At 45.3% G+C, this 72089-nt stretch overlaps 1 long non-coding RNA gene across 1 annotated transcript; it reads right to left on the bottom strand.

Annotated features, from left to right (window-relative positions):
• Positions 1–24417: 24417 nt before the first annotated feature.
• Positions 24418–49593, bottom strand: LOC130361833 (uncharacterized). Its single transcript, XR_008891167.1, has 3 exons — positions 49277–49593; positions 46925–47064; positions 24418–24564 (listed from the first exon to the last, which is right to left on the bottom strand). It is a non-coding gene; the product is annotated as an uncharacterized LOC130361833 (long non-coding RNA).
• Between the last annotated feature and the right edge of the window lie 22496 nt (positions 49594–72089).

Here is a 72089-nt window from a genome sequence, read left to right as displayed (position 1 = left end):
AGGCAAGGGGTGATCACACACGTTTTATGCTAGAACCTGTATTAATTATCCCGGCATATCGCCCAGGGGGGTCATTATGCCCCCCCATGTCGGCGATGGCCGCAGATCGCTGGACAATTCAGTCCAGCGATCTGCGGCGATTCCAGGTCAATCGGGTCTCCAGTGACCTGGTGACCCGGAATTACTGGCTGATCGGGGCCGTCTCTGACGGCCCCGAACAGGCAGAGGCTGCAGGGGTGAGGTGGCACTGGTGCCACCTCACGATCGCCCTGATTCGTCGGCCGGATTACCGGCCGACCAATCAGGGCGTCTGCTGCGGGTGTCACTCCCGCAACCCGCTCCGCCCCTCTTCCGGAGGACGTGAGCGGGTGCGGGACGTGCACCCCGGGTGCTGGGGACCCCGATCCCCAGGAGCGGCGGCGGCGACGACGAGGGACTGACCTGTGTGTTGGCAGCAGCAGGAGGTGAGTGACAGCCTCCTGCTGTTGCTTAGCAACAGCTCCCAGCATGCAAAAAGGGCATGCTGGGAGCTGTAGTTATGCAACAGCAGGAGGCAGACCACCACAACTCCCAGCATTCCCTTATGGGCATGCTGGGACTTATGGTTTTGCAACAGCTGGAGGCACATTTTTTCTATGGAAAAGTGTACCTTCAGCTGTTGTATAACTACAACTCCCAGCTTGCACAAACAGCTAAAGTGCATGCTGGGAGTTGTAGTGGTGCATCTGCTGGTTGCATAACTACAACTCCCAGCATGCCAGTTGGCTGTCGGTGACTGCTGAGAGTTGTAGTTTTGCAACATCTGAAGGCACACTGGTTGTGAAACCCAGAGTATTTTTTTTTTTTACCTAACTCAATGTTTCACGACAGGTGTGCCTCCAGCTGTTGCAAACTCCAACTCTCAGCAGTCAATGCACACCATGCACCTTACATGCTGGGAGTTGTAGTTTTGCAACAGCTGGAGGCACACTGGTTGTGAAACACTGAGTTACGTCACAAACTCAGTGATACACAACCAGTGTGCCTACAGCTGTTGCAAAACTAAAACTCTCAGCATGTACAGTCTGTCAGCGCATGCTGGGAGTTGTAGTTTTGCAACAGCTAGATGTTCCCCCCCCCCCAATGTGAATGTACAGGGTACACTCACATGGGCGGAGGTTTACTGCAGTATCTGGCTGCAAGTTTGAGCTGCGGCAAATTTTCTGCCGCAGCTCAAACTGCCAGCGAGAAACTACTGTGAACCCCCGCCCGTGCGACTGTACCCTAAAAACACTACATTACACTACACTAACACAAAATAAAAAGTAAAAAACGCTACATATACACATACCCCTACACAGCCCCCCTCCCCTCCCCAATAAAAATGAAAGCGTCTGGTGCGCTACTGTTTCCAAAACGTAGCCTCCAGCTGTTGCAAAACAACAACTCCCAGTATTGTCGGACAGCCGTTGACTGTCCAGGCATGCTGGGAGTTTTGCAACAGCTGGAGGCACCCTGTTTGGGAATCACTGGCATAGAATACCCCTATGTCCACCCCTATGCAAGTCCCTAATTTAGGCCTCAAATGCGCATGGCGCTCTCACTTTGGAGCCCTGTCGTATTTCAAGTCAACAGTTTAGGGTCACATATGGGGTATCGCCGTACTCGGGAGAAATTGTGTTACAAATTTTGGGGGGTATTTTCTGCTTTTACCCTTTTTAAAAATGTTAAATTTTTGGGAAAACAAGCATTTTAGGTAAAAAAAAAAATTCTTTTTTTTTACATATGCAAAAGTCGTGAAACACCTGTGGGGTATAAAGGTTCACTTAACCACTTGTTACGTTCCCAGAGGGGTCTAGTTTCCAAAATATAATGCCATTTGTTTTTTTTTTGCTGTCCTGGCCCCATAGGGGCTTCCTAAATGCGGCATGCCCCCAGAGCAAAATTTGCTTTCAAAAAGCCAAATGTGACTCCTTCTCTTCTGAGACCTGTAGTGCGCCAGCAGAGCACTTTTCACCCCCATATGGCATGTTTTCTGAATCGGGAGAAATTGGGCTTCAAATTTTTAGGGGTATTTTCTGCTATTACCCTTTTTTAAAAATGTAAAATTTTTGGGAAAACAAGCATTTTAGGTAAAAATTATTATTATTTTTTTACATTTGCAAAAGTCGTGAAACACCTGTGGGGTATAAAGTCTCACTTTATCCCATGTTACATTCCCCGAGGGGTCTAGTTTCCAAAATGGTATGCCATGTGTTTTTTTGTTTTGCTGTTCTGGCACCATAAGGGATTCCTAAATGCAACATGCCCCCCAAAAACCGTTTCAGAAAAAGGTACTCTCCAAAATCCCCTTGTCGCTCCTTCGCTTCTGAGCCCTCTACTGCGCCCACCGAACACTTTACATAGACATATGAGGTATGTGCTTACTCAAAAGAAATTGGGCTACAAATACAAGTAAAAAAATTTTCCTTTTACCCCTTGTATAAATTCAAAAATTGGGTCTACAAGAACATGTGAGTGTAAAAAATGAAGATTGGGAATTTTCTCCTTCACTTTCATGCTATTCCTGTGAAACACCTAAAGGGTTAAAACGCTGACTGAATGTCATTTTGAATACTTTGGGGGGTGTAGTTTTTATAATGGGGTCATTTATGGGGTATTTCTAATATGGAGACCCTTCAAATCCACTTCAAACCTGAACTGGTCCCTGAAAAATATTGAGTTTGAAAATTTTGTGAAAAATCGGAAAATTGCTGCGGAACTTTGAAGCCCTCTGATGTCTTCCAAAAGTAAAAACTCATCAATTTTATGATGCAAACATAAAGTAGACATATTGTATATGTGAAGCAAAAAAAAAAAATATTCGTAATATCCATTTTCCTTACAAGCAGAAAAGTTAGAAAAATGCAAAATTTTCAAATTTTTCACCAAATTTACGGATTTTTCACCAAGAAAGGATGTAAGTATGGACAAAAATTTACCACTATGTTAAAGTAGAATATGTCACGAAAAAACAATCTCGGAATCAGAATGATAACTAAAAGCATCCCAGAGTTATTAATGTTTAAAGTGACAGTGGTCAGATGTGCAAAAAACGCTCCGGTCGTTAAGGCCAAAATGGGCTTGGTCCTGAAGGGGTTAATTTAAATGTTAAAGGATAGTTTGTGCTGACACTGATGCTCCCTGAGGCTGCAGGACAGCTTGAATATCTTTGGAACTTGTTTGGGGCTGCTTATTCACCATCCGGACTATCCTGCGTTGACACCTTTCATTAATTTTACTCTTCCGTCCACGCCCAGGGAGATTAGCTACAGTGCAATGGGTTGCAAACTGCTTGATAATGTTGCGCACTGTGGAAAAGGCAAATCTAGATCTCTGGAGATGGATTTGTAACCTTGAGATTGTTGATAATTTTCCCCAATTTTGGTTCTCAAGTCCTCAGACAGTTCTCTTCTCTTTCTGTTGTCCATGCTTAGTGTGGCACACACAGACACACAATGCAAAGACTAAGTGAACTACTCTCCTTTTTATCTGTTTTCAGGTGTGATTTTTATATTGCCCACACCTGTTACTTGCCTCAGGTGAGTTTAACGGAGCATCACATGCTTGAAACAATCTTATTTTTCCACAATTTTGAAAGGTAGCTAATAATTTTGTCAACACCATTTTTGGAGTTTGGTGACATTGGGGTTTATTTACTAAGAGTGGAGTGTAGGTTTCTTTGTGGGTTTTGATTTCCCACTGGTATTTTCCCAAGGTATTTACTAAGGTTTCCCTACATTTCGCACTTTTCCCTACATTTTGCTTTTTTTTTTTTACAACTGTTCTGATCTGTCGGGTTTTTCTCAGCTCAAATACAACACTTTTTCTGTGGAAACCTTAGTAAATATGTTGGGATTTTTCAAAACTGTCGGGGCCACGCCCCTTTTGTCGGGACCACGCCCACATTATCCGTGGCCCATGCCTCCTTTTCGTTTTTTTTTTTGCAAAATGGAAGGTTTTGGTTTTTTTGGTCGCAAATTGTGTCGCAAGGGACGTGCGACACAATTTGGGCGCAAAACCCGACAAACAAGAGTCGGGATCATGTTAGTAAATAAACCCCATTATGTTCAATTTGCTTTTTTTCCTCCCTTTTTTGGTTTAGTTCCAATACACACAAAGGGAATAAACACGTGTATAGCAGAACATGTGTTACTGCAATCCTTTTCTGTGAGAAATACTTCATTTTCTAGAAACATTTCAGAGGTGCCAATATTTACGGCCATGACTGTATATATATATAATTTATGAGGGCACAGTGTATAGTGCATTAATGGGCCACAATGTATGGTTCATTAATGGGAACAAGGTATACACAGTCGGTTATAGTGCGGGTGAACAGGAGTAAAAATATTTTATCTATATATATATATATATAAAACTCAACGTAGTATGTATGTATGTATGTATGAAACTTGGCACACATGTTACTTATATGTCAACAACAAACATAGGATAGGTAATTTAACCCTTACTCACCCCCATTTGCCAGGGGCGGGGTTTATGTTTCAAGTCCCATACAAGTCTATGGGAAATATATGTTACTGCATAACTTCCAAACGGCTTGAGATATTTCGATAATACTTGGTCACATGTTACTTATATGTCCACTTAAAATATAGGATAGTTTATTTAACCCTTAACTACCCCCATTTGTGAGGGTCGAGGTTTTTGTTTAAAGTCCCATGCAAATCATTGGGAAATGTATGTTCTCACATAACTTCCGTATGGCTGGAGATATTTCAATAACTGGTACACATATTACGGGTCGGGATAGGAGGTCGACATAGGAGGTTGGGATAGGAGGACAGGATAGGAGGTCGGGATAGGAGGATGGGATAGGAGGACGGGATAGGAGGACGGGATAGGAGGACGCGATAGGAGGACCGGGATAGGAGGTCAGGATAGGAGGACGGGATAGGAGGACGGGATAGGAGGACGGGATAGGACGATGGGATAGGAGGTCGGGATAGGAGGACGGGATAGGAGGTCGAGATAGGAGGACGGGATAGGAGGTCGAGATATGAGGACGGGATAGGAGGTCGTGATAGGAGGACGGGATAGGAGGTCGAGATAGGAGGACGGGATAGGAGGTCGGGATAGGAGGTCGGGATAGGAGGACGGGAAAGGAGGTCGAGATATTAGGACGGAAAAGGAGGACGGGATAGATGGACGGGATAGGAGGACGAGATAGGAGGATGGGATAGGAGGACCGGAAAGGAGGACTGGAAAGGAGGTCAAAATAGGAGGATGGGAAAGGAGGTCGAGATAGGAGGAAGGGAAAGGAGGACAGGAAAGGAGGTTGAAATATGAGGACGGGATAGGAGGTCGGGTTAGGAGGTCGGGATAGGAGGTCGGGATAGGAGGTCGGGATATGACAACAATATATGAGGGCGGGATATGAAGTCAAAAGCTTCCTCCTTTGTTTATTTTCCTCCCCAACAAGGATTAGGAAGGAAAAATCGTGCAACGCCGGGTACTCAGCTAGTCTATATATATAAAATTCAACGTGTGTATGAATGTATGTATGTATATATGTATGTATGTATGCATGTTCCACAAAAACTTTCAAACAGCTAAAGATATTAACAAGAAACTTGGCACACATGTTACTTATATGTCAACAACAAGATAGGAGGACGAGATATGAGGACAGGATAGGAGGTCTGGATAGTAGGTTGGGATAGGAGGTCGAGATAGGAGGACGGGATAGGAGGTCGAGATAGGAGGACGGGATAGGAGGTCAAGATAGGAGGTCGAGATATGAGGACGGGAAAGGAGGTCGGGATAGGAGGACGGGATAGGGTGAAGGGATAGAAGGTCTGGATAGGAGGTCAGGATAGGAGGTCAAGATAGGAGGATGGGATAGGAGGTCAAGATAGGAGTTCAAGATATGAGGACGGGAAAGGATGTCGGGATAGGAGGACGGGATAGGAGGTCGAGATAGAAGGTCGGGACAGGATGTCAGGATAGGAGGTTGGGATAGGAGGACAAGATAGGAGGACGGGATAAGAGGACGGGATAGGAGGTCTGGATAGGAAGTTGGGATAGGAGGTCGAGATAGGAGGACGGGATAGGAGGTCAAGATAGGAGGTCGAGATATGAGGACGGGAAAGGAGGTCGGGATAGGAGGACGGGATAGGAGGTCTGGATAGGAGGTCAGGATAGGAGGTCGAGATAGGAGGATGGGATAGGAGGTCAAGATAGGAGGTCGAGATATGAGGACGGGAAAGGAGGTCGGGATAGGAGGTCGGGATAGGAGGACGGGATAGGAGGTTGAGATAGGAGGTCGAGATAGGAGGTCGGGATAGGAGGTCGGGATAGGAGGTCGGGATAGGAGGTCAGGATAGGAGGTCGGGATAGGAGCTCGATATTGGAGGACAGGATAGGAGGTCGGGATAGGAGGTCGAAGACGGGATAGCAGGACGGGATAGGAGGACAGGATAGGAGGACGGGATAGGAGGTTGGGATAGGAGGTCAGGATAGGAGGACGGGATAGGAGGACAGTATAGGAGGTCAGGACAGGAGGTCGAGATAGGTCGGGATAGGAGGTCGGGATGTGGGGTCGGGATATGACAACAATATATGAGGACTGCATATGAAGTCAAAAGCTTCCTCCTTTGTTTATTTTCCTCCCCAAAAAGGATTAGGAAGGAAAAACCGGGCAACGCCGGGTACTCATCTAGTACCTACTAAAATCGGTTAAGCCGTTTTCTAGATATTGCTCCCGCTGCTAGTATGCAAAGTCATTCTTGCGCACATTGGAGACAGGAGCCGGCTTGCCGAGTTTCCCTGCCGCCGTCCTGTTTGCCGCACTATGCCTGCCTATCTCCCTCATATCTATAAGTCCTCGCTCTCACATCCTAATTTTTATTTTTTTATCATTCCAGCATAATAAATATATACTTGTGCAGTGCCCATCTCTTTGATGTAAAAGCTGGGGCTGTGTGGAGATTCCTGCATGTAGTGGGTGCTGGGTCCTGGGTGATTGGTATCTACTTCTCAACATAATCAGACCACAGGTGTGCACGTAATGGGTGGCTTCCCTATGTCTATCTCAGGGCTCCGTCTCCTGAGTGCAGTAAACCATATGTATAGAAATAGACATAGACTGGGAATTGCACTTAAAAAGTTCTTTATCTCCAAATTTATCCATGTACACAACAGTAGAGAGATATACAGAACATAATCACCCGGTGCTCAATAGACTGCTCAGAGGTTATTCCACTCGGTGTCTTCAGAACCTTCCATCCCAGACTTGCTGCTTGCTGGACGGTGTGTTCCTGGCCATGTGGACGCTAATTCTGAGGGGGTGTGAAAACGCTCGCTGGCATGCGAGCTGCTGGACGTTTCAGGAGTCTCCTCCCTTGAGAAAGGGAGGAGACTCCTGAAACGTCCAGCAGCTCGCATGCCAGCGAGCGTTTTCACACCCCCTCAGAATTAGCGTCCACATGGCCAGGAACACACCTTCCTGGGTGATTGGTGCCAGGTGATGGCTGCTAGGCGATTGGTGCTGGGTGATACGTGCCAGGTGAGGCATGTATAGAGCACGTTCTGTCATATAGAGATCAGGACGGGGCATAAACGGGGGAAATTTATCAAAACTTTTGCAGAGGAAAAGCCCTCTGAAAAATAAAAGCAGAAATCTGATTGGTTGCTATGGACAACTGCACTGCTCTTTTCGCTGCACAGGTTTTGATAAATAATATAATACAGTATATTAAAGGGCATCTGTCATGTTTTATATAAATAAAACAGCTGGCACAACCAAAGTGTATATATACATGGCTTAATTTCATAGCTTTTAATTACTTTATTTTGCTAAAAACAAACACTTTTATTGGTCTAGGAATATCAATGATGCCTGGCCATAGGTCCACTGTGTCCCTGGGCCTCAGAGCCTCTTTCCTAGGACATCACTCCCGCTGTTTGCAGCGCATGCATTTTTAAAAATTCGAGAAGTGCCTTTTTTTTTCACTCTTGAGCCTCTGCTCCTGTCTGTTCATATCCTTATATATACCGTATTTTTCGCCCTATAGGACGCTCCGGCTTATAAGACGCACCCGATTTTAAATGAGGAAAATCTAGAATACAATGTGTAAAGTATGGTTCACAGTGATCTTCAACCAGCGGACCTCCAGATGTTGCAAAACTGCAACTCCTAGCATGCCCGGACAGCCGTTGGCTCTCCAGGCATGCCAGGAGTTGTAGTTTTGCAACATCTGGAGGTCTGCAGGTTGAAGACCACTGGTATAGGAGGTAATACTCACGTGTCCCTGCCGCTCCGGACCCTTCACCACTTGTCACCGCTGCCCTGGATGTCGCCCTCCATCGCTGTCGCCGCGTCCCCGGGTGTCCACGTCGCTCCGGGAACGTCTCTGCTGCCCGGTATCCTCGGTCTCCATCACCGCCATCACGTCGCTACGCACGCCGCTCCTATTGGATGACTGGACGGCGTGTGCAGGGGATCCCGGCACGGAGCAGACACCGAGGAGGCAGGTAAGGTCCCTCCCGATGCAGCCGGGTTAGTGTCACTTTCGCTTCAGGTGCGGTGGTCAGCTTTGATCGCCGCCTCTGAAGGGTTAATACAGGGCATCATCGGTGATGTCCTGTATTAACCGCGGGTCCCGGCCGTTGATGGCCGCAGGGACCGACCCGATAGGTGTGTATTTGCCGTATAAGACGCACCAACTTTTCCCCCCAAGTTTTGGGGAAGAAAAACTGCGTCTTATACGGTGAAAAATAGGGTATATATATATATATATATATATATATATATATATATGTAGTTTTTTTTTTTTTTTTTAAAGAAGCATGTGTTTGTAGGGATTTCTCCATGACATATTTAACTTTAAAGATAAAATTCATTCCTTCCACAAATTTATACAAAAAGTCATTTCTGCAAAACATATCACAGAACAGCTAACAGAGAAACTGAGTCTTTATTTTTTATTTTTTATAAGGAGGCATGGTTCCCAGAATGAAAAGATTACTGAATTTTTTAGGTGTGACTGGCTCTTTTACAAAAGCTCTTAACCTTTTTCGCTAACAGGGAGGCCAGCAAAACACTGCAGAATCTGTGAACTCCCACAAAGAAGAACAGCTCAGATGTTCTTTGTCATTCCCAGATGTGGTGGCTGGAAGAAGATGTGCGGAAACCAGTGAAGGAAGTTGTAGTTCCAAGTGCTGTAAACTTGAGCTCCTGTTTCTCTGGACGCACGACCAAAATGGGGCAGGACAGCTGCTGGGAGTTCACTGGAGCAGCACTTTCCCACAGTCTGGAGATGTGACACATGGCTCTCACACATTCCACAGCCGGCAGACTCAGGCCAAGCTTGGCCAAGAGTCAAGGCAGCACAGAGCTGCTGCTGGGAGCCGCTGAGTAGCAGCTTCCAGAAACTTTGGCATCATAGAAGGCCTTTTAGGATGAAATGTGTGCGAATACATAGACACATATAGCTATATTGTATACAACAAAAATATGTTAACTGACATTTTCTAATACATGTGGGATATCAATTTCTACAATGATTGTTATCAACAAACCTACAGAACTACCACAATAACTTACACAGTACACAGCCTGCTAAGCCTCAGCTGGTCAAAGGGGAAGACACTTTTAAGAAATGTTGTATCCACTATTATTTGAAGGACACCACAACTACAGTAGCTTCTCTACAGTTTAATATGGCTCCTAACAGACTACAATTGTATCCCACTTATAGAAATATGTGCAGATTAGTGCAGGCCAACTATGATTAGTTAGGGGGTTTTGCTAATCTGGTGGGTCCCCCTCTATGCCCGGGCAACCTTTGGAAATAGAGGGCCTGCCCAATCAGGGCCACATTAAGGCTGCCTGGAAGACGAAGCACTTAATTATGATGCCCCCCATGAAAGTTGCCCCACATTAGGTGCAGTATAGTTCCCCCACATTAGGTTGGCAGTATAGTTCCCCCACATTAGGTTGTAATTCCCCCACATTAGGTTCAGTACAGTTCCCTCACATTAGGTGCAGTATAGTTACCCCACATTAGGTGCAGTACAGTTCCCCACATTAGGTGCAGTACAGTTCCCCCCATTAGGTAGGCAGTACAGTTCCCCACATTAGGTAGGCAGTATAGGTCCCCACATTAGGTAGGCAGTACAGTTCCCCTCATTAGGTGCAGTATAGCTCCCCACATTAGGTAGGCAGTACAGTTCCCCCACATTAGGGGCAGTATAGTCCCCCTCATTAGGTGCAGTATAGTCCCCTACATTAGGTGCAGTATAGTCCCCCACATTGGGTGCAGTATAGTCCCCCACATTAGGTGCAGTACAGTTCCCCCACATTAGGTGCAGTATAGTCCCCCACATTGGGTGCAGTATAGTCCCCCACATTAGGTGCAGTACAGTTTCCCCACATTAGGTGCAGTACAGTTTCCCCACATTAGGTGCAGTATAGTTCCGCCACATTAGGTGCAGTATAGTTCCCCACATTAGGTGTAGTACAGTTCCCCCACATTAGGTGCACTATAGACCCCCACATTAGTTGCAGTATAGTTCTCCACATTAGGTGCAGTTTAGTTCTCCACATTAGATGCAGTATAGTTCCCCCACATTGGGTGCAGTACAGTTCCCCCACAGACATACAGCCTCCAGCCATATACAGTGTATGGCTGGAGGCTGTATGCCTGTTTATTGCCCCACTTCAGTGTTCCGACCACTGCACCAGTCGGAACACTGAAGATGACGTGCTGGATACTTACCATGCACGTGCGTCCTCCTCTCTGCTCCGCTCCTCTCTGCTGTTACCATGGGCGCACTCACGGGACGTCTGTGATGTCCCTGCATGCGCTACCTCCCGGCGGCCCCTGCGTTTTGAAAGTTAACACGGGGCCGCAGAGAGGTAACATCCTTGTGTCGTGAAAAGATTTTCGGGACACAGGGATGTCCCGAATATGACGGGGGCCCCCTGAGGGCCCGGGGCCCGGAGCAGACGCTCCATGAGCACCAATGATGATCCGGCCCTATGCCCAATATAGGAGAGAAGTTAAAATCCATTTAACTCAATTTACTTTGCAAATATAAACATTTTATCCAATTTTCTCTAACACAGCATATATTAACAGAAAAATGCAACTTAATATTCATTGCCCTAATTGTGCAGTTTTTAGAAATATCCCATATGTGGCCCTAGTGCACTACCTGAGTCAACCATAGGCCTTAGACATGAAGGACCGCCTAGTGAATTTTGAGGTCTCCTTCTGATATGGATATTTTTCCTATACCATTTTATGTTTGCAGATGCTTTGGGATGCTAAAACATGGGAAATCCCCCTAAATGAGCCCATTTTGGAAACTACAACCCTAAGGAATGTAATAAGGGGAGCAGTGAGCACTTATACCCTTCAGGAGTTTAACAGATTTTTGGAACAGTGAGCCATGAGAATACAAACTATTATGATTTACAGTAAAATGCTAGTGTAACCCTGCATTTTTCATTTTACAGGAAGTAAATCTAGAAAGAAACTACCCAACATTTGTAACCCGAATTTTCCTGAGTATGGAAACATCCCATTCATATGTGGGTGTAATGTGCAGTGCTGGCACACAACAGGGCTCAGAAGGGAAGAAGCCACATTGGACTTTTAAAGAGAGGATTTGGCTGGATGGACAGTTGCATTATCAACATAATGCAGACATTTTCGAATGACCTCAAAATGTAACTGTCCCATGGCCTTACAATAGAGTGGGGTGTGATAAAAAAAAATAAACATTGACTATTCCAGTATTGCTTAATGCAGAATGTGCAGCGCCAGGCCCCAATATGTCCTCATCTCGGTTGCACTGACTGGGGCCCATCTCGTAGGCCTAGCTAAAAATACATTGGGGTTCTGGGCTGCTAACTGTTGGGCATACAGATTTGTATGCACCACCATCAGATTGACCAAGTCATCACTGATTAAAAAAAGAAGAAATTGATTTTACTATAGTCTGTATGATCAATCTGGATACTTGGGAGGCCAACAAACCCAGGAATCAGGGGCTAATAGTTCTGTCTCATAGTTCAGACAGAGTCAATGCATTGCCATGCAACGCTGCCTTCTAGGGAACTCATCAGTGCATGATGATGAGGTGGCAGAGGAAGAATGGAGGAAGATGGATCTTCCTCTCCTCCCTCCCTGGGAATAATGGTGTCAGAGACAAGCATGCTGTATGCTTCCTCCGCTGAAAATACCCTACTGGTTATTATTATTATTTTTTTTTTATAGAGGGCGATGTAAATGTGTAGGGGAATATGTAAATGTCAATTTATTTAAAAGTGTGTAATGTATGTGTGGTGTGGTGCAGTGCTTTTGAGCTTTTTACCTAAACCCTAACCAACCCAAACCCTAGCAAAAAATAAAAATATATAAATATATAGTTATGCCCATTGTGTTTTAGTGGTTAAAGTCTGAATTATAAACAACCTCAAAATTTACAAATAAAAGGTGACATTTCGAAAAAATATAGAAATAGAAATAACAGTCGTAATCCTTCCAGTTCATGTCAGTTTCTTAATCTGTTATCAGCTGTTTGCGCAGCAGCAACCGCCGCCTCCTAGACACTGTTAAGAAAGGTGTACGGTTATCTTTTACCGTAAATCTTTTGTTTAAGAACGACACACAAGATCTCAATAGGGTATAGGTCAGGTTAAGAAGGGGGCCATGACATAATTTTTTTAATCTTTAAGACCTTTACTGGCTAGTTAGTGGAATACTGCAATGCATGCAACGGAGCATTGTCCTGCATAAAAAGCATGCAGATTTTTTCCTATACCTGAATTGGAAGAAAATGTCTCCTAAAAACGGGCAGTAGGTTTCAGAGTTGACGTCCTACTAGCTCATCTTTGAATATACCAGCCCATACCATACCTGTTGACTATTTGAAACAATTGGAGGTATCATGGTTATCGCTTTTTACATGAACTGTCATTTGGATTTTTGTGAATTTTATGTTCTGTAATTTTATGATTTGTGAATTTCTAAAAAGAAAATGTAAAAAAAAAAAAGGTGAAGGGCAGAGTTGTAAGTTTGAACCTTAACTTGAAAATAAGGAAATATCCTGCTTCATCCAACACATTTTAATGTTTTTCATTGTCATGTTTGGCAGACAGATAGGGAAAAACATTAGGGGAAATAAAGACTGTAGGATGCCTATACTTTGAGGAGTATTTATTGCATACAAGTTTCTGTATGTGCAATATGTAGAAGAGAAAGGTCAGGATTTGTAATAGTAAAGGAAATTGTAAAGATATAGTTTAGTGTCTCATTAGAAGTCCTATTAAAGACATGTACGTAGGCTAACAGAATTGCTACTTGCTACAGAGCAAACGTTTATAAAAATGTACATACACAAGGTTTGGAGCAGATTTGCAATAATAGGCTAAGTTGATGTACGGGGAGCATGGGGAGCATGATAAGTTTGCTATTGGGGCTTTTGTTTGAGTTTTTCTCCATTTACATCAATGTAGAAAAAATTTGTAAAAGTGATTAAACCACAATACTGTATATCTAACATATAGGGCCTCATGTATCATTATTCCATCTTTTTATTCCCTTTTCAGGGTACGTTCACACATACAAGATCCTGCGCAGATTTGATGTGCAGGATTTGTAGCAGCAGATTAGAAGTTGTGCTCAGTCATTTAGTTTACATTGAAATCTGCAGCAGAAAATCATGTGCATCAAATCCTGTGCATCAAATCTGCGCACGTGTGAACGTACCTTCAAAGTGAATTTCTTGTGTTTTATGCATGTCAGGAAACTTTGTTTTTTTTCCGCCAAAAACAGGGTAAACAATTTCATACATCACACTCAGAGGCTAGGTTTCCACTTGTTTTTTTTTTTTTATTTTTTTTTTTACTTTACACCTAGACAAACGCCAGCAAAAATGCCAGAGAAACTGCAACAGCTTTTTCCTGCATTTTGACAGTTTTTCTGGTGTTTTTTCTGGCGTTTTCCCTGGTGTGTGGAAACAGCCAAATTTGTCCCCTGTGGCAGTTTTTTCAATGTCTTCAGGTACCACTCTGTGGGTCGGATGCTGAGCGCCAGGTGCACAGAGTGTAAGGAGATGAGGAGTGATGTACAGCATCACTACTTACCTTCCCCTGCAGTATAGTATACAGGGGTGAATCGTGTACCTGTGTATACTATACAGGAGCCGGGAATCCCGTCACCAGACTGACAGGACTCCCTGCTCCTATAGCCCCTTTGGGAGGTATACAGTATATACAGCTATCTATAGATAGCTGTATATAGTGTATACAGAAGACGAAGTCCACTTACCTCCCTTGCTCCAGTCCCGGCCAGGGAGCCGTGATGACGTTATTAGGGGCGGAACTATAGATGGGACCCAGGCTGGTAAGTGTGAGGCTCTGTTCACATTATCCATTTTGTATGATGTGAACAGACCCTTCTGGCTGTGTCCTCCCAGACAGGGAGACTCCAGATGTTGCTAAACTACAACTCCCAGCATGCCCAGACAGTCAAAGGCTGTCTGTTTGGGAAGACATTGCATTATGGGCGCTCTCCCCAGCAGAGAGCGCCAATAATGTCTTAACTAATTTTTTGTGTTTCTTTTTTCTTCTCGTTTCAGATCCGTGTATGCAGAGGATTATGGCGAATTCAGAGGACTACTGCGGATGAACTGGATTTTTTTTCCTTTTAATAAGGTGGAGTCTCCCTGTCTGGGAAGACACTGCCAGACGGGTCTGTTCACATTATACAAAACGTACAATGTGAACAGAGCCTCACACTTACCAGCCTGGCTCCTGTCTGTAGCTCCACCCCTTAATGACGTCATCACTAGGGGACGGAGCTAGACAGACCCAGTGTTAGGATTCGGCTAGCTGGATGTGGATCCTCTGTGTCAGCGAAGGATTGGCGTGAACCATGTCGGGGGACCGGTTCTAGGGTTGCTACTGGTATTCACCAGAGCCCGCCGCAAAGCGGGATAGTCTTGCTGCGGCGGTAGCAACCAGGTCGTATCCACCGGCAACGGCTCAACCTCGCTGACTGCTGAGAAGGCGTGGGACAGAAGGACTAGGCAGAGGCAAGGTCAGACGTAGCAGAAGGTCGGGGCAGGCGGCAAGGTTTGTAGTCAAAGAGGATAGCAGGAGATCTGGAACACAGGCTTTGGACAACACTAAACGCTTTCACTGGCACAAGGCAACAAGATCCGGCAAGGAAGTGCAGGGGAAGTGCAGGGGAAGTGAGGTAATATAGACAGGGAGCAGGTGGAAGCTAATTAGGCTAATTGGGCCAGGCACCAATCACTGGTGCACTGGCCCTTTAAATCTTAGAGAGCTGGCGCGCGCGCGACCTAGAAAGGGGAGCCGCGCGCGCCAGAACATGACAGCCGGGGACAGGGACGGGTAAGTGACTTGGGATGCGATTCTCGAGCGGGCGCGTCCCGCTATGCAAATCGCATCCCCGCCGGCAATGTCAGTGCAGGGCTCCCGGTCAGCGGGTCTGACCGGGGCGCTGCAGAGAGAGAGACGCCGCGAGCGCTCCGGGGAGGAGCAGGGACCCGGAGCGCTCGGCGTAACACCCAGCCGGGACTGGTGGAAGTAAGCGGATTTTGTCTTCTGTACACACTATATACAGCTATAAATAGATAGCTGTATATAGTGTATACGGCCCAAAGGGTTAACCTACAGTGTCCAGCAGTATAAGTCAACTCTTTCCTTGCCAGGCTTGCGCATAGCGCACAGCTCAGCAAGGGGTTAAGTGAGCCAGCAATGTATATACTGTATATACATTGGGGGCTTACTGTAAGTTCTTGCTGGGCAGTAGATATAGGACATATATCTACTTCTCAGCATCAGCTGTTCTCCCGGCTCCGAGTCCCGACATTTTCATCAGGATGATCGCATTGGGTGTCAGGAGTGACACTTGCTGTGATCTGTCCTTAACTGCAGGTACTACTGCTCCCAACATGGAGCACACTCTGCTCCATGCTGGGAGCTGTAGTACCTGCATTAATAGACAGATCGCAGCGAGTGTCACTCCTGACACTCGCTGTGATCCTCCTGTATAATGTATAGATGCGTCCGGTCGCTCTTCTATGGTCCCCTGCACTGCCATATATACATACGCCTATTCATATTTCCCACAGCTCTGTGCGGGAAATATGAATAGGTGTATATATACGTCAGTGCAGGGGATCATAGAAGAGCAGCCAGCTGCATCTATAAATTATACAGAAGGATCGCAACGGACCTGGGGCGAACTGTCAATTAGTACAGGTAATACTACTCCCATCATTGAACAGTGTGTTCCATGCTGGGAGTAGTAGTACTACCTGAAAAAAAAAAAAACACACACACTACATTTTTATTATTGTGGGCTACATTTTTAGTGCCCTGCCCACCCACATAAATTGATCCCTGTTTAAAAATTAATTACAATTTAGTTATAAAAAAGATTCATTTTGTTAAATACAATTTTTTCCATCACTACTGTATTTTTTATTTTATTTTTTTAATGGTACCCTACGAAATTTTAATAAAAAAGGTATCTCCATCCTTTTTTTGGATCGCTAAAGTCCAAAAATAAATAAAAAACGCCTGCAAAAACGCCAAAGTTAAAACCCACATGGCATTTTTTTTGGCATTTTTTCACTCCCATAGACTTCTTTTGGAGGACAATGCCAAGAATTTCCCGAAAAAACACCAAAGTCTCGACATGAGGTTGTTTTTAAAAAGCCCAAAAACGCCAAAAGGATAAAAAAAAACGCCAAATTGAAAAACGCCAAGTGGATATGACATTTTGCAGTTACCGTATAAACTCGAGTATAAGCCGAGTTTTTCTGCACGATTTTTCATGCTGCAAACGCCCCCCTTGGCTTATACTCGAGTGAACTCTCCGCCTGTCAATCCCTTCATCAGTGGTCTTCAACCTGCGGACCTCCAGATGTTGCAAAACTACAACTCCCAGCATGCCCAGACAGCCATCGGCTGTCCGGGCATGCTGGGAGTTGTAGTTTTGCAACATCTAGAGGTCCGCAGGTTGAAGACCACTGATGAAGGGATTGATAGGGGGTGATGATGAAGCGGGGGGGATGATGAAGGGGGTCTGGATGATTACATGGAGGATGACGTATTTCGCACCCTAGGCTTATAGTCGAGTCAATAACTTTTCCTGGGTTTTTGGGGTAAAATGATGGGCCTCGGCTTATATTCGGGTCGGCTTATACTCGAGTATATACAGTACCTATTGACTTGCAGCTAACATCTGTCTGCAGCTTATTTTCACAAAAAAACGCCATGTGGCAGAATGGGCCTTTTTATTGGCGTTTGTGCAAAGTGGAAACCTAGCCAGATTGGGGGGAAAAATAAACAACGCCCACTTTTTGGAAAACTAGCTAAAAAGTGGTGAGCAGTGTAAAAAAAAATAGAAATTTTGGCGCATGTTTGGAGCACAACATTAATACGAAAAGTTAAATGCATTTCTCTTTTTCACCTAAATTTACAGGGAACTCAGGCCATACTGTCTGGGTGCAAAGGTAAGTGTGAACTAATCCTTAGAGCAGTACCCACAGCAGGTAGATAAAGTACAAAATTGAACAAGTTAATAAAAAATAAAGAAATTCAATACTGATGAAAGCCTTTGAAGTATTCATGGGTTAGAATTATTTAAACGAAGCCTTGTGCCAGGAGTCAAAGCAAAACAATAGAACAATAGAAAAAAAAACATAATTTAAGAACAATGCTATGAAGTGGCTGTGCCAAGGTCATTTCAAGAATAACTGACCTTTCTGGAGCATGTGGTTAATAAATAAGGAAAGTATTTCTTTTCTTTGCATCACGATCATCAGGGCTGAGGGTTAACTCCTGTATAAACATGGTATAAGAGGAATTTAATGAAATGTGACATCATACACAATCACATATCTAATATGCTAAGAAATAGCCATGTAACCCTATTTAACCAGACAAAAAAAGCACCTGGATAACCAATATGCCAATGTTGCCTTAAAGGGGTATTCCAGGATTTTTTTTTTATTTATTTGACTATGCTACAGGGGCTGTAAAGTTAGTGTAGTTCATAATATAGTGTCTGTACCTGTGTGTGATGGTTTTCTCACAATTCTTCTGTGATTTTCACCCCACTATTTATTTTTAACAGCATACAAAATGACTGTTGTCTCAGATTCTGACTCACTAGTCAGCTGATGACAGGGAGCCTGTCTACTTCAATGGGTGGAGGGATCACTTGGTGGGAGAGATCAATCTGCAACTAATGCAACAGCTGCAGGCACCCTGATTGAAAACCACAGGTCTTTTCAATGGATGCAGCTCATTTATGTTTCAATGGGTGGGGTGGCTGATGTGTGGGAGGGAGGAAAATGGAATTATGGGATTTGTAGGCAAAAAAGAAAAACTAAAAAACAGGAAATACCAGCTCACAAAAAGCTAGCCACAGTGTTATGGTAATCTCACAACATAGCCATTTAGCCCCAAGACAAGCGCAGATCCTTCCTAAGCATGTCCATTACTGCCGGCCAGGTACGTACTAAAATCACCTTATGGTGGATAACCCCTTTAAATATAATATCTGGTATACAAGGAGATATATAAAACCAAATTTTCAAGTAAGTAAAGTATTACTCTTAACTTCACAGAGAAAGTTAAACATGGGACATTTCTGGATGAATTTCTAGATGAAACATTCTGGATTTAAAATATGCACAAAATTCTAACATTTGACACACCACAAAGACATGTTAGAAAATGAATGTGGCAGTGGCCTGGGTCTGGATACCACTGCTTATTGTTAGAATAGAGATTACAGCACATAGGGGACAAGATGTCTGACCGCGGGGGTCTGGCCGCTGGGGACCTCCAGGATCTTGGCTGCGGAACTTTGCTCCATGCCGGATGACTGGCGATGCGGGGAGGAGGCTCGTGATGCCATGGCCCCGCTCCCTCAATGCAAGTCTATGGATGTCACGCCCCCCCCCCCCCCCATAGACTTGCATTGAGGGTGTGTGGCTGTGACATCACGAGCCTCCGGCGCTGCACCAGACACTCTAAACGAACGCCGGGTACAGCAGGAAGATTGTGGGGGTCCCCAGCAGCGGGACCTGCGCAATCAGACATCTTATTCCCTATCCTTTGGATAGGGGATAAGATGTCTAGGGGCGGATAACCCCTTAAAGCTGAAGCAAATGCATTGTCAGTACAGGTGAATAGGTTTCTTTTATGCCCCATTAAATGGCATTTCTTATTACTTTTACATATTAAAACTTCTGGAGTACAATGCTATAGCTGCATATGCAAGAGAGCTATCAGCCAACATGTTTTCAAGATGGGAGATGGGAGAAAACCACTACTGGACACATTTTATCTCCCAGATAACAGAGAGTTGGAAGGCCCTATATACATTAGACAGTCAGTCTCACTGAAATTGGAAGGTTAAACTATCATTTATGTGATGTATCTAGTCATCTTTAGACTAGGAATTTAACCACTAAACCCCCAAACAGCTATCTACAGATGGGTAACTCCTCCTCCTGGGAGCGGGTCTGGCTTGATATATATTTCCCTGTTGTGTTTGAAGGCTTTTTAAAAGGTCAATTGTTGACTTGTGGGGACAAAGGTGCACTCATCTTTATGTTTCAATAAAATAGGTTTTCTGCAAGCAGTGGTCTAAAAATACTACTCAGTGACTCGATAATACTGTAGTGGTGTGCCAGTAATGGTCATAGGTGCCTTAACAATCACCATAGTTATACAGGGTTAATGCCATGACTTTTTTCAGCAATGCATCTCACATTTCACTTTCATTTTTAATTAGTTTATTTAGTTTAATTTTTTTTTTTATTTCAGACCCCGTACATAAACCTTTCAACATCGACTTAGAGACTGTGGACTTATTATGGCTATAAACCGTTGAGTATATCGCTAATGCAGAAAGGTCATCCCTGTTCATTGAACTGCACTATATAATAAAGAGCCACTATAGTGTTAGTTACATTTTTTTAGCCAGAAAACAGTAGTGTAAACAAGACAATGGGTAAATAGGGCATGTCATAAGGATTTCAAGCATACCTTGTTATCTCCATAATTCTTTCCAGCACTGAGATATAAGCGTTTTTGATAACATGCACATAAGGCTCAAGTGTCAAGGGGGTGTTCCCCATCGCCACAAGAGCCCAAGTCTACCCCAATCCTTTTTATCAAGTAGTTGTCAGTCAAACAGGGTAGTCGGATGCCGGATGGTCATGGGGTGGAAATAAAAAGGAAATGGGTTGGACCTGCCTGGGCTCTTGTCATGCTGAGAACACCCCCTTAGCACTTGAACCTCATTTGCATATTAACAAAAAGGCTCAAATATCAGGACTGGAAAGGATTATTGAAATAAATAAGGTATGCCCGTAAAAATTATGACTAGACCTATCTGGCCATATCATTATTATTTACACCCATGTTTTCCTGCTGATAGGCCCCCTTTAAGGTGGAACATTTACATATGACACCTATTATGCCAATGACATTGAGGGCCTTTCCAAACCGCACCCCATGCATCAACACCCTGTACCCTTGTCCAGGGTGCCGACACATAAGGTGCTGCTTGGAATATACCTGAATATAACTTTGTTCAAGGTGATTAGAAGGTTAGGTTTAACTGCACTCAACTTAGTTTCCAGGTTTTGGGAATGGATAGTAAAAAATGTGGCATATGTGCCAAGCTTTAGTGGAAAAGGTTTATTTTCCAATTTATGCAGCAGGTTCATTGTCTCAATTCTTTGTCATTCATTTATTTTGAAATAATAAGGAAAGTAAATGTAAACAGTCAATGAAGGGAATGTCTGCTTTGTGAAGGGAGGCCTGGAGTGGCGACAATGATGGGAAATCATGGAGTGGAGCAGCGAAGCAGTATTGAAAGCCTCTTGACATTGTCACTTCCTGGGTAATTAAGAGCTTCTACAGTTCCATGTCAATGGCAGGGCCTAAACATATTTAAAAAAAAGATCCTCATTCTCCTGCCTCAGTCAAGATCTCTTCAGTGAATAGAGGAAATAAAGGCAGTTTGTTCAGGGAGCCCGTGAAAGGGAAGATGAAAGAAGAAACCTAAATTTTTCAGCACAGTCTGCTTCTGACATGGGAAAATAGCACAGACAAGAATAGATAGTTTGTTCACTCACTCGACAGATTATCTGTGTGAATGTAGCGTATTAGACAGGATAGAAGACGCCAACTTTTTTTTTTCCTTCATTTTTTCCTTCTTGATACCTTGAAAGTAATAATCAAAGAACTGTAGCGTGAAAAGCACAGAATGGAGTTTTCTTTTGGTAAGGAAACAAGACCCCATGTTTCGCTCTCTTGTACCTCCTCAGCTACTATTATTTTGAAAATGACTGAATGAAAAGAGGTGGCCTTGTGGAAGTATACCATGTGATTTTCTCAGTCATGTCATGGCCAATAATTTTACCTCGGCTCAGCCACAAATCACCTGAGTGCTGTGGTCTTTTGTCTATTAACCAACGTGTTAGCATTTAGTGTAGAGAGTGTATGAATACTCAAGCCCTGGCTGGAACAATAAGGGTCCATTTTATTGGGTACAATGATACCATCAAAGGAATAAGAATGAGTGACGTATTAATTGTTTTGTTTATGAACCACATGTATGTTTATGTGTTGAAGGGTACAGGCAGTTTTTGAGCCAATATATCTAAAATAAAAAAAAATTACATTTGCATATAAGCTAAACAAAAAAAAAAAAAGCCTATCCATTTGTGTATACAGCACCTTCTGTATATGAACATGTTTTTCTCTGGTTACCCCCCCATTAACAAACCTGGTATAGTCTGATTCTGTAGTCATGAGGCTTACAACAGAGCATGCTTCTTACCGCTGAACTAGATTCTATATTTTGCATTGGGACACTTTACTAAGTACACAAGTTCAGCTGCTTGTTAACACAAATCTGCCAATCACATGGCAGTAAACTTGGTCAAAACAATGTGATGATGTTCAAACCAAGCATAAAAATGGGGGTAAACTAGCGATTTAAGTGACTTTGAATGTGGCATGGTTGTTGGTGGCAGACGGGCTGGTCTGGGTATTTCATAAACTAATGGGAATCTACTGGGATTCTCACCCACAGCCATATCTAGGGTTTACAGAGAATGGTTTCAAAAAGAGAAAATATCCAGTGAGCTGCAGTTGTGTGGATGAAAATGCTTTGTTGATGTCAGAGGAAAATGGGCAGACTGGTTTAAGATGACAGAAAGGCAACAGTAATGCAAATAACAGAATACCATCGCTGAAGACACAACACATCTAACCTTGAAGCAGATGGGCTACAGCAGAGAAGACCACATTGGGGGCCACTCCTGTCAGCTAAGAACAGAAAACTGAGACTACAATGCACACATGCTCACCAAAAATTGTACAATGGAAGACTGGAAAAATATTTCCTGATCGGATGATTCTGGATCTCAGCTGTGTCATTCAGATGGCAGGGTCAGAATTTGGTGTAAATAATATCTTGTATCAATGGTTCAGGCTGGTGGTCGGGGTGTAATGGTGTGGCATTGACATTTTCTTGCCACTCATAGGGCCCCTTAGTGTGGCAACCTACCTGAGTATTGTTGCTGACCATGTCTATCCGTTTATGAGCACAGTGCACCCATCTTCTGATGGTTACTTGAAGCAGGATAATGCACCATGTCACAAAGCTCACATCCTCTCAAACTGGGATCTTGAACATGACAATAAGTTCATTGTACTCCAATGGCCTCCAGAGTGCTTAATCCAATAGAGCAGCTTTGGGATGTGGTGAAAATTGGATGTGCAGCCAACAAATCTGCAGCAACTGCGTGAAGCCATCATGTCCATATGGCCCAAAATCTCTGAGGAATGTTTACAGCACCTTGTAGAAAGTATGCCATGAAGAATGAAGGTAGTTCTGGAGGCAAAAAGTGTACCAAGTAAATTGGCCTGTGAGTCTATGTTGGGGGGAAATAAACTTGTGAATGGTAAATATAAGACTGGTTTAATAAGTGGCCTACTGTAGGTAAATAGGCTTCAGTTATACTGATGAATGTAAATTCTACTCTGTTGGGAACAAACAACTCTGCCTTGTAAACAACCAAATATCTAAGTGGCCATAATGGGGCAGTATTTAGGTCAGTATTTTACATCTGTAAGCCAAAACTAGTAGAACCTACAGAGGGAAAGAATGTATAAAGATTTCCAACTTTTTCAAAACATCAAAATCACTCTTACTTTGGACCCAGTTATACTTTATATTAAAGTGGCTTTAGGCTAAATCTCTGACTTGTGGGCTGTGGGTCTAGACTGGCCATTATGAGGCCATTTTTAGCTTTATCGTGCAGAGATGATATACAGTGACCCCCCGACCTACGATGGTCCCGAGATACGATAATTTCAACATGCGATGGCCTCTCAGAGGCCATCGCATGTTGAAGGCAGCATCAACATACGATGCTTTTTTATGTCGGGGCCATTGCATAAACCGCTATCCGGCAGCGCCGACTGCTTCAGCTGTTGCCGGTTAGCCGTTTAAGGTGCCCCCTGTGGCCCGGTGGGTGTCACTCACCGGTACCGGCGCTCCGGACCGTCCTCTTCGGTATCCCCTGCGCTCTCCATTGTCGTCATCACATCATTGCGCGCGCCGTCCCGTCATCCAATGGGAGTGGCGTGTGCAGCGACGTGATGACGGCGATGAAGAGACGCAGCAGAGATGGTCCGGGGACACAGCGACAGCGATGGAGGGCGACATCCAGGGCAGAGGTGAGCGATGGGGACAGGTGAATACTGTCTAACCTCCATTGGTCTTCAACCTGCGGACCTCCAGATTTTGCAAAACTACAACTCCCAGCATGCCCGGACAGCCGTTGGCTGCCCGGGCATGCTGGGTGTTGTAGTTTTGCAACATCTGGAGGTCCGCAGGTTGGAAACCACTCTCCTATACTTTACATTGCACGGATCCCTCAACGTACGATGGTTTCAACTAACGATCGTTCATTTGGAACGAATTACCATCGTATGTTGAGGGACCACTGTATAAAGAATGTATGGTGCTGGGTAACTACCGGTGTCAGGTGTAGCTGTGTGAAACAATACAGTATATCCGTTGTTATCCAGATTTATGTATGTGCAGTACTGTATATCTATGTAACTGGTGAATAGAGGTGTAACCTATTTGTAGATTGGACAATCAGTCTTAGACATCTTATCTTAAAGCAACAGGAAAAACAAACTCTAAAAGGACTTTAAGTTACACCCTGATATTGTGGTCTGCGTGTGTATTAGCTAAGAGGTGCACTATGAATAAGTGAACCTTTGTACATAGTGTATGCGGAACACGCGTACCGTAGCGTGCCAGTTTGCAAAGGACAATAGACATATGCCGCACATAGCTGTATCTTTTATTATAGGATCTTATTGGCGCGTGCCTCCACCTCTCTGTCTCACCCTGTACGTGAATTTTTGCCAAAGCTTAGGGCTTAGTCTGTCAGCACGAGCTGCCACTCCGCAGACTTGACATATGCCTGAGGAAAAAAAGAAAAGACTGTTTTAAATATGAGCTGTAACTCAGGCATCACGTCTCCTGTTTGTGGAATACAAGAGACCAGGGCTGTGAACTCTTACCTCTCCCTGTGCAAACAGACACACTGAAAACCTGTTTGCCGATAGTTATAAGGAAGACAGATCCTTGATATGTTCTGAACATTCTACAAAGCTAACTTTAACCCCTTCTATAGTGGCAACAATATAATTCTATCAAGAAGCAATATACATTTACATCATATAGGGTCACTGGTAATAAAAGGCTTTCTCATGATATCATTTGACGGTATATTCTTAGAATAAGCCATTAATACATGATTGAGCGGAGATCGCTGGCATCCATACATCTTGCTACTGCAGCTCAGCCCATGTATTTAAATGAGCTGTGAATCTGTCACTGAACCTAGGGGGAGATTTATCAAGCCTTTGCCTGGCGAAAACAGTAAAAAGTTGCGAAATGTTTGCACAAACACCTGCCTTGTACCAAAATTTAGCAAGTTTTTGTCCACACTCAGTGGGATGATGCAAAGTGACAAAGATTAAAACTAAAAGCTACACCAGCTCCAAGCTGGTATGGGCCTCTACATAAATCAGCATGCCTGTGTGCTGGTGGGGCAGAAATTGTTGTTAATAAATCTCCCCCTTACACTTCATAGGGGTACTCCATTGCTAGACATGTTATCCCCTATCCAAAGGATAGGGGATAAGATGTCTGATCACAGGGGGTCCGACTGCTGGGACCCCCGTGATCTTTGGCCTGACACCCCAGCATTCTGAACATCTATGTTCACAACGCATTAAGTGCAAGACTTCGAAGCAGGCATGTTCGTCACGCCCGCTCCATTCAAGTCTATGGGACGGAAATACATTATTCGCGTATGGATGTATGGAGGGGGGTGTGACGGTCACAGCTTCAGATTGTGGTCGCTAGTAATCCAGCACAGAGAGGAGAGCGCACCGTGCTTGCAGATTATTGGGGGGGGGGGCATGCAAGAGATTATGGGGGTCCCAGTGGTCCAACTGTCACTGTGAAGGGGAAATCTGTGAAGGGGATACAGCACTAAGGGTTCCTTTAGGCACGCCAAGTACACTCTAAGTTAGCGCCAATATAGTATATCAGCGCCTGTTTTAAAGGGGTACTCCTATATTCACTATATTGTTCTTGCTTTCTTCATTTATCCCCCTATTACACAGGGTAATGTGCAGCCAATAAAAAAAGATCTCTTGACATGTTAAAATGATGAGATCAGCCCATGAATGACCCCTGATTTTTCATTGGCTGATCTTTGGGACTTTTACACAGGGCAATACTAAAGCCCTAACACAGTGCTTAGGCCCTACTCTGATTGAAGACAGTTCCAGTCCCTTTTTTCATCATCTGGCCCAGACTGTCAGGACAAGTTCTCCTGGCTACGACTTGCCTTTGTGAAGTTTGCTGCACAGATTTCCCTATACTCAAAGCTCCCAATTGCTGCCCTCTTGAACAGTATTTTGAACTTCCAATCTTTTCTATGAAAGTTATGGAATCATCTCTGTGATCAATCCTTGCAGGGGTATGGTGGCCAGATTTTACAGAAGCTTTGGGTCCTAGAGGTGGGCCCTGCATCTATAAGACATCTTTGGCATAACTTGTGTATATATAATAGATGTCTAAGGTAGGAAGAATCCTCTAATATTCCTATGTATTTACAAATGGAGACATTGTCAAAAGAATACTTACTTTGGGTGCACAAGTGAAGTATACTTCAAAAGGATGTAAATATCCTGACTATTCAATGACACACACTATAACTTTCTTTCAAGGCGAAGGCCCTGAAATGGCTTGCAAAGAGCAAAGTTACTCTTTAATGCATGGGTCAGCTGCTTGCTGGAGGGAGACAGACACATTAAGCAGGACACAATTTGCTTCCCTGGCAGACAGTGACGTCTTTTTCTTTGGGAAATATGAGTCAGACTCTGAAAGAAGTTGTCTGCAACCTACAAGAGAAATAAAACTACTTATTTCTCATCTACTTTTTCTTGTCATTTTGTAATGCAGGCACCACTCACCATTCACAACAGTGGAATTATTTTTTTAGCAGTCCTCACAGCTGGGAGCTCAATGTACATCAGAGATTCCATCAAAGTTAAGTTACATCATAGTGACTGCTACTCTCTGCCACAGTCTGACCCACCTAAGTATTGCACACAGGGTACCACTAGTCACTTAGCATAGGTATTGCCCTGTGACTCTGTGTCCTCATCGTCACTATGCCTTACCTTGCATGTATGTTGTTCAGCAGGTAGGATATGTCATTTGTTTTCCAAAAACATTTTTATTGTGTTACCCAGTGGTACACTTGGTTTATATTAACCTACCAGTGCACTCAGTCAGGTAGACTAGGATTTGTGTAATCTTTGGACAGTCAGTTTCTCACTTAGGACTCTTTAAGGCATTCTGACATGTTCCACAAATGAGCGCTAATCGAGTAGATCATACTCAATGACCTTACAAGCAGGGCCACACGTACAATCACTGGAGTGCTTGTACAGCCTTTCACTTTCAACATTTATACATCCCCCTTTATACAGAGGAGTGTGGAAGACTAACAATTATTTTTAGGTCCACATAAACTATATGATCAGACGATAAGCGTTTTCTCATTCATCAGCTGATAACTAGGCCTTTTACACAGGTCAATTAATAAAAGTGAATGTTCCTACTAATGTTCACTTAGCAAATAATGTGGTCTTGTAAAAGACCTTTATTGCTGGCCACCAACTCTAGGCTGGCAACCTCTCTGCCCACACTGGACCAGCAATATGTCCAAATTCCTCACAGTATCTCTATCTCAGGGTGGGTTCACACTACGATTTGAAGATACATTTTAATGAGCCGGCCAATGTCATATAGTTTTTACCCCATATCCAGTTTTCTGACAGGATCTTAAACCGTGGTATGCCCTGGTTACGGGGCTTTTAAATTAAGGCTTTTAAATTCAAGTGCTCTATAAGATTGCCATGCTCGCTATAACCTTACAGTACTGAACAAACATTGGAAACTACTGTCAAACCTATCAATTTTGGGAAATTTAAAGGGGAACTCTTTCCCAGACTTCTTATCCCGGGGAGTCCGACTGCTGGGACCCCATGCGATCAAACACCCCTGTAAATAGGGGATAAGAAGTTAAATGGGCACAGTCAGATTTAAAAACTTTTTATATGTTGTACATCTTGGCAAAACATTAACCTTTCTAATATACTTCATAAGAAAATGTTATTTCCTTTCTATAGAAATCATGGCTTATAAAATCATGGCTTTATCCAAGCTGAAGTATAGGCATGGACAAAGTCCAGTGTTAGGACTCTCGCTCTCGAGTGTTGCCCTCTGCTCCCGGCAGTGCCGCGGTTCGCATTGCAGAAAACGCCCGCATGCCAACTTCGGACTGCCGCTCACCTTCCGCCCCGTCCTCTTCTTTCCCCAGTGGTCCTGCTCTACGCATTGCGGGGTGCTCTCGCTTGCGAGCCCCGCTCTGTTCTCCTCCTCCTGCCCGTCTCTGCCGGCTTGCGCGTCCCCCCCTCCTAGGGCACACGCGCACTGGTTCTTCTACATTTAAAGGGCCAGTGCACCAATAATTGGTGCTTGTCTGAAACCAATCTTATTTAGTTTCGGCACTTCCTACTGTTCCCTGTCAGATCTTTCTGCCTTGTGCCTAGTGAAAGTGTTCTTCTGTGTATTGCCTATTAGTGTTCCAGACCTCCTACTTGTGACCTGACCTCGCACCTTTGCCGCCTGCCTCCTGACCTCGTGCCCTGACTATGCTTCTTTGCTGCCTGCCCTTGACCTTCTGCTATGACTGACTATTCTTGTGTACTCCAGGCCAAGTTTCACCTAGGCAGCCTGTGTGGACGAATCGTGTCAGGGGTAGCGACCTGGGTGCCGCCTGCCGCAGCATGACCATCCCGTTTTGCGACGGGCTCTGGGGAAAACCAGCGGCACCTTAGACTCCGCTCCAACGGTTCAGTCATTGTCCACACAGGTCCAGCGGATCCACTTCCTCCAGCCGTTGACAGTAAGATCCGGCCATGGATCCCGCCAAGGTTCCTCTGACCAGTGTCTCCAATCTCTCAGCTATTGTCGCACAGCAGTCCGTGCAGATTGAGCAGCAAGCACAGCAGTTGTCTCAGCTTACCTAACTGATGCAGCAGTTTCTTACCACTCAACAGCCACAACTGGCTCCAGTGGAACCTTCGGTGTCATCAGCTCCAGTGGCTTCCAGAGGCTCCAAGATTTGTTTATCTTTGCCTTCCAAACATGATGGAGAACCCAAGTTGTGTAGAGGTTTTGTCACTCAGTGCTCTCTTCATCTGGGACTCTTGGCTGTCCAGTTTACCATGGAACGTGCTAAAGTGGCATTCGTCATCAGTCTTCTGTCTGGCAAAGCCCAGGCCTGGGCTACTCCCCTTTGGGATTGCAATGATCCAGTGTCGGCTGACCTCCAGTCCTTCGTCGCAGAATTACGCAATGTCTTTAAAAAACCATCAGCTTTGTTGAATCTCTGTCAAGGGAACTCTTCTGGATTACGCGGTACAATTCCGCATCCTGACTTACGAACTGGCTTGGAATGATGAGGCCTTGTGTGCTACCTTCAAAAAAGGACTTTCTAGTAGAATCAAGGATGCCCTTGCTGCACAAGACTTCTGACTTCCTTGAGGGACCTAATAAACTTGGCCACTCGAATTGATGTCTGATTTTCTGAGAAACAGGAAGAGCTTCATCGCGAAAGAGAACCGGTCCGAACACGTCAGTTTCTTCGCCTGGCACCTGTGTTCCAGCGTCCGCCTCATCTATCTCCTATGCCACCAGTGGAGGAGCCCATGCAGGTGGATTGGACTTGATTGTCCTCTCTGGAGAGGTCTCATTGACGTGAGGAGAATATGTGTCTCTACTGTGGTAGTTCGGAACACTTCCTTAAGAACTGTCCTATATGTCCGCAGTGTTCGGGAAAAGCTCGCACCTAGGGCATGTAGGAGAGGTGTCCCTGGGTGTGAATACTACCTCTACACATTTGACCATACCAGTTAAACTCTATACCTTCACAATTACTTCTTTCTCCGCTACTGCCGTCTTGGATTCCTGTTCTGCAGGAAATTTTAATTGATGCTATCTTGGTCCAAAAGCATCATCTCCCTGTGTCTCGGCTTGTCAAGCCTCTATACATTTCTTCAGTCAATGGAGAGAACCTGAGGGGTACGGTCCTGTTTCGCACTGAACCTCTCATCATGCAGGTGGGAGTGTTAAATAAGGAGAAGATAGAGTTCCCTCTCCCTTATTGTAATTATTCTGATGTGTTCTGCGAGAAGTAGGCAAAGACTCTTCCACCACATCCTCCTTATGATTGCCCCATTGATCTTCAACCTGGCACTACACCTCCCCAGGGAAGAATTTACCCGTTGTCTGTACCTGAGATGCAAGCTATTTCTAAATATATCCAAGAAAACCTACAAAAGAGAATAATCCAGAAGTCCACCTCTCCAGCCGGGGCTGGATTCTTCTTTGTAAAAGATGGATCCCTTCGTCCCTGTATTGACTATGGGGGTCTAAACAAATTTACGATCAAAAATCATTACCCTTTGCATTTGATTTCTGAACTTTTTGATCGTTTATGGGGAGCCAGAATCTTCTCTAAATTGGATCTGCGGGGTACATACAATCTTATTCGAATTTGTGAAGGTGACGGCCATTTTGAGTACCTTGTCATAGCTTTTGGTCTCTGAAACGCTCCCGCTGTCTTCCAAAAATTTGTTAATGACATCTTCCGAGATCTGTTGTATACCTGTGTAGTCGTCTATCTGGATGATATTCTGATTTTCTCTCCCAATTTGGAGGCTCGTCATTTCCATGTCTGTCTGGTCCTTCAGCGTCTCCAGGAGAATCATCTGTATGCCAAGCTTGAAAAATGCCTCTTTCAGAGAACAAGTCTTCCATTTCTTGGTTACATTGTCTCCCACCAAGGTCTACAGATGGATCCTGACAAGCTTTCTGCGGTTTTGGACTGGCCACGTCCTTCTGGTCTATGAGCTATTCAAAGATTGTTGGGGTTTGCCATTTACTACCATCAATTCATTCCACACTTTTCTTCAGTCAATGGAGAGAACCTGAGGGGTACGGTCCTGTTTCGCACTGAACCTCTCATCATGCAGGTGGGAGTGTTAAATAAGGAGAAAATAGAGTTCCCTCTCCCTTATTGTAATTATTCTGATGTGTTCTGCGAGAAGTAGGCAGAGACTCTTCCACCACATCCTCCTTATGATTTCCCCATTGATCTTCAACCTGGCACTACACCTCCCCAGGGAAGAATTTACCCGTTGTCTGTACCTGAGATGCAAGCTATGGCTAAATATATCCAAGAAAACCTACAAAAGAGAATAATCCAGAAGTCCACCTCTCCAGCCGGGGCTGGATTCTTCTTTGTAAAAGATGGATCCCTTCGTCCCTGTATTGACTATGGGGGTCTAAACAAATTTACGATCAAAAATCATTACCCTTTGCATTTGATTTCTGAACTTTTTGATCGTTTATGGGGAGCCAGAATCTTCTCTAAATTGGATCTGCGGGGTGCATACAATCTTATTCGAATTTGTGAAGGTGACGGCCATTTTGAGTACCTTGTCATAGCTTTTGGTCTCTGAAACGCTCCCGCTGTCTTCCAAAAATTTGTTAATGACATCTTCTGAGATCTGTTGTATACCTGTGTAGTCGTCTATCTGGATGATATTCTGATTTTCTCTCCCAATTTGGAGGCTCATCATTTCCATGTCTGTCTGGTCCTTCAGCGTCTCCGGGAGAATCATCTGTATGCCAAGCTTGAAAAATGCCTCTTTCAGAGAACAAGTCTTCCATTTCTTGGTTACATTGTCTCCCACCAAGGTCTACAGATGGATCCTGACAAGCTTTCTGCGGTTTTGGACTGGCCACGTCCTTCTGGTCTATGAGCTATTCAAAGATTGTTGGGGTTTGCCAATTACTACCATCAATTCATTCCACACTTTTCTTCCTTGGCTGCCCCAATTGTAGCCCTTACCAAAAAGAACTGCAATCCCAAGAACTGGTCTCCTGAGGCTGAGAAGGCTTTCTCTAGGATAAAATCTGCCTTTGCTTCTGCACCTGTTCTCTCAAGACCTGACCCGGAAAGCCGTTCTTTTTGGAGGTAGACGCGTCATCGATAGAAGCTGGCACAGTTTTAACTCAGAAAACCCCCAAGGGCAACAATATGACCTGTGGTTTTTTCTCCAAGACCTTTTCACCTGCGAAGAAGAATTACTCTATTGGCGATCGGGAACTCCCCGCTATAAAACATGCCTTAGAAGAATGTCGTCATCTTTTGGCGGGTTCTACACATCCAGCCAGCATATTCACGGATCAAAAGAACCTTTTGTATCTTCAGTCTGCGCAACGTCTGAATCCCCGCCAGGCAAGATGGGCGCTCTTCTTCTCTAGGTTCAATTTCTTAATTAATTTCTTTCCAGCCGACAAGAACATTAGAGCCGATGCATTTTCCAGTTCCTCAGATGTGGTTGGTCAAGATTCCCCTCCTCATTATATTATTCCGCCAGAGTGTTTGGTTCCTGTAGCACCTGCAGTTCTCCAGCAAGCTCCACCTGGAAGATCCTTTGTGCCACCTCTATTGAGATGCAGAGTGCTGAGCTGGGGTCATTCCTCCCTGGTAGCTGGCCATTCTGGTGTATGGAAGTCTTTTCAATTAATCTCTCAGCCATTTTGGTGGCCCCACCTCAAACAGGATGTCATGGACTTTGTCAGTTCCTGTGCTACCTGTGCTTGAGACAAGACTCCTCGGCAGAGACCTGCTGGCCTCTTACAGCCTCTTCCTCTTCCGGACACTCCTTGGTCTCAAATCGCTATGGATTTTATCACCGAGTCTGCCTCCATCCTATAACAATACGGTCATCTGGGTGGTTGTCGATCGGTTTTCCAAGATGGCTCATTTTATTTCATTGCCCGTTTTACCATTTGCTCCGCAACTGGCCAAACACTTCCTTCAGCATAAATTCCGCTTACATGGCCTTCTGTCTTACATTGTCTCGGACGGCGGGGTGTAATCTGATTCTAAGTTCTGGCGGGCTTTATGCACTCGTCTAAAGATCAAGTTGGATTTGTCATCTTCCTACCGCCCGCACTCTAATAGACAAGTGGAGAGAGTGAATCAAGCTCTGGGAGCTTATATTTGTCACTTCATTTCGGCCCAACAGGACAACTGGGTCGACCACCCTGGGCGGGATTCTCCTAAAACCATAGAGACTCTGAGGCCACGAAATCTTCTCCATTTTTTGTTGTCTATGGTCTCCATCCTTCCTCTTCTAGTCTCCTCAGGCGTGCCAGCTGTTGATGAACTAGTTTGGGATTTCATGTCGTCCTGGGACTGTTTGAGGTTAATCCGGTCTCCTATAAACTTCGTCTGCCTTCTTCTCTGCGCATTCCGAATTCTTTCCATGTCTCCCTCCTCAAGCCAGTTGTGATCAATGGGTTCTTGCAAAAGTACGTTGCTTCCATTCCTGTTTCTGGTTCATCTGACGTCTATGAGGTCAAAGAGATCTCCAGCTGGGAGCATTCTCTTGTGTTGCCCTCTGCTCCCAGCAGTGCCGTGGTTAACATTGCGTGAAGTGCCTGCATGCAAACCCCGGACTGCTGCTCACCTTCCTTCCCGTCCTCTTCTTTTCCCTGGTGGTCCTGCTCCTCGCATTGTGGGGTGTGCTCGCTTTCGAGCCCCGCTCCTTCTGCCTGTCTCTGCCGGCGTGCGCGTACCTGCCTCCTAGGGCGCGTGCCAATTCTTCTAAATTTAAAGGGCAAGTCTACCTTTCATTGGTGCTTGTCTGAAACCAGTCTTATTTAGTTCCGGCACTTCCTACTTTTCCCTGCCGGATCTTTGTGCCTTGTTCCTAGTGAAAGCATTCTTCAGTGTATTGCCTATTAGTGTTCCAGACCTTCTGCTTGTGACCTAACCTTGCACCTTTGCCACCTGCCTCCTGATCTTGTACCTGTGACCTGACTACACTTCTTTGCTGACTGTCCTTGACCTTCTGCTGCTACGACTGACTATTGTTGTGTACTACAGAGCCAAGTTTCACCTAGGCAGCCTATGTGGACGAATCGTGTCAGAGGTAGTGACCTGGGTGCCGCCCGCCGCAGCAAGACCATCCCTCAGTGAAATCCAGCGGGACCTTAGACTCCGCTCCCTGATACAGTTCAGTCAATGTCCACACAGGTCCAGCGGATCCACTTCCACCAGCCATTGACATCAAGTAAGTGAGGGTGGGCTAGCACTCCTCTGTGCTCTCTCCTGTCTGATAGTACTCCTCTGTGCTCTCTCCTGTCTGATAGCACTCCTCTGTGCTCTCTTCTGTCTGATAGCACTCCTCTTTGCTCTCTCCTGTCTGATAGGACTCCTCTGTGCTCTCTCCTGTCTGATAGGACTCCTCTGTGCTCTCTCCTGTCTGATAGGACTCCTCTTTGCTCTCTCTTGTCTGATAGGACTCCTCTGTGCTCTCTCCTTTCTGATAGGACTACTCTGTGCTCTCTCCTGTCTGACAGGACTCCTCTGTGCTCTCTCCTGTCTGACAGGACTCCTCTGTGCTCTCTCCTGTCTGATAGTATACCTCTGTGCTCTCTCCCGTCTAAAAGGACTGTGCTCTCTCTTGTCTGATAGTACTCCTCTGTGCTCCCTTCAGTCTGATAGTACTCCTCTGTGCTGTCTGATAGGACAGGAGAGAGCACAAAGAAGTACTATAAGACAGGAGAGAGCACAGAGGAGTACTATCAGACAGAAGAGAACACAGAGGAGTATTATTAGATGGGAGAGAGCACAGAGGAGTGCTATCAAACAAGAGTGAGCAGAGGAGTCCCATCAGACAAGAGAGAGCACAGAGGAATAATATCAGACAGGAGAGAGCACAGAGGAGTCCTATCAGACAGAAGAGAGCACAGAGGAGTACTATAAGACGGAAGTGAGCATAGAGAAGTGCTATCAGACAGGAAAGAGCACAGAGGAGTACTATCAGACAGGAGAGAGCCCAGAGGAGTCCTATCAGACAGGAGCAAGCACAGATGAGTACTATCAGACATTATAGAGCACAGAGGAGTACTTTCAGACAGGAGAGAGCACAGAGGAGTACTATCAGACAAAAGAGAACAAAGAGGAGTCCTATCAGACAGGAGAGAACACGGAGGAGTCCTATCAGAAAGAGCACAGATGAGTGCTATCAGACAGGAGAGGACACAGATGAGTCCTATCAGACATAATAGAGCACAGAGGCGTGCTAACAGACAGGAGATATCACTGATGAATGCTATTAGACAGGATAGAGCACAGAGGAGTACTATCAGACAGGAGAGAACACCGAGGAGTCCTATCAGACAGGAGAGAGCACAGAGGAGTACTATCAGACAGGAGAGAGGAGAGAGGAGTGCTTTCAGACAGGAGAGAACACAAACGAGTGCTATCAGACAGGAGAGAGCACAGATGAGTACTATCAGACAGGAGAGAGCACAGAGGAGTCCTATCAGACAGGAGAGATAACTGAGGAGTTCTATCAGACAGGAGAGAGCACAGAGGAGTACTATCAGACAGGAGAGAACACAGAGGAGTCCTATCAGACAGGAGAAAGTACAGATGAGTCCTATCAGATGGGAGAGAGCACAGAGGAGTACTATCAGTCAGGAGAGAACACAGAGGAGTGCTATCAGACAGGAGAGAACACAGAGGAGTGCTATCAGACAGGAGAGAGTACAGAGGAGTACAATCAGACAGGAGAGAACACAGAGGAATAATATCAGACAGAAGAGCACAGATGAGTACTATAAGACAGGAGAGAGCACAGAGGAGTGCTATCAGACAAGAGAGAGCACAGAGGAATACTATCAGACAGGAGAGAGAACAGAGGAGTCCTATCAGACAGAAGAGAGCACAGAGGAGTACTATAAGACAGGAGAGAGCACGGAGGAGTCCTATGAGATGGGAGAGAGCACAGAGGAGTACTATCAGACAGGAGAGAACACAGAGGAGTCCTATCAGACAGGAGAGAGCACAGAGGAGTACTATCAGACAGAAGAGAGAGCACATAGGAATACTATCAGACAGGAGAGAGCACAGAGGAGTCCTATCAGACAGAAGAGAGCACAGTGGAGTACTATAAGACAAGAGAGAGCACAGAGGAGTGCTATCAGACAGGAGAGAGCACAGAGGAATACTATCAGACAGGAGAGAGCCCAGAGGAGTCCTATCAGACAGGAGAAAGCACAGAGGAGTACTATCAGACATAATAGAGCACAGAGGAGTACTATCAGAGAAGAGAGAGCTCAGAGGAGTACTATCAGACAGGAGAGAACAAAGAGGAGTCCTATCAGACAGGAGAGAAGACGGAGGAGTCCTATCAGACAGAGCACAGATGAGTGCTATCAGACAGGAGAGAACACAAAGGAGTCCTATCAGACATAATAGAGCACAGAGGCGTGCTAACAGACAGGAGAGATCACTGAGGAATGCTATTAGACAGCATAGAGCACAGAGGAGTACTATCAGACAGGAGAGAACACAGAGGAGTCCTATCAGACAGGAGAGAGGACAGAGGAGTGCTACCAGACAGGAGAGAACACAGAGGAGTGCTATCAGACAGGAGAGAGCACAGATGAGTACAGGAGAGAACACAGAGGAGTCCTATCAGACAGGAGAGAACACAGAGGAGTGCTATCAGACAGGAGAGCACAGAGGAGTACAATCAGACAGGAGAGAACACAGAGGAGTAATATCAGACAGGAGAGCACAGAGGAGTGCTATCAGACAGGAGAGCACAGAGGAGTACTATAAGACAGGAGAAAGCACAGAGGAATACTATCAGACAGGAGAAAGCAAACAGGAGTACTATCAGACAGGAGAGAGCACAGAGGAGTACTATCAGACAGGAGAGAACACAGAGGAGTACTATCAGACAGGAGAGAGCACAGAGGAGTACTATCAGACAGAAGAGAGAGCACATAGGAATACTATCAGACAGGAGAGAGCACAGAGGAGTCCTATCAGACAGAAGAGAGCACAGAGGAGTACTATAAGACAAGAGAGAGCACAGAGGAGTGCTATCAGACAGGAGAGAGCACAGAGGAGTACTATCAGACAGGAGAGAGCCCAGAGGAGTCCTATCAGACAGGAGAGAGCACAGAGGAGTCCTATCAGACATAATAGAGCACAGAGGAGTACTATCAGAGAGGAGAGAGCACAGAGGAGTACTATCAGACAGGAGAGAACAAAGAAGAGTCCTATCACAAAGGAGAGAACACGGAGGAGACCTATCAGACAGAGCACAGATGAGTACTATCAGACAGGAGAGAACACAGCGGAGTCCTATCAGACATAATAGAGCACAGAGGCATGCTAACAGACAGGAGAGATCACTGAGGAGTGCTATTAGACAAGAGAGAGCACAGAGGAGTACTATCAGACAGGAGAGAACACAGAGGAGTCCTATCAGACAGGAGAGATCACTGAGGAGTGCTATCAGACAGGAGAGAGCACAGAGGAGTACTATCAGACAGGAGAGAACACAGATGAGTCCTATCAGACAGGAGAGAGCACAGAGGAGTACTATCAGACAGGAGAGAACACAGAGGAGTCCTACCAGACATAATAGAGCACAGAGGCATGCTATCAGACAGGAGAGAGCACAGAGGAGTACTATCAGACAGGAGAGCACAGAGGAGTCCTATCAGACAGGAGAGAGCACAGAGGAGTACTATCAGACAGGAGAGCACAGAGGAGTCCTATCAGACAGGAGAGAGCACAGAGGAGTACTATCAGACAGGAGAGAGTACAATCAGAGAGAAGAGATTAAAGAGGAATGCTACCCCACCCTCACTTACTGGACTTTGTCCATGCCTATGCTTCAATTTGGACAAAGCCATCATTTTATAAGCCATGATTTCTATAAAAAGGAAATAAAATTTTCTGATGAACAATATTAGAACAGTTACTGTTTTGCCAAGATGTAAAACATATAAAAAGTTTCTGAATCTGGCAGTGCCTATTTAAGGTATTATTTGTTTAGAATATTTATAAATATTAGTGGTTATATACTAATGTGATCCCGACTCTTTTTTCTGGGGGTTTTCGCCAAAATTGTGTTGCATTTTCATGCACCAGCTTTTACCGGTGTGGCCCGACAAAGGGGCGTCTCTCAACAGTTATGAAAAATAAAATGTGGTGGATTTGAGCTCTGGAAAACCTGAGCATGTGTAAAAAAAATAAGGAAAATGTATTGAAAAATCGTCCAAAATACCTGTGGAAGAAAAAAACCTACATAGAAAACTACAAAATCAGGGCCGATATGTTTCCTGATAAAAACACCCCTAATGAAGGAAATTAATCAGATTATATATGATCTCTTTACAATTGGAAGCTGGTTAAAGGTGCATTAGCCACATGTATTCATTGTAGACATTTACATAATGACAACAGGACTGGCACCAGAAAGGTTAACAAGTAATCGTCCAATAACAGGCCCCTGACTGTCTACCTGCGGATGACGATGACCTCATACCTGTAAATGTTCCCATGGTGTCGGCTTACGGCTTCTGTCAACAAGTCTTTCATCACCAAACTACTTACATCATACTTTTATAAACAGCTAAACTGCTCATTGTCACTGCACTTATAACACCTCCAAGTGACAGTGGTTTATGGTTTCAATTAACCTCGGGGCTGTTTGCAACTATCCATTTCCACAAGTGAAAATCACTGTTGGAGTAACTCTTGCATCGCCGTACAGGATCAGAATATTGCGTGCTCTTTCTATGAAACTAGATATATTTACACATCATTGCCATCAACCTGAACTTCCTCCTAGCCAGGTGTCTGCAATAAGCTTCTACAGATGGCGCTTGTGACAGGATTTTGCTTTGCTTGCTATCCCATTACAATCCATACCCGTCCTTTAAAGTGAAACCCAGTTTTAAAGGGGTACTCCACTGGGCAGCGGTCGGAACGTTTAGTTCCGAACGCTGTGCGTGTGTGCTGCGGGGGTCGGCCACGCCCCCTCGTGACGCCATACCCCCTCCATGCAAGCCTATGGGAGGGGGCATGATGGCCTTCAAATGAAAACTGCATGATTTTGGAACTACCGTATTTTTCGTCCTATAGGACGCACCGGCGTATAAGACGCACCCAATTTTTAGGGGCAAAATCTAAAAAAATAAAGATTTTGAACCCAATAGTGGTCTTCAACCTGCGGACCTCCAGATGATGCAAAACTACAACTCCCAGCATGCCCGGACAGCCGTTGGCTGTCCGGGCATGCTAGGAGTTGTAGTTTTGCAACATCTGGAGGTCCGCAGATTGAAGACCACTGCATAGGAGGTAGTACTCACATGTCCCCGCCGCTCCGGACCCGTCACCGCTGCCCTGGATGTCGCTCCATCGCTGTCGCCGTGTCCCCATCTCTCCGGAACGTCTCTGCTGCCAGCCGGGTATCCTCGCTCTCCGTCGCCGTCATCACGTCGTTACGCACGCCGACGCACGTACGCGACGACGAGGAAGGAGAGCGCCGGCATACAGGGGATCCCTGAACGGAGAAGACACCGAGGAGGCAGGTAAGGTCCCTCCCGGTGTCCTGTAAGCACTAACCCGGCTATTCAGTCGGGCTGTTCGGGACCGCCGCGGTGAAATTTCACCGCGGCGGTCCCGAACAGCCCGACTGAACAGCCGGGTTAGTGTCACTTTCCCTTCAGACGCGGCGGTCAGCTTTGATCGCCGCGTCTGAAGGGTTAATACAGGGCATCACCGCGATCGCTGTATTAGCCGCGGGTCCCGGCCGTTGGTGGCCGCAGGGACCGCCGCGAAAGGGGTGTATTCGCCGTATAAGACGCACCGACTTTTCCCCCTGTCACGATGCCGGCTGGCAGGTAGTGGATCCTCTGTGCCAGAGAGGGATTGGCGTGGACCGTGCTAGAGGATCGGTTCTAAGTCACTACTGGTTTTCACCAGAGCCCGCCGCAAAGCGGGATGGTCTTGCTGCGGCGGTAGTGACCAGGTCGTATCCCCTAGCAACGGCTCAACCTCTCTGGCTGCTGAAGATAGGCGCGGTACAAGGGAGTAGACAGAAGCAAGGTCGGACGTAGCAGAAGGTCGGGGCAGGCAGCAAGGATCGTAGTCAGGGGCAACGGCAGAAGGTCTGGAATCACAGGCAAGGAACACACAAGGAACGCTTTCACTGGCACTAGGGCAACAAGATCCGGCGAGGGAGTGAAGGGGAAGTGAGGTGATATAGGGAAGTGCACAGGTGTAAACACTAATTGGAACCACTGCACCAATCAGCGGTGCAGTGGCCCTTTAAATCGCAAAGACCCGGCGCGCGCGCGCCCTAGGGAGCGGGGCCGCGCGCGCCGGGACAGAACTGACGGGGAGCGAGTAAGGTACGGGAGCCGGGGTGCGCATCGCGAGCGGGCGCTACCCGCATCGCGAATCGCATCCCGGCCGGAGGTGGTAACGCAGCGCCCCGGGTCCGTGGAACCGACCGGGGCGCTGCAGTGAGGGAAGTGTAGCGAGCGCTCCGGGGAGGAGCGGGGACCCGGAGCGCTCGGCGTAACAGTACCCCCCCCCTTGGGTCTCCCCCTCTTCTTGGGGCCTGAGAACCTGAGGATCAGACTTTTGTCCAGGATATTGTCCTCAGGTTCCCAGGACCTCTCTTCTGGACCACAACCCTCCCAATCCACTAAAAAAAAAGTTCTTCCCCTGACCTTTTTAGAGGCCAAAATCTCTTTGACAGAGAAGATGTCCGAGGAGCCGGAAACAGGAGTGGGAGGAACAGATTTAGGAGAAAAACGGTTGAGGATGAGAGGTTTAAGAAGAGAGACGTGAAAGGCATTAGGGATACGAAGAGAAGGAGGAAGAAGAAGTTTGTAAGAGACAGGATTAATTTGACACAAAACTTTAAAAGGACCAAGATAGCGTGGTCCCAACTTATAGCTCGGGACACGGAAACGGACATATTTAGCGGAGAGCCATACCTTGTCTCCAGGGGAAAAAATGGGAGGAGCTCTTCTTTTCTTATCTGCGAATCTCTTCATGCGAGAAGAAGCCTGTAAGAGAGAATTTTGGGTCTCTTTCCATATGGTGGAAAGATCACGAGAAATTTCATCCACAGCGGGCAGACCAGAGGGCAAGGGGGTAGGGAGGGGGGGAAGAGGGTGACGGCCGTACACCACGAAAAACGGAGATTTGGAGGAAGATTCAGAGATTCTGAAATTATACGAGAATTCGGCCCAAGGTAGAAGATCTGCCCAGTCATCCTGGCGGGAGGAAACAAAATGTCGTAAATAGTCACCCAAGATCTGGTTAATTCTCTCTACTTGTCCATTGGATTGAGGATGGTATGCAGAAGAAAAATTTAATTTAATCTTGAGTTGTTTACAGAGAGCCCTCCAGAATTTAGACACAAATTGGACGCCTCTATCCGAGACGATCTGTGTAGGCAACCCGTGAAGACGAAAAATGTGTACAAAAAATTGTTTAGCCAACTGAGGCGCTGAAGGAAGACCAGGAAGAGGGATGAAATGTGCCATTTTGGAGAATCGATCAACGACCACCCAAATAACAGTGTTGCCATGGGATGGGGGTAAGTCAGTAATAAAATCCATACCAATCAGAGACCAAGGTTGTTCGGGGACAGGTAGAGGATGAAGAAAACCAGCGGGCTTCTGGCGAGGAGTCTTATCCCGGGCACAGATAGTGCAGGCTCGCACAAAGTCCACAACATCCGTCTCCAGAGTCGGCCACCAATAGAAGCGAGAGATGAGTTGCACAGATTTCTTGATGCCCGCATGACCTGCGAGATGGGAGGAGTGACCCCATTTGAGGATCCCAAGGCGTTGGCGTGGAGAAACAAAGGTCTTTCCTGGAGGAGTTTGCCTGATGGAGGCTGGAGAAGTGGAAATCAGGCAGTCAGGAGGAATGATGTGTTGAGGAGAGAGTTCAATTTCAGAGGCATCTGAGGAACGAGAGAGAGCATCGGCCCTAATGTTTTTATCAGCAGGCCGAAAGTGAATTTCAAAATTAAATCGGGCAAAGAACAGAGACCACCTGGCCTGACGAGGATTCAGCCGTTGGGCAGACTGGAGGTAGGAGAGGTTCTTGTGATCGGTGTAAATAATAACTGGAAATCTTGATCCCTCCAGCAGATGCCTCCATTCCTCAAGTGCTAATTTAATGGCTAGAAGCTCTCGATCCCCGATGGAGTAGTTCCTCTCCGCCGGAGAGAAGGTCCTGGAAAAAAAACCACAAGTAACAGCATGCCCGGAAGAGTTTTTTTGTAGAAGGACAGCTCCAGCTCCCACTGAGGAGGCATCAACCTCCAATAGGAAGGGTTTAGATGGGTCAGGTCTGGAGAGCACGGGAGCCGAAGAAAAGGCAGACTTGAGTCGTTTAAAGGCGTCTTCCGCTTGAGGAGGCCAAGACTTGGGATCGGCATTTTTTTTTGTTAAAGCCACAATAGGAGCCACAATGGTAGAAAAATGTGGAATAAATTGCCTGTAATAATTGGCGAACCCCAAAAAACGTTGGATGGCACGGAGTCCGGAGGGGCGTGGCCAATCTAAGACGGCAGAGAGTTTATCTGGGTCCATTTGTAGTCCCTGGCCAGAGACCAAGTATCCTAGAAAAGGAAGAGATTGGCATTCAAACAGACATTTCTCTATTTTGGCATAGAGTTGATTATCACGAAGTCTCTGAAGAACCATACGGACATGCTGGCGGTGTTCTTCAAGATTGGCAGAAAAAATCAGGATATCGTCCAGATATACAACAACACAGGAGTATAGTAGATCACGAAAAATTTCATTAACAAAGTCTTGGAAGACGGCAGGGGCGTTGCATAGACCAAAGGGCATGACCAGATACTCAAAGTGTCCATCTCTGGTGTTAAATGCCGTTTTCCATTCATCCCCCTCTCTGATGCGGATGAGATTATAAGCACCTCTTAAGTCCAGTTTGGTAAAAATATGGGCACCTTGGAGACGATCAAAGAGTTCAGAGATGAGGGGTAGGGGGTAGCGGTTCTTAACCGTGATTTTATTAAGACCGCGGTAGTCAATGCAAGGACGTAGAGAGCCATCTTTTTTGGACACAAAGAAAAATCCGGCTCCGGCAGGAGAGGAGGATTTACGGATAAAGCCCTTTTTTAAATTTTCTTGGACGTATTCAGACATGGCAAGAGTCTCTGGGACGGACAGAGGATAGATTCTGCCCCGGGGTGGAGTAGTGCCCGGGAGGAGGTCAATGGGACAATCATAAGGCCTGTGAGGAGGTAGAGTCTCAGCTTGTTTTTTGCAAAAAACGTCCGCAAAGTCCATATAGGCCTTAGGGAGACCGGTTACATGAGGAAGCACAGGGACACGGCAAGGTTTACTGGGAACCGGTTTTAAGCAGTCCTTGGAACAAGAGGGCCCCCAACTCTTGATCTCCCCAGTGGACCAATCCAGGATTGGGGAATGGAGTTGAAGCCAGGGAAGTCCAAGAAGGATTTCAGAAGTGCAATTGGGGAGGACCAACAGTTCAATCCTCTCGTGATGAGATCCGATGCACATTAGAAGGGGCTCCGTGCGGAAACGTATAGTACAGTCCAATCTTTCATTGTTTACACAATTGATGTAGAGGGGTCTGGCGAGACTGGTCACCGGGATGTTGAACCTGTTGACGAGAGAGGCTAAGATGAAATTTCCTGCAGATCCAGAGTCCAAGAAGGCCACAGCAGAGAAGGAGAAGGCAGAGGCAGACATCCGCACAGGCACAGTAAGACGTGGAGAAGCAGAGTAGACATCAAGGACTGTCTCACCTTTGTGCGGAGTCAGCGGACGTCTTTCCAGGCGGGGAGGACGGATAGGACAATCCTTCAGGAAGTGTTCGGTACTAGCACAGTACAGGCAGAGATTCTCCATGCGGCGTCGTGTCCTCTCTTGGGGTGTCAGGCGAGACCGGTCGACCTGCATAGCCTCCACGGCGGGAGGCACAGGAACAGATTGCAGGGGACCAGAGGAGAGAGGAGCCGGGGAGAAGAAACGCCTCGTGCGAACAGAGTCCATATCCTGGTGGAGCTCCTGACGCCGTTCGGAAAAACGCATGTCAATGCGAGTGGCAAGATGGATGAGTTCATGTAGGTTAGCAGGGATTTCTCGTGCGGCCAGAACATCTTTAATGTTGCTGGATAGGCCTTTTTTAAAGGTCGCGCAGAGTGCCTCATTATTCCAGGATAATTCTGAAGCAAGGGTACGGAACTGTACGGCATACTCGCCAACGGAAGAATTACCCTGGACCAGGTTCAACAGGGCAGTCTCAGCAGAAGAGGCTCGGGCAGGTTCCTCAAAGACACTTCGAATTTCCGAGAAGAAGGAGTGTACAGAGGCAGTGACGGGGTCATTGCGGTCCCAGAGCGGTGTGGCCCAAGCCAGGGCTTTTCCAGACAGCAGGCTGACTACGAAAGCCACCTTAGACCTTTCAGTGGGGAACTGGTCCGACATCATCTCCAAGTGTAATGAACATTGGGAAAGAAAGCCACGGCAAAACTTAGAGTCCCCATCAAATTTATCCGGCAAGGATAGTCGTATTCCAGAAGCGGCCACTCGCTGCGGAGGAGGTACAGGAGCTGGCGGAGGAGATGATTGCTGGAGCTGTGGTAGTAACTGTTGTAGCATAACAGTCAGTTGAGACAGCTGTTGGCCTTGTTGCGCAATCTGTTGTGACTGCTGGGCGACCACCGTGGTGAGGTCAGCGACAACTGGCAGAGGAACTTCAGCGGGATCCATGGCCGGATCTACTGTCACGATGCCGGCTGGCAGGTAGTGGATCCTCTGTGCCAGAGAGGGATTGGCGTGGACCGTGCTAGAGGATCGGTTCTAAGTCACTACTGGTTTTCACCAGAGCCCGCCGCAAAGCGGGATGGTCTTGCTGCGGCGGTAGTGACCAGGTCGTATCCCCTAGCAACGGCTCAACCTCTCTGGCTGCTGAAGATAGGCGCGGTACAAGGGAGTAGACAGAAGCAAGGTCGGACGTAGCAGAAGGTCGGGGCAGGCAGCAAGGATCGTAGTCAGGGGCAACGGCAGAAGGTCTGGAATCACAGGCAAGGAACACACAAGGAACGCTTTCACTGGCACTAGGGCAACAAGATCCGGCGAGGGAGTGAAGGGGAAGTGAGGTGATATAGGGAAGTGCACAGGTGTAAACACTAATTGGAACCACTGCACCAATCAGCGGTGCAGTGGCCCTTTAAATCGCAAAGACCCGGCGCGCGCGCGCCCTAGGGAGCGGGGCCGCGCGCGCCGGGACAGAACTGACGGGGAGCGAGTAAGGTACGGGAGCCGGGGTGCGCATCGCGAGCGGGCGCTACCCGCATCGCGAATCGCATCCCGGCCGGAGGTGGTAACGCAGCGCCCCGGGTCCGTGGAACCGACCGGGGCGCTGCAGTGAGGGAAGTGTAGCGAGCGCTCCGGGGAGGAGCGGGGACCCGGAGCGCTCGGCGTAACACCCCCCCAGTTTTGGGGAAGAAAAAGTGCGTCTTATACGGCGAAAAATATGGTATTTTAAAATATAGGTAGTAAAATAGGAAATTAAAAAAAAACATGATCAAAAATTCTCAAAAAATATGTTTAACATAAAAACTTGATTTAAATAATAGTTAATTTTCTTATGATATATTCCCTTTAATATCATACCATAATGTGTTGTTTTTCTTAGTCCGACAAGGGGCCCCACCTGCATGGGATTTGGGTGTTCTACCTCTGTTTTTATTGGATTTCTTAAAGATCCCTCAAACATTTCAAAACGTGATATGTTTTGAATATTATTATAATTATTTTTTTTATAAAATTGGTGAAATTGCTTCATCTAAGCTAGTAAACTAGATTGTGAGCCCCACTGGCAACAGGGACTAATGTGGTGACATTTTGTAAGTATGTATTTGTAAATCATTTTTGTCCAGTTTAGGCACATTTCATGGCTGTATTTTTTGAGTTTGCAGTTTTTTTTATTTGCCCTTTTAACATAAAATATGGATGCTTACGCTTATCATGCTGTTTTTTTTTTGGTGAAGTGGCTTTTGTGTTTCCTCTCTTATATAAAGCTGTAAGACTAGCTAAGCACCTGGGCAAGAGTTTCTGTGTGCACATTCTGTTCCATCTCTACATCAAAAGCTTTAAAAAAAAAAAACTGCAGCTACTTTTTTGGGGATCTGAACATGTAGTATGGGTTTTCCCAAGCTGTTCTTTATGGCTATCTAGTAGCAGCACTGACTCTGTTTTTAGTTTTTATACTTGTGTAGTGGTCTATAAACCATGTATTGTGTCATTTGTGTGACTGGTCTCTCTTTTTTTTTTATTTTTTATTCTTAGCCTTTGTTATATAAGGTTTATTGAGTATTTTGTTTGACTAGCCCATGTGTGTATATCCAGTCTAGATCTTCTTCTCTGTGTTCTTCTTGACACGCACTAGCCCATTCCTGGTCTTGTCATTTACCATTCGTTCCTATTACAAGTTCCTTCTGCCAGCTCCTGATCACCTGTCCTTCCTTCTGCAGAAATATATGTATCTGTCATATTGCTAAGCACTGCCTTCCTAAGCTTAGGCTGGGTTCACATCACGTTTTTCCCTATACGGGACCGCATACGGCTGGGTTGAGCTAAAAACTTGCGCTTCCGTATCCCTGCCGTATGCTGTCCCGCATGTAATTCATTTCAAGGGGGCCGACCGGAGTGAACCGGTCGGCTAATTTTTCCCCGTATGCGTTTTTCTACCGGACCTAAAACCGAGGTTGACTACGTATTTAGGTCCGGTAGAAAACCGCATACAGGGAAAAATGAGCCGACCGGTTCATTCCGGTCAGCCCATTGAAATGAATTACATACGGGCGACATACGACAGGGATACGGGAGCGCAAGTTTTTAGCTCCCCCCAGCCGTGTGCGGTCCCGTATAGGGAAAAACGTGATGTGAACCCAGCCTTAGTCTTGCATGGTCATGCAGTGAGTGCATAGGTAGCGCAAGCGAGCACTCTCTCTGTCAATGCAGGGTGGTGGCGCGCGCATGTCAGGATGCACTGTGTCTTACTACACAGGAAAACCCATAAAGGTACGGTTACACTCATGTTGTGGACATCTGTAACAACATTGTAGTAGTCTGGGGGGCTAAAAACTCATGACAGTTGCGCTTTAATTCCTTACATGATGTTCAGAGAGGACAATACGTATGAATTGCCATAATGTAAAGTTGCTCAATATCATATTGGATTTATAGTGACTTATCTCGCTCGCCCTTACCTTTTGTCCCCTTATACTACTTCATTTGTGAGCATTCCTTCACAAAATATTTTGTACATGCACTTTGAACTGGTAGTAAGAATAGGGAGGCAGCTGGAATATGTTAGATGATGAAATACAAAGCCTTTCTTCATGAGCACCTGAGGACATAGAATTGCTTTATTCAGAAAGTATGTAATCACTTCTAAGATGTAATCTCACAGTATAATGGACAACATTATCGTATGAGCAACTTACCTTCTCCTTCCATTAAAGACAGTCTGTCTACCAAGTAAATATGTCGGCTCAGCAGCCATTTACCAGAAATGCTTAACTTGTGAATTTGAGATACATGAAAGAGGAAAAGCGATTGATAAAATGATCACAAACTCTGTCTAAAGAATTAAAAAGGCAGTAAAAATGCGTAGTGCTATACCAGAAGGGCACTGTTACAGGAACAGACTTGATGCTGTGTAGTATGACCTCTTCTCAAGATAACATTGTATGAACATTGTATTGTATTTCATTGTATTAAATGCTTCAAACCAGGGAGACATGGTCCCTCATGCTGCCCCCAGACCTTCTACTACGGGTGACTTGCTTTTAGTTCATCAAAGAATGTTATGGCTCTACACAGGGGTGTGGAAATTCTTTAAAAAAACTACTTGTCCAAGGTACTAAAACGGAACACAGTCTACTTGTCCCTCATGACGATCCACTTGTCCTGGTACATAAAATAATTTCAACCAAAATAGTCTGTAAATAAGGTCTTTATTAATAGAAACTTAATAGGCAGACCAGTATATCACTCCATTAGGTGGATAGGGCCCCTGATAAGTAAGTCCGCCCCATTTAGTAGGTAGCCCCATTCAGGAAGGTATGTCCCTTTATCAGGTAGGTCCATCCCCTCATCAGGTAGGTAGGACTCCCCTAGTAAGAAAATAATGCCCCAGATAGATATGTCCCCCCAGTTGGTAGGAAGGGTGGGCACCCCCAGTAGGCAGACAGAGCCCCAGATAGATATGTCCCCCCATTAGGTAGAGCTGCCCAATATGAAGACAGGTCCACAGATAGATATGACCCCCATCAAGTAGCGCTCCCCAGTAGGTTGAAAGGCCCCCAGATAGATATGACCTCCATAAGGTAGGGCTCCCCAATAGGTACATAGGCCCTCAGACAGATATGACCCCCATCAGGTAGGGCTCCCCAATAGGTACACAGGCCCTCAGACAGTATAACCCCCATCAGGTAGGGCTCTCCACTAGGTACACAGGCCCTCAGACAGATATGAACCCCCATCAGGTAGGGCTCCCCAGTAGGTAGCCAGACCCCAGATAGATATGGCCCGTATCACTGATGGGAGTCATATCTATCTAGGGACCTGTCTACCTACTGGGGAGCCCTACCTGATGATTAGGTGGGGCTTCCCAGTAGGTAGAAAGGCCCCTAGATAGATATGACCCCCGGCAGGTAGGGCTCCCATTTAAACAATGATACCACCTAAATCAGTGTTCTTCAACCATGGTGCCTCCAGCTGTTGCAAAACTACATGCTGGGAGTTGTAGTTTTGCAACAGCTGGAGGCACCATGGTTGGGATGTACTGCCCTAAGTAGATAGATTAGAACCTAGTGGTAGGCAGGTCCTCCTTTATGTAGTAAGTAGCCAAGTTTGAGTAGGTAACTCACTTCTACTTACATCTCCCTGTTCCCTGCAGGGATTTCCTGGCGGAGGTGCGCACGGTAAGTGACCTCATTGCAAGCGCCTCATTGCGTCCCGGCGTCCAGCGCAAAGACGTCACTCACCGCGCGCACTTCCGGCAGGAAGGCTCGCTATAGGCTGCATCATGCAGTTGTGGTCTATAGCAGTACAGTGACGGGCGAGACAGTCTTACCCAGTCATATGTGAATTATTCTGGCATTTAGTGCTGCTTGCCTGATGCAGGGCTAAATGCCTGAAGAAATCACCTGTCCGACGCCCGGAACTGCATGTCCCGGGCGTCGGGCGATACAATTCCCACATCCCTGTCTACAGCAACTTTGGCATGTGCGGTTATTGCAGTAAAACCATGGCTTGCCCGGATCGTCACACAACCTCATGGTTTCCCTAAATAGTTTTTTCATGTTTTTCCACTGTACCTAAAACATTCAGTGTGTCCAGTGTTGCCTTTCTCTGAGTAACCCCTGCATTAGCAAGCACATTTAAAGGGGAACTCGGTGGAAAACAAATGGTTTCAAACCAAATGGTGCCAGAAAGTAAAACAGATTTGTAAATTATTTCTATTTAAAGGAAAACTGTCAGCTTTCTCCCCCGCACTAACCAGAGGTACTGGCCAGTAGTGCGGGGGACACTGATCAGTTTGAGGCTTACTGTACCCGGATCCGCCGCGCCGTTCAGCCGTAATCTTCGACTGTATATGCTAATGAGGTGCTAACTGGCACCGGCTGGGCTAACTGGCACTCAGACGTCAGTGTGGGTCCGCAGCGTCACCCAGCTCATCAATATTCCTCCCCTCCCGTTTCTCGCTCTTCTCCCCACTCTGTAATGAAGAGAGAGGGGAGAAATATTGATGAGCTGGGCGGCACTGCGGCCAGCGCTGCTGACGTCAGAGTGGCAGTTAGCCCGGCCGGTGCCAGTTAGCACCTCATTAGCATATACCCCAAATCGAAGATTACGGCCAAACGGAGCAGCGGATCCGGGCACGGTAAGCATCAAACTGATCAGCGTCCCCCGCACTACCAGCCAGTACCGCTGTTTAGTGCAGGGGGAGCAAGCTGACAGTTTTCCTTTAAAAATTTTAACCCTTCCAGTGCTGTATGCTCGAGAAAAAGTTGTGTAGTTGTTACGCCTAGCGCTCCGGGTCCCCGCTCCTCCCCGGAGCGCTCACGGCGTCTCTCTCCCCGCAGCGCCCCGGTCAGTCCCGCTGACCGGGAGCGCTGCACTGTCATGGCCGTCGGGGATGCGATTCGCACAGCGGGACGCGCCCGCTCGCGAATCGCATCCCAGGTCACTTACCCGTCCCGGTCCCCTGCTGTCATGTGCTGGCGCGCGCGGCTCCGCTCTCTAGGGCGCGCGCGCGCCAGCTCTCTGAGACTTAAAGGGCCAGTGCACCAATGATTGGTGCCTGGCCCAATTAGCTTAATTGGCTTCCACCTGCTCCCAGACTATATCTGATCTCCTCCCATGCACTCCCTTGCCGGATCTTGTTGCCTTGTGCCAGTGAAAGCGTTTAGTGTGTCCAAAGCCTGTGTACCTGAACTTCTGCTATCCATCCTGACTACGAACCTTGCCGCCTGCCCCCGACCTTCTGCTACGTCTGACCTTGCCTCTGCCTTGTCCTTCTGTCCCACGCCTTCTCAGCAGTCAGCGAGGTTGAGCCGTTGCTAGTGGATACGACCTGGTTGCTACTGCCGCAGCAAGACCATCCCGCTTTGCGGCGGGCTCTGGTGAAAACCAGTAGCCTCTTAGAACCGGTCCACTAGCACGGTCCACGCCAATCCCTCGCTGACACAGCGGATCCACAACCCGTAAGCCGAATCGTGACAGTAGATCCGGCCATGGATCCCGCTGAGGTGCCGCTGCCAAGTCTCGCTGACCTTACCACGGTGGTCGCTCAGCAATCGCAGCAAATTGCCCAACAAGGACAGCAGCTGTCGCAGTTGACCGCCACGTTACAGCAACTTCTGCCTCTGCTACAGCAACAACCATCTCCTCCGCCAGCTCCTGCACCTCCTCCGCAGCGAGTGGCCGCTCCTAGCCTCCGCTTGTCCCTGCCGGACAAATTTGATGGGGACTCCAGACTCTGCCGTGGATTTTTGTCTCAGTGTTCCCTGCATATGGAGATGTTGTCGGACTTTTTTCCTACAGAACGGTCTAAGGTGGCGTTCGTAGTAAGCCTTCTTTCAGGAAAGGCCTTGTCTTGGGCCACACCGCTCTGGGACCGCAATGATCCTGCCACAGCCTCAGTCCAGTCCTTCTTCGCTGAAGTCCGAAGTGTCTTTGAGGAACCTGCCCGAGCCTCTTCTGCTGAGACTGCCTTGCTGAACCTGGTCCAGGGTAATTCTTCCGTTGGCGAGTACGCCATACAATTCCGTACTCTTGCTTCTGAACTATCCTGGAATAACGAGGCTCTCTGCGCGACCTTTAAAAAAGGCCTATCCAGTCGCATCAAGGATGTGCTGGCCGCACGAGAGATTCCTGCCAACCTCCAAGAACTCATCCATTTGGCTACCCGCATTGACATGCGTTTTTCTGAGCGACACCAAGAGCTCCGCCAGGAAAAAGACTTAGATCTCTGGGCACCTCTCCCACAGCATCCTTTGCAGTCTACGCCTGGGCCTCCCGCCGAGGAGGCCATGCAAGTGGATCGGTCTCGCCTGACCCAGGAAGAGAGGAATCGCCGTAGAGAAGAAAATCTCTGTCTGTACTGTGCCAGTACCGAGCATTTCTTGGTGGATTGCCCTATCCGTCCTCCACGCCTGGGAAACGCACGCACGCACCCAGCTCACGTGGGTGTGGCGTCTCTTGGTTCTAAGTCTGCTTCTCCACGTCTCACGGTGCCCGTGCGGATTTCTCCTTCAGCCAACTCCTCCCTCTCAGCCGTGGCCTGCTTGGACTCTGGTGCCTCTGGAAATTTTATATTGGAGTCCTTTGTGAATAAGTTCAGCATCCCGGTGACCCGTCTCGTCAAGCCGCTCTACATTTCTGCGGTCAACGGAGCCAGATTGGACTGCACCGTGCGTTACCGCACAGAACCCCTCCTGATGTCTATTGGACCCCACCTCGAGAGGATTGAGCTCTTCGTTCTCCCTGGCTGTACCTCTGAGGTCCTCCTCGGTCTGCCATGGCTCCGGCTTCATTCCCCCACCCTTGATTGGACCACCGGGGAGATCAAGAACTGGGACTCTGCCTGCCATGGGAAGTGCCTCTCCCCCCCTCCCAGTCCCGTCAGGCAAGCCTCTGTGCCTCCTCATGGCCCTCGTCCTGGTGTCACACTGCCCCGTGCCAGGCTTCGCCCTCTGCCCTCCCTCCCCATTCCCACTCCTGCTGTGCTGCCTCCCGTTGAGGAAAACCTCCATTCTTTCCCGGTGTCCTCATCCCAGGGGAGGCAGTTACCGGACAAAGAAAGGGGGAGACCTAAGGGGGGGGTACTGTTACGCCTAGCGCTCCGGGTCCCCGCTCCTCCCCGGAGCGCTCACGGCGTCTCTCTCCCCGCAGCGCCCCGGTCAGTCCCGCTGACCGGGAGCGCTGCACTGTCATGGCCGTCGGGGATGCGATTCGCACAGCGGGACGCGCCCGCTCGCGAATCGCATCCCAGGTCACTTACCCGTCCCGGTCCCCTGCTGTCATGTGCTGGCGCGCGCGGCTCCGCTCTCTAGGGCGCGCGCGCGCCAGCTCTCTGAGACTTAAAGGGCCAGTGCACCAATGATTGGTGCCTGGCCCAATTAGCTTAATTGGCTTCCACCTGCTCCCAGACTATATCTGATCTCCTCCCATGCACTCCCTTGCCGGATCTTGTTGCCTTGTGCCAGTGAAAGCGTTTAGTGTGTCCAAAGCCTGTGTACCTGAACTTCTGCTATCCATCCTGACTACGAACCTTGCCGCCTGCCCCCGACCTTCTGCTACGTCTGACCTTGCCTCTGCCTTGTCCTTCTGTCCCACGCCTTCTCAGCAGTCAGCGAGGTTGAGCCGTTGCTAGTGGATACGACCTGGTTGCTACTGCCGCAGCAAGACCATCCCGCTTTGCGGCGGGCTCTGGTGAAAACCAGTAGCCTCTTAGAACCGGTCCACTAGCACGGTCCACGCCAATCCCTCGCTGACACAGCGGATCCACAACCCGTAAGCCGAATCGTGACAGTAGTTCTTTTCAGTCTGACCACATTGCTCTCTGCAGACACCTCGGTGCATGTCAGGAACTGTTCAGAGCAGGATAGGTTTGCTGTGGGGATTTGTCTGTGCTCTGGACAGTTCCTGACATGGACAGAGGTGTCATCAGAGAGCACTGTGGTCAAACTGGAAAGAACTACACAACTTCCTCTGTAGTATACAGCAGCTGATAAGTACTAGAAGACTTAAGATTTTTAAACAGAAGTAATTTACCAATCTGTTTAACTTTCTGGCACCAGTTGATTTGAAAATATTTTTTCCACCGGAGTATCACTTTAATTACACTTTTACATGCAAGTATTTTGGTCAGTATTTTTCTGAAGCATTTGTAAGCTAAAATTCAGAGTGGGTCCAAAGTACACAAGAGGTACAAATCTACCTTTTATAGTTTTTTTCTGTAAAGGTTCTTTGGCTTGGAAATACTAATGCAAAATATAGACCAAAATACTGACATGTTAACGTAGCCTCACACAAACAACCTACTTTTAATAAACTGCAACTGTCTCTGGTTCCAGGCTTCATCTATGGTCATCAAGGAAAACTTGCCCCAGCAATTTAATATTATATACCAGTCATTCAAATGTATTGTTAATATTGTAATACATAGGCCACATTGTGGCTCATAGACGGCATCCCGAGCTGGGCTTCCCCTTTCCCATGATGTCCATATGATGCTACAAAGCAGATAAAAAAGGGCCTTTCTTTATGGGACAATGCTTGTAAGGAGTTATTTGGGGAAATATAAGCAAAGTTGATTAAACTGACTATATGGGGAAAAACCTCAGGGACTAAGGTTATGGGTCCTAATATATATTATTTGCATTGTACCAGGGAACCAATGGTCATTGTTCAGTGCATGCAGTTGTAATTCTGTGAAAGCTGCTACTATAATCATTTATATCTTTCATTTTAGAATCTATTAAGTGATGGATTTAACAATATTCCATTAATGTTCTTTAACCAAAAAATAATCGCTCATTTTAATAGCAAAACTTGTCAAATTAAAATATGTCATCCTTGAACCATGGTAAGTAGAGCTGAGTGTGTAAAACTGATAAAGGTCATAGTAATTGATTTATCTGATATGTTCACCTTTTATATGTGTCCATACTAATAAGGATTTCATCTTTACGGACTCTACAGTGATTACTTTTAATAATAATGGATTGCTCAGACTGTGACACTAATAATTGTTAGAATTATCAGATTTGTCAGATTGTCATAAAGTTACATTATTTCTTGGTATTTGTACATGATGCACTACATGATCTCAGTAACTTATGCACAATAAAAAAATAACTGAAATCAGTCGCTTCCTATAACCATCAATAAGCTTCTTAAACCTCTCAGCCGGAATGTTGGACCACTCTTCCTTTGCAAACTGCTCCAGGTCTCTCTTATTGGAAGGCGCCTTTTCTCAACAGCAATTTTAAGATCTCTTCACAGGTGTTCAATGAGATTTAGATCTGGACTCATTGCTGGCCACTTCAGAACTCTCCAGTGCTTTGTTGCCATCCATTTCTTTGTGCTTTCTGACGTATGTTTGGGTCATTGTCCTGCTGAAAGACCCAAGATCTCGGACGCAAACCGAGCTTTCTAACACTGGGCTGTACAGTGCGACCCAAAATCCATTGGTAATCCTCAGATTTCATGATGCCTTGCACACATTCAAGGCACCCAGTGCCAGAGGCAGCAAGACAACCCCAAAACATGATTGAACCATATTTCACTGTAGGTACTGTGTTCTTTTCTTTGTAGGCCTCATTCCATTTTCGGTAAACAGTAGAATGATGTGCTTTACCAAAAAGCTCTATCTTAGTCTCATTTGTCCACAAGATGTTTTCCCAGAAGGATTTTGGCTTACTCAAGTTCATTTTGGCAAAATGTAGTCTTGCTTTTTTTATATCTCTGTGTCAGCAGTGGGGTCCTCCTGGGTCTCCTGCCATAGCGTTTCATTTCATTTAAATGTTGACGGATAGTTTGCGCTGACACTTATGCTCCCTGAGCCTGCAGGACAGCTTGAATATCTTTGGAACTTGTTTGGGGCTGCTTATCTACCTTCCGGACAATCCTGTGTTGACACTTTATCAATTTTTCTCTTCCGTACACGCCCAGGGAGATTAGCTACAGTGCCATAGGTTGCAAACTTCTTGATAATGTTGTGCACTGCGGACAAAGGCAAATCTAGATCTCTGGAGATGAACTTGTAACCTTGAGATTGTTGATATTTTTCCACAATATTGGTTCTCAAGTCCTCAGACAGTTCTCTTCTCCTCTTTCTGTTGTCCATGCTTAGTGTGGCACACACAGACACACATGTGAACTTCTCTCCTTTTTATCTGCTTTCAGGTGTGATTTTTATATTGCTCACACCTGTTACTTGCCCCAGGTGAGTTTAAAGGAGCATCACATGCTTGAAATAATCTGATTTTTCCACAATTTTGAAAGGGTGGCAATAATTTTGTTCAGCCCATTTTTGGAGTTTGGTGTGACATTATGTCCAATTTGCTATTTTTCCTCCCTTTTTTTGTTTAGTTCCAATACACACAAAGGGAATAAACATGTGTATAGCAAAACATGTGTAACTGCAATCCTTTTCTGTGAGAAATACTTAATTTTCTAGAAAAATTTCAGGGGTGCCAACATTTACGGCCATGACTGTACATCTTAGACTCTAGAGGCCTCAACATATAAAATGTTCAATTCAGTACGATTGGAAAAAGACTAGTATAGCTAGTTTGGAAGGGTTATCTTATTACTAAAAATAACATGGAAGAACAGGTTGAGTTTGCAAAGTTGCATCTGAACAAACCATAAGACTTCTATGACATTTTCCTTTAGACAGACAGGATCGAAATGCAGATTTCTGGCCATAATGAATGTTCTATGACTGGTGAAAACCAAAAACAGCATAATCAACACAAACACCTGATACCATCTGTCAAGCATGGTGGTGGATGGGTGAGGATTTGGTATTCTTGGGATTTTTTCTTCAAGGTATAGAAAAGCATAGTCTATTGCACTGCTCAAAACACCATAAAATGTATAGCATTCTCTACATCATTGCTTCTCAACCAGGGTGCCTTTAGATGTTGCAAAACTACAACTCCCAGCACGCTCGCACAGCCTTTGGCTGTCCAGGTATGCTGGGGGTTGTAGTTTTGCAACAACTGGAGACACTCTGGTTGGGAACCACTGCTCTAGATATATGACACAAATAAGATAAATGTCTAATAAAAAAACAAAATGTGTCGTAAACCTAGACTTAACAATTATTGTCACTTTTCAGTTCCCTTTCACTTTTATCATTTAACATATGCTTAAAAATTATTGTCACTTTTCCGTTCCCTTTCACTTTTATCATTTAACATATGCTTAAAAATTATTGTCACTTTTCAGTTCCCTTTCACTTTTATCATTTAGCATATGCTTAAAAATTATTGTCACTTTACAGTTCCCTTTCACTTTTATCATTTAGCATATGCTTAAAAATTATTGTCACTTTTCAGTTCCCTTTCACTTTTATCATTTAACATATGCTTAAAAATTATTGTCACTTTTCCGTTCCCTTTCACTTTTATCATTTAACATATGCTTAAAAATTATTGTCACTTTTCAGTTCCCTTTCACTTTTATCATTTAGCATATGCTTAAAAATTATTGTCACTTTACAGTTCCCTTTCACTTTTATCATTTAGCATATGCTTAAAAATTATTGTCACTTTTCAGTTCCCTTTCACTTTTATCATTTAACATATGCTTAAAAATTATTGTCACTTTTCAGTTCCCTTTCACTTTTAGCATTTAGCCTATGCTTAAAAATTATTGTCACTTTTCAGTTCCCTTTCACTTTTATCATTTAGCCTATGCTTAACAATTATTGTCACTTTACAGTTCCCTTTCACTTTTATCATTTAACATACTGTATATACTCAAGTATAAGCAGACCCAAAAATGAGCCGAGGCCCCTAATTTCACCCCAAAAACCCAGGAAAAGTTATTGACTCGACTATATGCCTAGGGTGGGAAATACATCATCCCCCCCTGTCATCATCCAGACCCCCGTCATTAACACCCTCATCATCACCCTGTCATCATCCCGCCTTCATCATCACCGCTTGTCATCATCCCCCCCTTCATCACTACCCTGTCATCATCCCCCCTTCATCATCCCCCCTTCATCATCATCCCTCTGTCATCATCCTACACCCCCCTTCATCATCACCGCCTGTCATCATCCCCCCTTCATCATTACCCTGTCATCACCACCGCCTGTCATCATCATCCCCCTGTCATCATCCCACACCCCCCTTCATCATCACCGCCTGTCATCATCCCCCTGTCATTATCCCCCCCTTCATCATCCCCCCTTCATTATCACCGCCTGTCATCATATCCCTGTCCCCCGGTGAAGATGGACAGCTCGGAACGACTATCCCTCCCCACCGGACAGTCCCTGCAGCACAGTTGGTCCGGACCAGCTCACCCTAACTTCCCGCTGAGCGGAGGTGAGTACAAAACAAAAGGGTGAGGGGGGGGGGGCTGGATGATAACGAAAGCCGCAGTGGTCTTCAACCTGCGGACCTCCAGATGTTTCAAAACTACAACTCCCGGCATGCCCGGACAGCCGATGGCTGTCCGGGCATGCCGGGAGTTGTAGTTTTGAAACATCTGGAGGTCCGCAGGTTGTAGACCAATGAGGGCGGAGAGTTCACTCGAGTATAAGCCGAGGGGGGGTGTTTTCAGCACGAAAAACTGTGCTGAAAAACTCGGCTTATACTCGAGTATATACGGTATGCTTAAAAATTATTGTCACTTTTCAGTTCCCTTTCACTTTTATTATTTAACATGTGCTTAAAAGTTATTGTCACTTTTCAGTTCCCTTTCACTTTTATCATTTAACATATGCTTAAAAATTATTGTCACTTTTCAGTTCCCTTTAACTTTTATCATTTAACATATGCTTAAAAATTATTGTCACTTTTCAGTTCCCTTTCACTTTTATCATTTAACATATGCTTAACAATTATTGTCACTTTTCAGTTCCCTTTCACTTTTAGCATTTAGCCTATGCTTAACAATTATTGTCACTTTTCAGTTCCCTTTCACTTTTATCATTTAACATATGCTTAAAAATTATTGTCACTTTTCAGTTCCCTTTCACTTTTAGCATTTAGCCTATGCTTAAAAATTATTGTCACTTTTCAGTTCCCTTTCACTTTTAGCATTTAGCCTATGCTTAACAATTATTGTCACTTTTCAGTTCCCTTTCACTTTTAGCATTTAGCCTATGCTTAACAATTATTGTCACTTTTCAGTTCCCTTTCACTTTTAGCATTTAGCCTATGCTTAACAATTATTGTCACTTTTCAGTTCCCTTTCACTTCTATCATTTAACATATGCTTAAAAATTATTGTCACTTTTCAGTTCCCTTTCACTTCTATCATTTAACATATGCTTAACAATAATTGTCACTTTTCAGTTCCCTTTCACTTTATCACTATAAGCCATGGAGGTGGGCTGGCAGACTTCACAGTGATCTGTGACAGGGATTACAAGGGAATCAAAGCAGAGAGCATGTGAAACTTCCTTCAACCTCCTCGCTGATCTAAAAAAAAGTCTCTAATCTTGTCTCAATAAAATGGACAATGTGGCGCTAACATCGCAGGGGAATAATCTTTACTGTTTGCTGGCAGAGAAGCAGCAAGGTTCAGGGGTTATCCCAACTGAGTCAAATTCCCACGGGAAAGTAGGTAAGTTTTGCTCTTTTTTTTTTTTTCAGGTGAGCCGCGGATGTTTGCAGGTGTAATGGAGAGCACACAAGGAGATAAAGCCTTTTCTTGGAGTCTGACTTTAATCATTTACACTGCAATGCTGCCTATGAAATTCATAGGTCTCAGGCTCACTGCCCTTATCTCCTTCCCTGCCCCACCCAGCACTTATGCAGCTGCTTTACTTAGTGTGAAAATATTATCTATGGACAGTTCTAACTCAGTACAGATGACTAACCTCTAGCATGAAGTGAAACAATGGCTGTTTCTAAAATATCGCAGCCAACATATGGCATATGTATAAAATATCACTGTGTTATTTATTGGAATGTCATTCTTCAAAAGGCACAATGTACGTGAATCTTCACATGATCATGTGACCTACAATGCAATAAATATAAATATTTGGCTACAAGTATTTTTACAGGCTACTTTGTTGCCATAGAAGCCAAATAATAAACAGCATGGTAGCTCAGTGGTTAGCATTGTTACCTTTCAGCACTGGAGTCCTGGGTTCAAATCAAGGCAAGGAGTTTGTATGTTCTACCTGTGTTTGCATGGCTTTCCTAACACACTCCAAATAAAACAGACTGATAGGTCAGTTTAGAAAATAAAATTGTGAGCCTCAATGGGGACAGAGTCCAATCTGAGTGATGACAATCTCTGTACCGCACTACAAAATATGTTCTTATTCTTTGCTATCATCATTTATGCAATTTTAGAAGTGATATTGGGGAGACTATGGGGGAGATTTATCAAACCCTGTGCAGTGGAAAAGTTGACCAGCTGCCCGTAGCAACCAATCAGATTGTTTCTTTCATTTTCCACTGGCCTCTTTAAAAATGAAAGAAGCGATCTGATTGGTTACTATGGGCAGCTGGTCAACTTTTCCACTGCACAGGATTTGATAAATCTCCCCCAATGAGAACAAAATACATTTCTCTGTGGGAAACCGTTTCTGTCTTAAATCAGATTATATAAATGTCCCTCCAGGACCTCTAGATTTTCATTGTACTAATGATCATTTGCCTCAATATATTTATATAATAATGGTTAAGTTGCCTGTATTTTATAATCATTCCCTTGTTTTCCTGCATAGCTTGTGGTGGGCTTCTGCTTATACACAGCAGCAAGTATGAATTACTATTAAGCGATTACTTACCACTGGAAACTGACGTCATGCAGTTACAAACTGCAATGCAACCTGATTGTGAGTTTTTTCTCTAAGCATATCTGTCAGGTTCCAAACAGTACAGACTAAAAGTTTGGACACACCTTCTCATTCAGAGTTTTCTTTATTTTGATGACTATGAAAATTGTAGATTCACACTGAAGGCATCAAAACTATGAATTAACACATGTGGAATTATATACATAACAAAAAAGTGTGAAAATATGTCATATTCTAGGTTCTAGCCACCTTTTGCTTTGTACACTCTTGGCATTCTCTTGATGAGCTTCAAGAGGTAGTCACCTGAAATGGTCTTCCAACAGTCTTGAAGGAGTTCTCAGAGATGCTTAGCACTTGTTGGCCCTTTTTGCCTTCACTCTGCGGTCCAGCTCACCCCAAACCATCTTGATTGGGTTCAGGTCCGGTGACCGTGGAGGCCAGGTCATCTGGCGCAGCACCCCATCACTCTCCTTCTTGGTCAAATAGCCCTTACACAGCCTGTAGGTGTGTTTGGGGTCATTGTCCTGTTGAAAAATAAATGATGGTCCAACTAAACACAAACCGGATGGAATAGCATGCCGCTGCAAGATGCTGTGGTAGCCATGCTGGTTCAGTATGCCTTCAATTTTGAATAAATCCCCAACAGTGTCACCAGCAAAGCACCCCCACACCATCACACCTCCACCTCCACACCAGCACACCTGTGAAGTGAAGACCATTTCCGGTGACTACCCCTTGAAGCTCAACAAGAGAATGCCAAGAGTGTGCAAAGCAGTAAGCAAAGCAAAAGGTGGCTACTTTGAAGAACCTAGAATATGACATATTTTCAGTTGTTTCACACTTTTTTGTTATGTATATAATTCCACAGGTGTCAATTCATAGTTTTGATGCCTTCAATGGGAATCTACAATTTTCATAGTCATGAAAATAAAGAAAACTCTGAATGAGAAGGTGTGTCCAAACTTTTGGTCTGTACTGTACATCTAATTTATTTATGCCTCTATGACTTATATTTATTATAAAAATCCCTCTTTTCATTAGCTCACAGTGTTAGAAATCCTTTCAGGGAAAGAGGGTGTGTCCCTCCCTTGTGGTGGAGGGAGGTGATTGTTGTGTCTGTTCGTGCAGCCTTGTCCATGAGTCATCTCTTGTCCATGACCCATGGACAAGCCTGATGCTGCTGCAGTAGGTATGGGGACCCCTGGTAGTGGGATTTTCAGGAGCCATTTTCTTTATTAAAGTCACCAAATAAACTTTTCTAAACTTACTCAGGCTATGTTCTCTAACTACTCTTAAGACTTGAACAAGAGAGCAGGTGACTCGTCGTCTGTGTAACAATAAATCCATCCTTTATTATTTTATGACGGTGTCCGCGGTTGTGACATATACCATAGCAGTGTGCGCCCCAGCATACCCAATTTTCTCTTTCCCAGTTGATTCATTCAACTGCATGAAGTTCTTGTCTGCCAACTCCGTGACCAAAACGGATTTGGGTCCAGGCTGCCACGCTCCATATCTATTACATGTGCATACAGGTGTTGAGCTCTAAGCTCAACACAACCAGGTACGTGGGCACTAGTGTGTGAAAACTAATCTCTGTTGCCCAGGGTAATGGCACAAGGCAGCGCCACCACTGTCTGTTTTTTCTTTCTACATATTCTGCTCTAACTACTCTTAACACCCCTCCCGCCGTAAAAAAAAAAAAAAAGCTCTGTATCTTACCGTGTCTGCTAATTACACACGGAATACTATATTAAAAGTTTTTTTGTTTTTTTGTGACAGGTACTCTTTAAATATAAAAAAAAAAACTAACAACCATGTTACAAAAGGTCTTTAATTTTCTTCAGTAACAACATATAAAAAGTTGTGGATCTGACAGCGTCCATTTAAACCATTGTGAAGAGACACAGGAGAAGATAAATTTCAAACTATTCCATACTCAGCAAAGGTGGCTTATTGTTGCGTTTTGTGAACAGCTAAGGCACAGATAGGGTTCAGAATTTAATGTCATATTAAATGCACAGGCATTTGCGGTAAATTATGATCCTATTTTAACCACTTAGGGACCCACGGCTTACAGGTACACTTTTGCTCCCTTGTACTTAAGGACCCAGGGCATACTTGTACGCCCGTGGGAATTTCGGTCCCCGCCACGTGACTTCCCATGCAAATGTCCAGGGGGTTCTGCAATCCCCCCACCCATATCGGGGACTGCCGCAAATCGCCGGTGAATTCACACCGGTGATTTGCGGCGGTCCCGGTCATACAGGTCAAGCGTGACCCAATGTTGGATGGATAATGGCGGTGTAGTATACACCGCCAATCCTCTCCTGTAGCTAGGGGGAAGTGGCGATCCCGTTCCCCCCGCCCCCCTGGGGAGTTTGACTGGGGCGGTACACCTGTCAAACCGTAACGCAGGTGTCCTAAGGCGAGCTCAAGGCGGACAGAAACCTCCCGTTGACCAGCTGCCCGTAGCAACCAATCAGATTGTTTCTTTCATTTTCCACTGGCCTCTTTAAAAATGAAAGAAGCGATCTGATTGGTTACTATGGGCAGCTGGTCAACTTTTCCACTGCACAGGATTTGATAAATCTCCCCCAATGAGAACAAAATACATTTCTCTGTGGGAAACCGTTTCTGTCTTAAATCAGATTATATAAATGTCCCTCCAGGACCTCTAGATTTTCATTGTACTAATGATCATTTGCCTCAATATATTTATATAATAATGGTTAAGTTGCCTGTATTTTATAATCATTCCCTTGTTTTCCTGCATAGCTTGTGGTGGGCTTCTGCTTATACACAGCAGCAAGTATGAATTACTATTAAGCGATTACTTACCACTGGAAACTGACGTCATGCAGTTACAAACTGCAATGCAACCTGATTGTGAGTTTTTTCTCTAAGCATACCTGTCAGGTTCCAAACAGTACAGACTAAAAGTTTGGACACACCTTCTCATTCAGAGTTTTCTTTATTTTGATGACTATGAAAATTGTAGATTCACACTGAAGGCATCAAAACTATGAATTAACACATGTGGAATTATATACATAACAAAAAAGTGTGAAAATATGTCATATTCTAGGTTCTAGCCACCTTTTGCTTTGTACACTCTTGGCATTCTCTTGATGAGCTTCAAGAGGTAGTCACCTGAAATGGTCTTCCAACAGTCTTGAAGGAGTTCTCAGAGATGCTTAGCACTTGTTGGCCCTTTTTGCCTTCACTCTGCGGTCCAGCTCACCCCAAACCATCTTGATTGGGTTCAGGTCCGGTGACCGTGGAGGCCAGGTCATCTGGCGCAGCACCCCATCACTCTCCTTCTTGGTCAAATAGCCCTTACACAGCCTGTAGGTGTGTTTGGGGTCATTGTCCTGTTGAAAAATAAATGATGGTCCAACTAAACACAAACCGGATGGAATAGCATGCCGCTGCAAGATGCTGTGGTAGCCATGCTGGTTCAGTATGCCTTCAATTTTGAATAAATCCCCAACAGTGTCACCAGCAAAGCACCCCCACACCATCACACCTCCACCTCCACACCAGCACACCTGTGAAGTGAAGACCATTTCCGGTGACTACCCCTTGAAGCTCAACAAGAGAATGCCAAGAGTGTGCAAAGCAGTAAGCAAAGCAAAAGGTGGCTACTTTGAAGAACCTAGAATATGACATATTTTCAGTTGTTTCACACTTTTTTGTTATGTATATAATTCCACAGGTGTCAATTCATAGTTTTGATGCCTTCAATGGGAATCTACAATTTTCATAGTCATGAAAATAAAGAAAACTCTGAATGAGAAGGTGTGTCCAAACTTTTGGTCTGTACTGTACATCTAATTTATTTATGCCTCTATGACTTATATTTATTATAAAAATCCCTCTTTTCATTAGCTCACAGTGTTAGAAATCCTTTCAGGGAAAGAGGGTGTGTCCCTCCCTTGTGGTGGAGGGAGGTGATTGTTGTGTCTGTTCGCGCAGCCTTGTCCATGAGTCATCTCTTGTCCATGACCCATGGACAAGCCTGATGCTGCTGCAGTAGGTATGGGGACCCCTGGTAGTGGGATTTTCAGGAGCCATTTTCTTTATTAAAGTCACCAAATAAACTTTTCTAAACTTACTCAGGCTATGTTCTCTAACTACTCTTAAGACTTGAACAAGAGAGCAGGTGACTTGTCGTCTGTGTAACAATAAATCTATCCTTTATTATTTTATGACGGTGTCCGCGGTTGTGACATATACCATAGCAGTGTGCGCCCCAGCATACCCAATTTTCTCTTTCCCAGTTGATTCATTCAACTGCATGAAGTTCTTGTCTGCCAACTCCGTGACCAAAACGGATTTGGGTCCAGGCTGCCACGCTCCATATCGATTACATGTGCATACAGGTGTTGAGCTCTAAGCTCAACACAACCAGGTATGTGGGCACTAGTGCGTGAAAACTAATCTCTGTTGCCCAGGGTAATGGCACAAGGCAGCGCCACCACTGTCTGTTTTTTCTTTCTACATATTCTGCTCTAACTACTCTTAACACCCCTGCCGCCGTAAAAAAAAAGAAAAAAAAAAAAGCTCTGTATCTTACCGTGTCTGCTAATTACACACGGAATACTATATTAAAAGTTTTTTTTTTTTTTTTTTTGACAGATACTCTTTAAATATAAAAAAAAAAACTAACAACCATGTTACAAAAGGTCTTTAATTTTCTTCAGTAACAACATATAAAAAGTAGTGGATCGGACAGCGTCCATTTAAACCATTGTGAAGAGACACAGGAGAAGATAAATTTCAAACTATTCCATACTCAGCAAAGGTGGCTTATTGTTGTGTTTTGTGAACAGCTAAGGCACAGATAGGGTTCAGAATTTAATGTCATATTAAATGCACAGGCATTTGCGGTAAATTATGATCCTATTTTAACCACTTAGGGACCGACGGCTTACAGGTACACTTTTGCTCCCTGGTACTTAAGGACCCAGGGCATACTTGTAGGCCCGTGGGAATTTGTGAATTCACACCAGTGATTTGCGGCTGTCCCGGTCATACAGGTCAAGCGTGACCCAATGTTGGATGGTTAATGGCGGTGTAGTATACACCGCCAATCCTCTCCTGTAGCTAGGGGGAAGTGCTGATCACTTACAAGTTTACAGTATATGAGTATATGTATTACTGTATTGAACCCCCAGAATGTCCCCCCAAAGTTGTGGTCTACTTGGTATTGGTTGCCATGTACAACTCTTTTGTACTGTCCCAGCACGCTGGCAACACAGGGACATACCTCCAGTTCCAAGAAGAAGTCCTAAAAGGTCCAGATCTTTGGCGACCGGGAAAGGGCAGGCCAGAGTTCCCAAGGAACTGAAGTTATAGGTGCCAGGACGATCCCAGAAAAAATGCAGAGTGTGTCACAAGAGGGTGATACGGAAGGACACCACCACTCAGTGTGACACTTGCCCTGATCATCCGGGCCTCTGCATTAAAATCTGCTACAGGGAGTATTACACTTCTATGCAGTACTAAATTTTCCCTTTTCACTTTCATTTCCCATAATTTGACCCCAATGTACCAAGCTCAGAATACATTCCAAGTTTTAACCCCATAAACCACTAAATTGCCCAAAAGAATGTTTCATCAAAAAAAAAAAAAAAAAAAAAACTGATAAGACCTCTGGGGGTATTTTTTCCAAAAATGGGTCATGGGTCACTGAGTCACTATCATGGGGGACTTTTTTATGTTTCCTCAAATGCGCAGCGCTCTCTTTCCACTTGAGCAGGGTGCGCATTTGAGGCAACAGGTTAGGGACGGCTACACACATCACATTCCCAGAATGATGATTCAGAGCATAGGGTTTGGGGTGGGCATATCTTTTACTTTTGGCTATGCCCTGGGTCATCATTCTGGGAACATAACCTGTTTTATCATTTTACTTCCCACTGTACCCCATTTTAGTAATTTACCCCAATGTAATGCTCCTTGAGGGCGGGTCCCACTGTTCAGGTTCCATAGGCAGCTATGTAAATGCTCAAGGCCCTTGACTGCTCTCCTGCACTTCTGAGACCGGTGTGCACCCGCAGAGCTGTTTATGTCCAGATATGAGGTATGTCCTTACTCCAAAGAAATGTATTTACAAATTTGCGGTGACATTTTCTCCTGTTACCACTTGTGAAAAGGAAAAATTTGGGGTAACCCCAGCAATTTAGTGTAAAAAATCTAATTTCTCCTTTTCACATCCCACTTTAATGAACATTTATCAAACACCTGTGGGGTGTTAAGGCTTACTGTACCCCTTGTTACGTTCCTTGAGGAGTGTAATTTTCAAAATAGTATGCCATGTGTTTTTTTTTTGTTTGCTGTTCTGGCACCATAGGGGCTTCCTAAATGCTACATCCCCCCCCCCCCATCCCCATTTCAGCAACATTTGCAAATGTGACTTCTGAGCATTGTAGTGCGCCTGCAGTACACTTGATGTCCACACATGGGGTATTTTCATACTCATAAGAGATTGGGTTACAAATTTTGGGGGGCATTTTCTCCTATTACCCCTTATAAAAATGTAAAATTTAGGTGAAAGACAGCATTTTAGTGAAAATAATAATAATTTACAAGTCCAACTTTAACGAAAAGTCATCAAACACCTGTGGGGTGTTAAGGCTCACTGTACCCCTTGTTACGTTCCTTGAGGGGTGTAGTTACCAAAATAGTATGCCATGTGTTTTTTTTTTTGCGCTGTACTGGCACCATAGAGTCTTCCTAAATGTGACATGCCCCCCAAAAACCATTTCAGAAAAACTAATTCTCCAAAATCCCACTGTCGCTCCTTCCGTTCTGAGCCCTCTAATGCACCCACAGAGCACTTGACATACACATATGAGATATTTCCTTACTCGAGAGAAATTGGGTTACAAGTTTGGGGGGGGGGATTTCTCTCCTTTCACCCCTTGTAAAAATTCTAAAACTGGGTCTACAAGAACATGCGAGTGTAAAAAAATGAAGATTTAGAATTTTCTCCTTTACTTTGCTGTTATTCCTGTGAAACACCTAAAGGGTTAACAAACTTTTTGAATGTCATTTTGAATACTTTGAGGGGTGCAGATTTTATAATGGGGTAATTTATTGTGTATTTCTAATAAGAAGGCCCTTCAAATCCACTTCAAAATTGAACTGGTCCCTGAAAAATTTCGATTTTTTAAATTTTGAGAAAAATTGGAAAATTGCTGCTGAACTTTGAAGCCCTCTGATGTCTTCCAAAAGTAAAAACATGTCAATTTTATGATGCAAACAAAAAGTAGACATATTGTATATGTGAATCAATATACAATTTATTTGGAATATCCATTTTCCTTACAAGAAGAGAGCTTCAAAGTAAAAAAAAAAATGCAAAATGTTAAATTTTTTCATCAAATTTGGGAATTTTTCACCAAGAAATAATGCAAGTATTGACAAAATTTACCACTAACATAAAGTAGAATATGTCACTAAAAAACTATCTTGGAATCAGAATGAAAAGTAATTTTCCCAGAGTTATTAATGCTTAAAGTGACAGTGGTCAGATGTGCAAAAATGCCCGAGTCCTTAAGGTGAAAATGGTCTGGGTCCTTAAGGGGGTTAAAGAATAAAATTGGTATGAAAATTTTATTCTGTTTCTATATCTCTTATTGCAATTCAAAGAAGACTATTACATAGAGCTAAATGAAACTTTACTTAGGAACCTTTTTCATATTTTGGACGCACTACTAGTTCTGGCTTACAAACGGCTGATTTCACGTCTGTAACAAAGAACTGATAAAAATGCTGTCATGTGAGAGTGCCCTTTCAATGTGGCATTTTGATTAGTTTTTGCAGCCAAAATCAGGAATGAATCCAAAATTTAAAAAAATCCTTCCATTATGTTTTTTCTCTTTTGGTTTTAGCTATAATAAAAACCTAATATAAAATACTAACCGATACTACATGTGAACATGGCCTAAGGTTATGAACAGACTTTTTTTTCTCCATGATACAGTTTTTGTTTTTCTTTCAAAAATCTTAGCTTTTTTCTGTAATGTGCTCCTTTTATCATAGGACTCAATGATTTCTATTGAAGAATTGGGGGGGGGGGGGGGGAACAAACATAAAAAAAAAAATGCCAGCATGCACACATGGCGTTTTTTCTGTATTCTTTTTTTACCTATAAAAGTCTATAGAAAAAACACCCCAATTTGTTAAAGAAAAACTCAATACCAAGAGCAAGCTTTGATTTAGAAAATCTGAAAACACCACAAGTGTGTGAAAAGACAAACACCATTGGCCCAGGAAAAAGGTAAACAAATGAAAAGTAAAATACTTTTACCTCACTAGTGGATCCGTATAGACCAATTTTGTCAATGAGAGGAGAATGGCTTAAAAAGAAAATGGAACAGGATAAAAGTTCCATCCTTTCCCTCTTTTTTTTAAGCTATCTCTGTTTAAACCTGCTACACAGGCAAACAATGGTATACCCATCAATTCAAGACTGACACAGTGTTCTGCACTTTAAACAAATACAGGCAGAGTGAACTAAGACTTATTGTAAATCAATAGAGGTGTGCTTGTGTGTCCGCCACCAGCCTTCAGGTGCAACTCATAAGCCATTGTTCCACTGAGCTATTGTGTGTATTGGACATTATGTCCAGAGGAAATTCAACATCTCAAGTTATATAAATGGTCCTGAAGCCCAGTCCTACTATTTACATGGGGAAATTATCAGGCGAACAGGCCGATGTCATCTTGTGTAATAAGGCCAGCGGTCAGCTGACGAATGAGCAAGCGCTTATTGGGCGGCTGATTGGTTTGTTTCGATCAATAAAAAAAATCATTGACATGGCCTGCGCATCTCCCATGGGCCACGCAAACAATTCAGCAATCATTCATGCAGCTCTCCCTGCCCAATGATAGAGCTATGAATAGGCTCTGCAAACGAGCAGCGATCTACAAGCTCAGTGATTCACTGTGCAGGTTCCAGCCATGTAATAGGGCCCCAAGGATACACATAGGTAAATGTCTCAGCGTTTTTATACTTCAATATAGAAGGAACATTTCAGGAGTTTTTTTTATTAATAGCATAGAATGCTGACAAAATTGAGTCTATAATATCAATTTAAACATTTCCAGTTAGGGATGTACTCACTTTTGTTGTCAAGGTTTAGACATTAATGGCTGTGTTTTCAGTTATTTTGAGAGGACACAACATTAAAGGGGTACTGTACTCTGCCCCTAGACATCTTATCCCCTATGCTTTGGATAGGGGATAAGATGTCTGATCGCGGCAGGACTGGTCCGCTGGGGACCTCTGCGAGCTTCCTGCTGCACCCGGCATTCTTTTAGAGCGTCGGATGCAGCGCCGGAGTCTCGTGAAGTCACGGCTGCACCCTGCTCGGGAAGTCACGGACACGCCCCCTCAATGCAAGTCTATGGGACATCCCACGGCCATTACATCACGAGCAAGGCGTGACCATGACGTCACGAGCCTGGTGTGACCATGACATCACGAGCCTCTGCCCCGCATCGCCAGACATCCGGCAAGGAGCGAAGTTCACTCCGTGCACCGGATGTCTGGGGTGCCGCAACCGAGATTTCTGGGGATATCCTATGGATAGGGGATAAGATGTCTAGGGGTGTGGTACCCCTTTAAACACTGTTATACAGGCTGTACACACACTACTTTAAATTGTAGCACAGTGTCATTTCTTTAGTGTTGTCTTATAAAAATATACCAAAAGATACTAAAATTTGAGGAGTATACCCTCTTATGTGATATTAAATGATACATGCAGATTCATAAAATGTCACCTGTGCTTGTGTCCTAGCAGCCAATCCCTATACACCTCTATGTATAGATCACAGTTTGCCTTATCATAAAATTATTACAGACTTTGACTTATTAACTCGGTGTAGATACTCCGTGATTGCACTGGGATCTTGCTATCTCCTATGTTCCCACGTACTTCAGCCTTCAAATTGTTTTATGACTTTATGGAGGTTCAGATTTGACAGCTGCCAGTAAAGATAGTAACCAGCCATGATGCTGCACAAGTCTTAGATTATCCCCTATCATTTGTCTCACCTTGGCAGTAGACACGTGTGACAGCTGCATTAAAAATGTGGCAATGCCTGATCATAAAATTGCTCCACATTTATCTGGCTCATAAAAAAATATATGAGAATATATATATATACAGTTGTGTGCAGTATGCGGCACTGACTTATTACATCTTATTGATCCTGTAATATATGACTTGTTTATTGGTCTCACCTGCTATTCATTGTAACATAATAGACATTGGAATAGGCATGTACAGGCAAGTCCTGGCTGTAGCCTCTTGACAAAAAGACAGCAATAGTGTGTCCTGCCATAGCTACTACTGACATTCTAAAAATAAAAGGACTGTAAATTTGGTTATAGCTGTTCTTTCCAACTCCCCCATAGACGTGCACCAGCCATCAGCCAAGAGTGCAGAGGGAAAGGAAATAAGCTGTAGATCCACAGAAATCTTCATCACATCTGTTTGACAAGGCTGTGGTGTTCATGTGAGTGCTGCAGCTTAATGTTACAGGACATCTGCAGCGAAAAAACTTACCCCCTATCCACAGGATAGGGAATAAGTGTCTGATAGTGGGGGGGTCCAACCGCTGGAACCCCCGTGATCTCCCAATCAGGTCCCCGGCATTGCCGCGCTGTGTGCTGGGTAATGCGCGTAGCTTCGAGTTCACTGAGCTTGACGGACATGCCCCCTCCCCATACAGCTCTACGGGAGAGGTGGGCAGGCATGAACGCAGCAAACCGGCTTTCCCATAGAGATACATGGAGGGGTGTGTCGGCCGCAACGTCATGCTGGGGCCGACATGCTGTTACGCCGAGCGCTCCGGGTCCCCGCTCCTCCCCGGAGCGCTCGCTTCTCTCTCGCTACCGCAGCGCTCCGGGCAGCTCCACTGACCCGGTGCGCTGCGATACCGTCTCCAGCCGGGATGCGATTCGCGATGCGGGTAGCGCCCGCTCGCGATGCGCATCCCGGCTCCCGTACCTGACTCGCTCTCCGTCTGTCCTGTCCCGGCGCGCGCGGCCCCGCTCCCTAGGGCGCGCGCGCGCCGGGTCTCTGCGATTTAAAGGGCCACTGCGCCGCTGATTGGCGCAGTGGTTCCAATTAGTGTGTTCACCTGTGCACTCCCTATTTATACCTCACTTCCCCTTCACTCCCTCGCCGGATCTTGTTGCCATTGTGCCAGTGAAAGCGTTTCCTTGTGTGTTCCTAGCCTGTGTTCCAGACCTCCTGCCGTTGCCCCGACTACGATCCTTGCTGCCTGCCCCGACCTTCTGCTACGTCCGACCTTGCTTCTGTCTACTCCCTTGTACCGCGCCTATCTTCAGCAGTCAGAGAGGTTGAGCCGTTGCTAGTGGATACGACCTGGTCACTACCGCCGCAGCAAGACCATCCCGCTTTGCGGCGGGCTCTGGTGAAAACCAGTAGTGACTTAGAACCGATCCACTAGCACGGTCCACGCCAATCCCTCTCTGGCACAGAGGATCCACTACCTGCCAGCCGGCATCGTGACACATGCCTCCTGCACGGGAGAGCGCAGGAGATCGCGGGGATTCCCAGCGTTTGGATCCCCACCATCAGACACAGATCCCCTATCCTGTTTTTGCTGCATATTTCCTTTAAAGACTGATAAACACTTTAATGATCACAAAATTCTTATAAGACATAGAAGATTGATGGTTGCAGTACAAGGTATGTGGCACTATTGCTTCATTAAACTGTTCACCAACACCTCCTAGGCTGATGTGTCCTCAATGACAGGTGTAGCATCTAGCAACACCCAACCCACACAGGCTACATCCCAAATCTCTTACAGCCCCCCAGCAGACTGCTCAGAACTGACCAAGGGTGACAGACATACAAAGTTTTGTTAGTTGCCCATTTTCCCAGCTCACTACTCTTGCTACGGTCACACAGCGGAATTACTGCTATTCCACTTAAATTCCACTCAGAAAAGGAAACTGTGGATATTTGCAGAACTTGAGCAGAATTCAAGCGCAATTTCAGTTTTTTCAAAACACAGATTTCCCTAGAATTTAGAGTACCATTAAAGGGGTACTCTGGTGCTAAGACATCTTATCCCCTATCCAAAGGATAGGGGATAAGATGCCTGATCGCAGGGGTCCCGCCGCTGGGGACCCCCGTGATCATGCACGCAGCACCCCGTTATAATCAGTCCCTGGAGCATGTTCGCTCCAGGTCTGATTACTGGTGATCACGGGGGCCGGAGCATTGTGACGTCCCGGCCCAGCCCCTGTGTGACGTCATGCTTCGCCCCCTCAATACAAGCCTATGGGAGGGGACGTGACAGCT

Source organism: Hyla sarda, chromosome 3 (genome assembly GCF_029499605.1).
Source record: "Hyla sarda isolate aHylSar1 chromosome 3, aHylSar1.hap1, whole genome shotgun sequence".
NCBI classification, from domain to species: Eukaryota; Metazoa; Chordata; class Amphibia; order Anura; family Hylidae; genus Hyla; species Hyla sarda.
Note: the sequence above shows the minus strand (reverse complement) of the source record. Positions and strands in the feature narration are given on the sequence as shown.